Below are 70,297 nucleotides of genomic sequence, written 5' to 3' on the forward strand. Positions count from 1 at the left end.
TTTCCCTTTTGGGGGGCTTGTATCGCACAGCCCCAAAGTAGACTGTAAATTCTTGAGTGGCATGAGCTGAGTCCCCTCCTACAGAGAGGGGTGATAAAGTACAGTGGTTAGAAGCTTGGCTTTGGCGTCAGGTAGTCTCAGCTCAAATTCTAGCCCATCAGTGTGACCTTTGGACCAGTCTCTCCTTTTCTGAGTTTCCTGTAGGTCCACCCACTCAGTGTGGAGGGTGCCACTGTGAAGCACTCACAAACATACTCTCTGCCCTCAGAGGAGTTAAGGATGGAAGTTGGGGCAGTGGCCCCAACCGGAAGCAGCCAATCAGGAAGCTGAGGTGGTCCTCCCCAGCGTGCCAGCACTGGGCTCTTGGGGAAAGAATCCCCTCCACCCTCACACACTTCCTTCCAAGGCGCTAGGGGACCTTGCTGGGGGGAGGTCTGGTCATCCCCTCCCCCTTCCGCCCCTTCCTGTCATCCCTTCGAGCTGGTGCTGCTCTGAGTTAATCTCCTTGCCCGTCAGGGGGTGACAGGAGGTGTCTGTCATTCGAAGCTGAGGCCGTCAGCCTTGCCGGCTAATTGGGGCGTGGGCACCAGGAGCACGGGAAATGGCTGGAGGGAAGGAGAGGGAATGTGAGGGGAAGCTACCCTCACCTCCTACCCACCAGCTTGGGGCTGATCCACGTGGCTCCTTAGGGGAGGGGGAAAGGAGGAAGGGACTGTGGGATGGGAACTTTGTGACCTTGGGCATTGCTGTTCCTTTCTGGGCTTCATATTATCATTCACAATGATAACAACAGGCCTTTAATGAGCAATTACGGTGTAAATCAAGCACACCTGTTGAAAAACCTCTGCTTTTGTTTTTGTTTTTTTGTTTGTTTGTTTTTTTAATGGAGACGGAGTTGTGCTCTTGTTTCCCAGGCTGGAGTGCAATGGTGCGATCCCGGCTTCTGGCAACCTCTACCTCCCGGGTTCAAGTGATTCTCCTGCCTCAGCCTCCCGAGTAGCTGGGATTACAGGCATGTGCCACCATGCCCAGTTAATTTTGTATTTTTAGTAGAGACAGGGTTTCTCCAAGTTGGTCAGGCTCCTCTCGAACTCCTGACCTCAGGTGATCCACCTGCCTCAGCTTCCCAAAGTGCTGGGACTACAGGCGTAAGCCACTGCGCCCGACCCCTCTGATGGTTTTCTATAGCCTTTGGAATTCAAGCCAGACTTCTCCTAAGGTCCTTGGGGACCCCCAGTATCCATGCCTCTTTCCTCCCTGCTCCTGCTCCAGCCACTCCAGCCTCACCACAGAGCAAGCTCTTCCTGCCTCAGGGCTTTTGCACTTGCTCTTTCTGCTCTGTGGAACACCCTTTCCCTACCTCTTAGCATGGCTGGCTCTGCATTCTTCAGGTCTCAGCTCAAATGACACCTCAGAGACAAGGTCCCTGACCACCTTATCCAAAATCACTCTTGGCCGGGTGCGGTGGCTCACACATGTAATCCCAGCACTTTCAGAGGCCAAGGCAAGTGGATCGCTTGAGGTCAGGAGTTCGAGACCAGCCTAGCTAACATGCTAAAACCCTGTCTCTAGTAAAATACAAAAATTAGCCAGTCCTTTTGTGGCGGGTGCCTGTAATCCCAGATACACAGGAGGCAGAGGCAGGAGAATCGCTTGAACCTGGGAGGCAGAGGTTGTAGTGAGCTGGGATCCCGCCATTATACTACAGCCTGGACAACAGAGCAAGACTCTATCTCAGCCGGGCGCGGTGGCTCAAGCCTGTAATCCCAGCACTTTGGGAGGCCGAGGCGGGTGGATCACGAGGTCAGGAGATCGAGACCCTCCTGGCTAACACGGTGAAACCCCGTCTCTACTAAAAATACAAAAAACTAGCCGGGCGCGGTGGCGGGCGCCTGTAGTCCCAGCTACTCGGAGGCTGAGGCAGGAGAATGGCGGGAACCCGGGAGGCGGAGCTTGCAGTGAGCCGAGATCGCGCCACTGCACTCCAGCCTGGGCGACACAGCGAGACTCCGTCTCAAAAAAAAAAAAAAAAAAAAGACTCTATCTCAAAAAAACAAAACAAAACAAAACCACTCTTCCACCTCCAGTTACTCTGTTATGTCCCCCTGTTACTTTATCCTATTTATAATTTCACAGCATTTGCCATAATGTGAAACGACTTCATTTTTACATTCATTTTCCCCCTCTAGAATGGAAACCCTTAAGAACAGAGACCTTGTCTGTGCAATTTACTGCTGAAGCCCCAGTGCCTGAAAGAATGCCAGGCACAGGCCGGGCGCGGTGGCTCACGCTTGTAATCCCAGCACTTTGGGAGGCCGAGGCAGGTAGATCACGAGGTCAGGAGTTTGAGACCAGCCCAGCCAACATGATGAAACCCCGTCTCTACTAAAAATACAAAAACTAGCTGGGTATGGTGGCAGGCGCCTGTAATCCCAGCTACTTGGGAGGCTGAGGTGGGAGAATTGCTTGAAACTGGAAAGCGGAGGTTACAGTGAACCGAGATCGCGCCACTGCACACTTCAGCCTGGGCAACAAGAGCAAAACTCCATCTCAAAAAAAAAAAAAAAAAAAAAAAAAAGGCCAGGCGCGGAGACTCACACCTGTAATCCCAGCACTTTGGGAGGCCAACGCGGGCGGGGATCACGAGGTCAGGAGATCGAGACCATCCTGGCCAACATGGTGAAACTCCGTCTCTACTAAAAATACAAAAATTAGCTGGGCTTGGTGGCATGTGCCTGTAATCCCAGCTACTCGGGAGGCTGAGGTAGGAGAATCGCTTGAACCAGGGAATCAGAGGTTGCAGTGAGTCGAGATAACACCACTGCACTCCAGCCTGGCAATAGAGCGAGACTCCGTCTTAAAAAAAAGAAAGGAAAAAAGAAACATGGTATTATGTCCATTTTGAAGTGAGGAAACTGAGGTTTGAGGAGATTATGTGACTTTAAGTTATCATAACTGGAATGAAGCCTGAGACTGTGTGACCACAGAGGTATAAGGGCTGTGGGAATGATTGTGAGGGTCTGCCAGCATGGCCGCTAAGTTGAGCCCAGGCTGGTGAGGGGGACGTGCACGAGGAGAAGACCCAGGGCCCAGGAGAGTCCACTCCGGGGTAGAAGCTTCCTCTGGGAACTCAGCTGAGGGCAGCGGAGGAACTGCTCCAGGGCCTGGGGACAAGACCCAGTGTGCTGTGCGTAGGTGATAGATGGAGCGGATGGTGCACTGGGGACCTCCATGCAGGCCTGGTATTTTGCCTGCCAGAGCAGAGGTAAGGATGCAAGCGTAGGCGCAGGTAAGGGGAATCTCCACCTCCCTCTCCAGTCTGCATCTACCTTTCATGCCCCTCCTGCCTGTCAAACTCCTGCCTCCTGGCCCTGGCACAACCCAGCCTTGCTGCCTTTTCTCTTCTCCTCTACTGCCGTGGTCCCTGACACCATGGAGAAGTCCCTGCCCACTGTGCCTTCAGTCATGTCTTGTCACTTTGTGTGTATTTATTTATTTGTGAGACAGGGTTTCACTCTGTCACCCAGGCTGGAGTACAGTGGCATAATCAGGGTTTACTGCAACCTCGATCTCCCGCGCTTAATCCATCCTCTCACCTGGGCCTCCCAAGTAGCTGGGACTACAGGTGCATGCCACCACATCCACCTAATTTTTTTTTTTTGAGACGGAATCTTGCTGTTTTTCAGGCTGGAGTGCAGTGGTGCGATCTCAGCTCACTGCAAGCTCCGCCTCCCGGGTTCACGCCATTCTCCTGCCTCAGCCTCCCGAGTGGCTGGGACTATAGGTGCCCGCCACCATGCCCAGTAATTTTTTGTATTTTTAGTAGCGACGGGGTTTCACCGTCTTAGCCAGGATGGTCTCTTATCTCCTGACCTCATGTTCCTCCCACCTCGGCCTCCCAAAGTTCTGGGATTACAGGTGTGAACCACCGCGCCTGGCCAACTTTTGTATTTTTTGTAGAGATGGGGTTTTGCCTTGTTGCCCAGGATGGTCTTGAACTCCTGGGCTCCAGTGATCCTCCTGTCTCGACCTCCCAAAGTGCTGGGATTACAGATGTGAGCCGCTGCGCCTGACCTCTGTGTGTTTTTTAAAAATTATTTGCAGAAACAAGGTCTGAGGCCTTGGGTCTCACTGTGTTGCCCAGGCTGGTCTTGAACTCCTGGCCTCCAGTGATTGTCCCACCTGTCTCCCAAAGCGCTGGGATTGCAAGTGTGAGCCACCATGCTGGCCCTCTAACCCATCCATTGAAGCCCAGCACCTGTGCTGCCTCCTCCAGGAAGGGCTCTCTGGTTAGTGTTTGTGCAGTGGTTGTCTTCAGATCTGAGGATCCCTGCCAGGCTCTCAGCACCCTCAGCACCCATCACATGGCTGGCCCAAAGCCACTCAGTAAGTATCCTATTGCCTCCCCCTATCTATGGACCCCAGGTGAACCCAGCATTCTGAGTTCCTGGGTCTCTGGTTCTTACCCAGGTACCCACTGGGTGCCTCCAAGCCTGAAATCTCCACCTGACATAGCGACAGGGGATGTGTGGGCTGCAAGATGCTGCTGCTAACCCCAGTCCTCAACTGCAGACACCTCATGGCCAATTAAACCCCAAGACACTCATGGGAACAATGATGGCTGGATCCAATCAAGACAGGTTATTGGCCTCTGTTAACTCACATGGGTCACACCTCATCAGCCAATCACAGGAGCTCCCTCCTCCTGTATTTTCATATCAGGGTCTCTTAGGGGGTCCTGACCTGGTTAAAGGTCTAGGCTGAGGCTGGGCTGTTTCCAGCCTCTCCCCATTCTCTCCCCAGGATCACTGAGCCACAGTTTCTTTTCTAGTCCTTGCTACCCTCCCATTACTGGTATCTCCATTTCTTCCTGTCCCTCCCCTCTCCTTCCCTCCAGATGAAGCAGCCCAATCAGAAGGGTGAAGCAGCCCAATCAGAAGGGTGTGTAGGGGTGAGCTCCTGAGACGGCAGCCTAGCCCTGTGTGAAGAGAGGCTGGGGCATGAGGATCCTTCTAGGTGCAGTCAAGCCAGCCTTCAGCATTAGTAGCTGTAGCAGCAATGCCTCCTTTCCCTTCTCCTCAACCTCAGGCTCCCAGGCAGGCTCCCAGACCCGGGGTAGTTCCTGCTGCCCTGCTCTGTGTGTGTGTGCTGCCTAGGTTTTCTGCCCTAACCCACCACACTTCCCCCAGGAAGGGATGGAGGGGAGGGAGGGGCAGAGATGAGGGCAGGAGCCTTCCCATCTCCCTTACCAGCACACTGGAAGTAAGACAAGCTTAGGTGGAGCCTAAATGGGTCTCCCAAGAACCCTACCCCCTGCTCTGGGTCAGCAGGTGGGTGGGCTTAGGAGCCCAAGAGGGGGAATAGGGTGCCAGCGCCAAGGCCTCCGTACATTTTGATGTTGGTGAACAGCATGCAAAGCAGATGCAAATATTATGCAAAGTAGAACTTTCTTTTTCTAGTCCACAGCTCTGAGGTGCTCTGAAATGGGCTGAAAGGGAGGCCCACAACCCAAGGGGAGGTGTGGAGGTGAGGGCAGGTATCATCACTGCTTTGTCAAGAGGTTGCCACACTGAAGTATAGCTACTGTGTACCTAGCACCTGGCTGGACTTGATTCAGCCTCTGTCCTTGAAAATTCAGGCACACAGGGAAATCAAGGGTAGAAGGGGCAGATCCATCTCTACAGGATATTGGTTGAAGGCCTTTAAGAAGCATTTGTCCATTAAATGACATAGGAGACCAGATAGCAGAATGGCTCAATTCTCCTGTTCTGGCTTCAGCCAGACCTGGGTTTGATTCCCAGCCCTACCACTTAATGGTAGATCTTGGGCAAGGCACATCACCTCTGGAAGTTTCTGTTTATTTACTCATACATTAAGAACAATGATTGTGCTGGGTGCAGTGGCTCATGCCTGTAATCCCAGCACTTTGGGAGGCTGAGGCGGGTGGATCACCTGAGGTCAGGAGTTCAAGACCAGCCTGGCCAACATGACGAAACCCCATATCCACTAAAAATACAAAAAAATTAGCCGGGTATGGTGGCAGGAGCCTGTAATCCCAGCTACTCGGGAGTCTGAGGCAGGAGAATCGCTTGAACCTGGGAGGCGGAGGTTGCAGTGAGCTGAGATCGCACCATTGTACTCTAGCCTGGGCAACAAGAGCAAAACTCCGTCTCAAAAAACAAACAAACCAACCAACAAACCAGCTGGGCACGGTGGCTCACGCCTGTAATCCCAGCACTTTGGGAGGCCAAGGCGGGTGGATCACGAGGTCAGGAGTTCAAGACCAGCCTGGCCAACATAGTGAAACCCCAACTCTACTAAAAATACAAAAATTGCCCGGGCATGGTGGTGCATGCCTGTGGTCCCAGCTACTTGGGAGGCTGAGGCAGGAGAATCACTTGAACCTGGGAGGTGGAGGTTGCAGTGAGTCGAGATCGCGCCACTGCACTCCAGCCTGGGTGACAGAGCAAGACTCCAACTCAGAAAAACAAAAACAGGCCGGGCGCGGTGGCTCAAAGCCTGTAATCCCAGCACTTTGGGAGGCCGAGACGGACGGATCACGAGGTCAGGAGATCGAGACCATCCTGGCTAACACGGCGAAACGCTGTCTCTACTAAAAAAAAATATATACAAAAAACTAGCCGGGCGAGGAGGCGGGCGCCTGTAGTCCCAGCTACTCGGGAGGCTGAGGCAGGAGAACAGCGGGAACCCGGGAGGCGGAGCTTGCAGTGAGCTGAGATCCGGCCACTGCGCTCCAGCCTGGGCAACAGAGTGAGACTCCGTCTCAAAAAACAAAAACAAAAACAAAAACAAAAAATTGTACCAGTCTCATGGGGTGGATGGGGTGGTTGCAAGGACTCGATGACATGTATGTGTGACATTCATGGACCAGAGCAAAGTGCCTGGCCCTGGGTAAAGTTTCCATAAATGGGAGTTGTAATTTAGGCCTCCACCCCCACCCCTCTACCTGCTCTGCTCAGTTCTTTCAGCTCCTAGAGCCTAAAATGCCATAACTAACTGCAATTCAGGAAAGAGTACAGGCCTCTGCCTGAGGGCGGGGCCTGTGTTTGCTTTTGTCTGTCCCCACCACCACCCTGGGCCCTGGAGGGCCACTCAACTGATTGAATGAGTGATAACTGAATGATCTCAACTCTTCAGGCAGGCAGCTGGGGAGAGCTCACCTTGAGACCTTCGAGCAACTCTTATGGTAACCAGAGGATGGAGAGTTAGGGTCCTGAGATGAGGAGGATCCCAGTAGACAGTTTAGTGAACAAGGACTGGGTGGGTCTCTTCCCAGTGACCTCCACCCCCTCAAACAGCCTTCCAAACAAAGGTGTGTTGGGGGAGCAGTGGTTGATGGGAGGAGGAGCTTCTACCCTCAGCAAATGAAAACAAAGCCAGAGGTCGGGTGGAAAGGCCAGGCTGTGTGTTGAGGACTGTTCTGGTACTAAGAGGCAGGTGTGTGGGGGTGGGTGGAGCAGCAACAACCCCCACAATAACAGCCAACATTTATAGAGCACCTACTCCTCCCAGGCTCTATGCTAAACACTTCCATGTTACATCATACTTAAACCTCACAATGACAATCTGGATTATGATCCCATCCTTTTCTTTTCAAATGCTTGAGGAAATTGATCTACCCAAGGAAATTGATGTTTACCCAAGGTCACTCAGCTAGTGAATATCAGTACCAGCATTTCAACCCTGGCTTCTTGCTCCATAGCTTTACCCTTAACCTCTTAAGCTGGGCCTCCATGCTCCCAAAGACCGACCTAGGTTCAAATCCTGCCTGTTTCAGCAAACTTCTATTACCCTACCTCACCCACACATCCAATTCATCTGCCAAAATATCTCTAAGCCAGCAACCTCTCCACCACCATCTTTTCCTTGCTATCCCAACCCCCAGCCCCTCCTCCCAGGTCTCCTTGCTCGATCCTTTGCCTTCCAATGGTCTACAGGGTGGCCAGGGGGATCTTTAAAAAGTTTAAGTCAGACCTCCCAGCTTAAAACCCACCGAAGGCTGCCATGGCACTTTGCATAAACCCTGACCCCTCAGGGGGCCTGCAAAGCCCAGCCCTATAGGCATACCCTTTGGGCTTACAAAGGCCTTCCCCTCACCTTCAAGAGGCACATTCTTTGCAGACTTGGAGCTTTTGCAGCTTTGGAGCCTCTGTGCCGGCTGTGCCCTCTGCCTGGCATGCTCTGCCCCCTCTCCTTTGCTTGGCTGGCTCTTCCTGGTCTTTCAGGCCCCAGCTCAGATATCTGCTCCTCAGAGGCCTCCCCTGATGACAATAGCTCATATGGACCCCTCCCTGAAGTCAGTCTCACATGACCTATTTTAATGTCCTCATGGCTCCTCACGCTCTCTGAAGTGATCTTGGTCAACTATTTGTTTACTTGAACGTAACTAGAACGCCAGTTCTGAGAGGCTGGGGTCAAGACTGTGCTCTCGTGTTCCCATGGTCTAAATAGTGCCTAGCACGTAGTAGGCACTCAGTAAACATCTGAACAATATGTATTTGATGTGACCTGGATCAAGAAGTCCCAGCCTCAGCTTCCTTTTTCTGTTAGGCTCTGCCTTCTCTCAGCCTCCCAGGGAGGCTCTGGATGAGATCAGAGATGGCAAAACGCTCTCTCCGGGAGAGGGAGGGCACGGCGCCCGCCTGGGGATGAGGTCAGTGCAGCAGGCACCTCTCCTCAGTGCAGGAGGCAAGCAGAACCGCAAAGATCATCTTGGCCAGACCCATGCCCCTGGAATCCCAGACGGGCAGGGCAGGGCGTGTGACCCCTTCCCCTGGTGGGAAGCTCCTCCCGGCGGGGCCTCCTCTTCCCTTCCCCGGGGAGGCAGGTGGAGCTGCGTCCTCATCTTTGTTCCCATCTGGAGCGCGTTTGGCGCGGCGTGGCGGGGGCGGGGCTGAGCCCCCGCGGTGCCCGGAGAGACGGGCCCGCCCGCTTATCTGATCTGCGGCTAATTGAAACTCCCTGCTCGCGAAGGTCAGCTCGGTCCCCTGACAGCTGCCGAGCCGAGCCGGGCCGGATGGAAAACCCGGGCTGTGCAGGCCCCGGCGGGGCGCTGGGGGGAGGGGTTGTGGGGGGCTGCCTCTGCGGCAAAGTAGACAAAGGCGGCCCCTCCCTCCCTGTGCGCGCTGCTGGGGGTCGCCAGAGGTAGCGGCCTTCGCCCTCACCCTGCAGGGTGTTCCAGCCGGGGTCACATGGCCTAAGGCTACAGAGGAGGGGGGCGCCCTTAATCCCTACGTGCCCGCCCACCCCGCTCCCACGCTGGGGCCCTGTCTGGGGTCTCTGGGAGAGTCACCCCCAACTTCCTGCCCCCACCCCGCCTCCACGCCCCGGCTCTGAGACTTCCTGCCTCCCCGGCTCCGGGCAGCTCAGGCTGTGGGAAGCTGGCGGGGCGGGGGCGGCCCGATCCCCTCCCTCTGTGCACTCGACGGGGCGCTGGGGGTCCGGGAGGAAGTGTGCACGCTGGGGGGCACGGCTCGGCCCAGAAGCCGCCATCCGGTGGGTCAGGTGCGGCCTCTCAGCCTGGGAGGGCGGGCGGGCAGGCCTGTTGCTAATGGTGCTGGGACGGGCGGTTGGCGGGGGGATGGTAGCCGGGGAGCCTGTGGGAGCCCCGTTTCCAGGGTTCCGGGTGCGGACGTGGCGAGCTCTGGAGACTGCAACCCCGGCCGCCGCGCCCCAGGCGGTCCCAGTCCCTAAGCAGCCCGCACGGGCCTCCCGCTAGCTGCCTGTGCGCCTAGGCTGAGGTGCTGGGGAGCTCCCGAAGCGGAATTCCTAGCCTCCGGGCTAAGCGCGCGCCCCTAATCGAAGTTTTTGGGGCCTTGGCTTTCACAGCCAAGAAGAAATAATTCCAACCACAGATTTTCAGAACCACGTGCCAAACACCATGATAAGCGTTGAACGTATTTTGTATCAATTAGGCCTCACAACAATTCCATTTTGCTGATGAGCAAGCTGTGGCGCAGAGAGGTGGTGACTTGGCCGAAGTCACACAGCTAGTAAGTTATCCAGGCGGGGCTCGGCTGTATCTCCAAAGCCAGCGTTGTTAGCCTCGGGTGGTCACGTCTTAGCAAGAGCTCTGCAGTTGTGCGCCAATATAGGTCGATTACCCAGGGCATCCACGAATGCAGACAGCCCCTTGGCGGCGTCTTGCCGCACGTGTTCTCGTCTTGGGGTTGGGCACGTGTTTCGTGGCGCAGTCCCGCGTGTCAGAGCCCGGGGACAGAGGTATAGCCTAGTGCACTGGTGCCCAGGTGCGCCATTCGCCGTTGGGACCTGGCAGTCATATGGCTGGGGCCTGAGCTGCGAGCAGGGCGGAGCGGGGGCGGAGAACTCGGAGCTGAGTCCACGCGAGCCGCGGCGCCTGGGAGGCCGCAATCCCGGCGCCTGCAGCCGGCGAGGCGCGGGGTGACGCGCGGGGGCCCAGCTACCGTGACCTCCTCCGCGGTTGCCATGGAGACCGTGCACTATAAATAAAAAAAAAAAAAAAAGGAGGAGGAATTTCAAACCCGTTTTCTACGGCGCTTGGCGGGAGGGGGGAGGAAAGCTCTCTTTGAATCGAGTTTCCCATTTCACCTTCCCAGGCGGCGGGAGCGCTTCCCCCGCAGCCCAGCCGGGAAATTGCCGCCCCTCACGCCGCGTGGCGCCCCCTGAGGAAGCTAATTAGCGCAGCCCAGGGAGCTGGAGACAGGGGGACCGAGCCCCGGGGGGCCAGGACCCGCCTCTTTTGTGGGGGGAAGCGCCTACAAATTGCCCCCCATCTCTCCAGGCGCGCGCGCAGCCCAGCGCGGGCCGGGGCACGGGGCGCAGGCGGGAGGTCGCATCTGCAGCTTTGGCGCAATGAATCAGGCGCGGCCGCCGCCGCCGCCGCCGCCGAGCGCGTCTGGCATCCGGAGTCTCCCGGGATCGAAAATAATTTGGGCAAAGCGGTGGGAGGTGTGTGTGCGCGCGCTCCGAGGGGAGGGCGGGGGAGCAGGCCGGGCGGGGTGCGCGGGGCGGGGGGAGGTGCCATCCGACAGCCCCGCTGTGGTGAGAACAGAGTTGACACTTCTTTCCTTTCCACTTACTGCGGCAAGTACTGCGAGGAAGTTTAACCCTCTCGCTGCTTGGAGGGTTAGAGGCTCTGGGAACGCCCTCATGAGGGCGCGCCGGAGCGGGGGGTTCCAGGTGTGCAGACTCCTTTGGAGTGGGCTGTTGTGGCAGGCTGGAGTCAGCCTTCTAGCTCCTCAGACCAGCGCTCCTACCCGACATTCCTCAAGGCATCCTTCTGGGGCTTTCTTAATCCTTCCGTTTGCCTTCTGTGCATCTGGCTAGTGTCAGCGCTATGGCCTCAGTTTCCCCACCTATACAAGAGGGTGGGGATTCTATAGCACCTTCCCTGTCGGTTTAGTGACCCTGGTTTCGTGACCCTCTCTCTGGCTTGATCCCTGGGCCTGGGCAGGGGTGAGCCCATTAGGGCAGGCGGGTGCAGGAGTCAGAACCTGACCCTCCTTGTCTCCCACCAGCGCTCTGGGCGCCGTTCGTCAAAATGGCCGGGTTCCTGTTTTTGCCTCTGAAGGCAGAAATGTCACTGCCGCTGCATTAAGCACGCTCGGCGGGAACTCGGTTTGGAGCGAGGAGCTGGCGCTCAGCCCTGCCAAGCTGCCTGCCGCAGGGGGGGTGGGGATGGGCTGGCTGGCCAGCCGGCCTGGCTGGGGTCAGTCTTTGTCTATGAGGGGCTCCCACCTTCCTGTCTCTAGCCCGTCATGGCCCACTCCCCTAAACCGTGCTGGTTGCTCCCACCCCACTCAAGTTTGGCGGGGGCAGGGCGGGGGAGATGGTGGGGGGGGATTAAAGGGGAGGATCTGTGCCCCTCTGGCTCGGGGATAGCAGGGAGGTGATTGGGCAGAACTCATTTCCTTCTCCCCACCCCCATAATTGGCAACACCTCTGGAATTCATGGATCATCTCCCCCCTAATGTTGCCCATTTGACGAGGAAGGAATGGTAGCCAGGCCTCAGGGCATCCTCAGTCTTCTGACCTGAAGTTTCTCCAGGAGGGCTTGGGGGAGAGGGTGCATTTCACCTTTTCCTAGCTTCCTTCTGGTCAAGGGATCCCACCACCCCAGGAATTCTCAAATCCTGGTGCACAGCAGACCACTTGTCTTTGTGAGCACACAGATGTGAGGAGGAGGAGGCAGGCCAGTGTGGAGAGTCTGATTTAGTGGGTCTGAAGTGGTCCTGTGATCTGCACACCTCACGAGACCCGAGGGAAGGCCCCCACCCTCACTGAGAGGCATGCTGGGAGTTGCACAGAAATCAGAGGTGATGGAGTTTAGCAAGTCACTGAACAATGGGAGATTGAGAGAGGGATCACTTAGTAAGGTAGGAACTTGGTGGTTGAGAGTGTGGGCTCTGGACTCAGGAGGACCAAGCTTAAATCCTGGCTCTGCCACTAATTGACTGCATGCTGGAGGGCAGATGACCCAAACTGAGCTTGGTTGTCTCAGTTTTAAAATGGGGGTAACACTGATGGTCCCTAACCCCACCAAAACAATGTGTGGCTTCTATGGGACAGTGCATGGAAAGTGCTGAATGTAGGTCCAGGTACTTAGTAACTGCATGATACATGTGAGCCTCTGTCATTGTCATCACTATTAAAACTATTGGAACTCAGATTTGTAGTTCAGACTTTAGTTTTGGGGTGGAGGAGAGTCTGGCCCAAATGTCTCTGGTTCTCCTAGTCTCATCCTTTAGGGGTCCACCAGGTCGTGGGCAGGGGAGAGTGAGCGTGGGGTAGGGTTCAGTCCCCTGGGTGTGGTCTCATCTGTGGGTCTCCACTCCCTACCCCAAGCCCTAGTGCCTTAGGTCTCTTTCACCCTTGGGTGTCCCCTCACAGCTCCCACTTGGAGCTACAGATGCCCACTGGGCACTGGCTTGGCTGGTACTTGAGGGCTTGCCCCTCCTAGACCCATGTCCAGCCTCACTTCTCTGTGAAGCATCAGATTCTGTGATGGTGGTACAAGTGCCCGGGTAAGTTAGGCCCCTGCACCCTGGGTGGTAGGGGAACTGGGAGTGTTAATGTTGAGCATGTGGGGTGCAGGAATAGGACACCCAAATTGGAGCAGCCTTTGGAATGTGGAATCCCACTTCCCTCTTTGGAAAGATAGATTGAGGGGAGCTGAGTGAGGACATAGTACTAATGTGTGCCTGGAATCTAGGGCTGATACCTGTTTCATTCGGGATATTTGGGACTGCCGGTTTCAGAATACAGGAAGGACTAACTGAAAACGAAGGCTACACACTGGGGAGGATCCTGGGGCAGATGCCTTGGCATGGGAGCATTCTTTTTTCTTTTTCTTTTCTTTGTTTTTTGAGATGGAGTCTCACTCTGTCGCCCAGGCTGGAGTGCAATGGTGCGATCTCAGCTCACTGCAACCTCCGCCTCCCGGGTTCAAGAGATTGTCCTGTCTCAGCCTCCTGCGTAGCTGGGATTACATGCACACACCATCATGCCTGGCTAATTTTTTTGTATTTTAGTAGAGATGGGATTTCACCGAGTTTCCCAGGCTGGTCTTGAACTCCTGAGCTCAGGCAATCCACCCACCTCGGCCTCCCAAAGTGCTAGGATTACAGGCGTGAGCCACAGCACCTGGCCTGGCATGGGAGCATTCTAACTTGACTTGGGGAAGGGGTGTCTGTCCACTTGAGGCTGCCAGGTGGCTGAGGCTGAGATGACCTCATAGAGCTCCTTCTTGGGCTGTAGGCAGCAAAGGGCACCAGCTTTGGACTCTACTCTTCTCACGTGTGCTTGCACATCTGCCCATGCTCAGCCACACTGACCCAGATTCATACTGGCCCATATGTTCTCATGCCCCCACGTGTACATTCATGTACATGCTAATGTACATGTGCACACGTGGTATACCACCACATGTACAACACACGTGTATGCTTATGCATGCACAAGTACACACAGGTACACACTTGGATAACCAGATGCACACATACTAACTTGCACACGGGCACTCTGATGCACCCATGCATACATTAACACCATGTACACACACAGTAACAAATGCACACGCATGGGCAAACCCACAGCCATTTGCTCTTCCATCAGCCAATTCGTGTGTATGTAAACTGTATCTCCCATGAGAATAGCGCTATCTTTGTTCATTGTCAAGTCTCCTAAGATAAGAGAGGTTTGTTCAACCTCAAGGCTCACGTGCTTGGTACTTGGGAGGTAAACAATACAGTATTGTCTGGAATATATGAGTAATTGTATAAGTGTATATAGAAATGAGTAATCTATGGTGAATAATAACCATAATAGTAAATGCCACCCCCATTTATTGAGTAGGTGCTATGTGCCTAACCCTGTGTTACCAGTACCATCTCAGCCTCATAGCAACCTATGAGGGAAGTACTTTTTTTGGGTTTTTTTTTTCTTTCTTTCTTTTTTTTTTTTTTTGAGACGGAGTCTTGCTCTGTCACCTAGGCTGGAGTGCAGTGGCGCGATCTCGGTTCACTGCAAGCTCCTCCTCCCGGGTTCACACCATTCTCCTGCATCAGCCTCCTGAGTAGCTGGGACTACAAGCGCCGCCACCACGCCTGGCTACTTTTTTGTATTTTTAGTAGAGATGGGGTTTCACCGTGTTAGTTGGGATGATCTCGATCTCCTGACCTCGTGATCCGCCCGTCTCGGCCTCCCAAAGTGCTGGGATTATAGGCGTGAGCCACCGTGCCCGGCCGTTTTCTTTTCTTTTTTTTTTTTTGAGATGGAGTCTTACTCTGTCACCAGGCTGGAGTGCAGTGGCGTGATCTCAGCTCACTGCAACCTCCGCCTCCCAGGTTCAAGAGATTCTCCTGCCTCAGCCTCCCAAATAGCTGGGATTACAGGCACGCGCCACTGCGCCCAGCTAATTTTTTGTATTTTAGTAGAGACGGGGTTTCACCATGTTGGCCAAGATGGTCTCAATCTCCTGACCTCGTGATCCACCCGCCTCCACTTCTCAAAGTGCTGGAATTACAGGCATGAGCCACCATGCCCAACCGAGGCAAGTACTCTCATAATTTCTGCTTAGGCGTTTGGGAACTGAGGCTACAAGAAACAGTCATTGCCTGTACCGGCTTGCTAAGGCTCGCATAACAAAATACCCCAGACTGGGTGGCTTACAGTTCTGGAAACCAGATGTCCAAATTCAAGGTCTTGGGAGGACCCTTCTGAGGGCTGTGAAGGAAGGATCTGTTCAGGTCTCTTTCCTTGGCTTGTAGATGGCCAACTTCTCCCTGCGTATCTTCGTCTCGTCACCTTGTCTAACCTCTCTGCGTATCTGTTTCCAAACTACCCCTGCTTATGAGGACACCAGTCATATTGATTAGGGCCCACCCCAAAGACCTCCTTTTTTTTTCTGAGACAGAGTCTCTCTATGTTGCCGAGGCTAGAGTGCAATGGTACGATCTCGGCACACTGCAACCTCCGTCTCCTGGGTTCAAGCAATTCTCCTGCCTCAGCCTCCTGAGTAGCTGGGATTACAGGCTCCTACCACCACGCCAGGGTAATTTTTGTATTTTTAGTAGAGATGGGCTTTCACCATGTCGGCCAGGCTGGTCTTGAACTCCTGACCTCAGGTGATCCACCTGCCTTGGCCTCCCAAAGTGCTGGGATTACAGGCGTGAGCCACTGCTCACAGCCTTTTTTTTTTTTTTTTTTTTTTTTTTTTTTTTGAAACGCAGTTTCACTCTTGTTGCCCAGGACTTTTAGTAGATACGGGGTTTCACCATGTTGGTCAGGCTGATCTCAAACTCCTGACCTCAGGTGATCCACCTGCCTCAGCCTCCCAAAGTGCTGGGATTACAAGCGTGAGCCACTATGCCTGGCCAAAGACCTCATTTTAATTTGAATTTATCTGTAAAGACCCTATTCCCAAGTAAGGTCACATTCTGAGATACTGAAGGCTTATTAAAGACTTTAACTTATGAATTTTTGGAGGTACCCAATTCAACCCATAATACTACCCAAGTTTGCACAGCTGGGAAGTAGTGTAAACAGGATATGATCCTGAGTCTGGAATGCCAGGGCCCATGGTATCACTCTACTAAGTAGTGCAGAGTTTGGGGTGTGTGTGTGTGTATGTGTGTGTGTGTGTCCTGGTGGTTGCTATCTGATGCTATTATTTCCTGCTAGCAGGTGGGCATCTAGAGCCTGCTTGCATGAAGGAGTTGGCCCCTATTCACCCTGGCTTGCTGGTGCGCTGGAAGCTTTTACACTTCTTCTGTCATGGCATGGGCACCCAGAGCCATCCCCCAGGGCTGTGGTGGCCAATGCTGACCAGCCAACACTGATAGGAGTGCCTAGAGGGGGACATGGGGGGCCAGGGAGCTGCTGACTTCCCCCTACCCCCACCACTAGCCATCATCTCCAATGCTGCAGCCTCATTTCAAAGGCTTAGCCTATTCAGGTGGGAAGCTGGAGACATTTTGGAGGTGGGTAGGGGCAGTCATGAGACCTCCCTGCATCAACTGGGGCAGCTAAGACCAGGCAGGCCTGTGCTGACCTTTGTCCATAGCCTGAACCTCTCCTTGTGCCACACAGGAGGCAGGGAGGCTGGACCTCACCCCTCTTGCTCCTCTGAGCTTAGCTGGAGGCCCAAAAAAGAGCCCTGGCAAAGGAGGGAGACAAAACACCTAGTCTGATGGGGAGACACAGCCTCAGTTCTAAGAGGAGCACAGGTTTGGGAGGGAAGGCCTCTGTCTTCCGGAATTTTTCAGTCTGAAAAGCCCCAGACTCTCTAAGCCTCACTTTGCTCATCCAGGAAGTGGGGATGACAGTGTAGTCAGCAGTGAGGGTTCCATATGGAAGTTATGATATGGAAGGACCAGGGACCAGGATCAACATGGATATCTTTTTTTTTTTTTTTTTTTGAGACGGAGTCTCGCTCTGTCGCCCAGGCTGGAGTGCAGTGGCCGGATCTCAGCTCACTGCAAGCTCCGCCTCCCGGGTTTACACTATTCTCCTGCCTCAGCCTCCCGAGTAGCTGGGACTACAGGCGCCCGCCACCACGCCCGGCTAGTTTTTTGTATTTTTTAGTAGAGACGGGGTTTCACTGTGTTAGCCAGGATGGTCTCGATCTCCAGACCTCGTGATCCGCCCGTCTCGGCCTCCCAAAGTGCTGGGATTACAGGCTTGAGCCACCGCGCCCGGCCGTAACATGGATATCTTAAACCGTGCATAGCCACAGCATTCAGGGGGATGATGATGACGATGATGATTATTATCATTGGTAATATTTACTGGGCATTTACTAGACCTCAAGTCAAATGCTAAGTGCATGCTTTACCCAATTATCTCAGTTAATCATTTTTTTTTTTTCTTTTTCCTGAGATTGAGTCTTACTCTGTTGCCCAGGCTGGCGTTCGGTGGTGTGATCTCAACTCCCTGTGACCTCCCCGCTCAAGTGATTCTCAAGTGGTTCAAGTGATTCTTCCCCCTCAGCCTCCAGAGTAGCTGGAACTACAGACATGCGCCACCACACCTGGCTAATTTTTATTTATTTATTTATTTCGTCTCAGTTTGTTGCCCAGGCTGGAGTGCAGTGGTGCAATCTTGGCTCACTGCAAACCATTTGGCTCACCCCTGTAATCTCAACACTTTGGGAGGCTGAGGTGGGTGGATAACTTGAGCTCAGGAGTTCAAGACCAGTCTGAACAACATGGTTGATATGATTTGGCTGTGTCCCCACCCAAATCTCAACTTGAATTGTATCTCCCGTAATTCCCATGTGTTGTGGGAGGGACCCAGAGGGAGGTAATTGAATCATGGGGGCTGGTCTTTCCTGTGCTATTTTTGTGATAGTAAGTATCATGAGATCTGATGGATTTATCAGGGGTTTCTGTTTTTGCTTCTTCCTCATCTTTCTCTTGCTGCTATCATGTAAGAAGTGCCTTTCACCTCCCACCATGATTCTGAGGCCTCCTCAGCCATGTGGAACTGTAATTTCTTTTCTTTTTTTTTTTTTTTTTGAGGCAGAGTCTCGCTCTGTCGCCCGGACTGGAGTGCAGTGGCCAGATCTCAGCTCACTGCAAGCTCTGCCTCCCGGGTTTACGCCATTCTCCTGCCTCAGCCTCCCGAGTAGCTGGGACTACAGGCGCCCGCCACCTCGCCCGGCTAGTTTTTGTATTTTTAGTAGAGATGGGGTTTCACTGTGTTAGCCAGGATGGTCTCGATCTCCTGACCTCGTGATCCGCCTGTCTCGGCCTCCCAAAGTGCTGGGATTACAGGCTTGAGCCACCGCACCTGGCCTATTGTAATTTCAATTAAACCTTTTTTTATTCCCAGTTTCAAGTATGTCTTTATCAACCGTATGAAAACGGACGAATACAGTAAATTGGTACCAGGAGTGGGGTGTTGCTGAAAAGATACCAAAAGAAGTGGAAGCAACTTTGGAACTGGGTAACGGGCAGAGGTTGGAACAGTTTGGAGGACTCAGAAGAAGACAGGAAAATGAGGGAATGTTTGGAACTTCCTAGAGACTTGTCAAATGGCTTTGCCCAAAATGCTGATAACGATATGGACAATAAGGTCCAGGCTGAGGTGGTCTCAGATGGACATGAGGAACTTGTTGGGAACTGGAGTAAAGGTGACTCTCATTATTTATTTATTTATTTAAATTTTTTTTTTTTTGAGACAGAGTCTTGCTCTGTCACTCAGGCTGGAGTGCAATGGCACGATCTGGGCTTACTGCAACCTCCGCCTTCCAGGTTCAAGCAATTCTCCTGCCTCAGCCTCCCAAGTAGCTGGGATTACAGGTACCCACCACCATGCCTGGCTAATTTTTGTGTTTTTAGTAGAGATGGAGTTTTGCCATGTTGGCCAGGCTGGTCTTGAACTCCTGATCTCAGGTGATCTGCCCACCTTGGCCTTCCAAAGTGCTGGGATTACAGGTGTGAGCCACCACACCTGGGGTTTGTTTTTTTTTTTTTTTTTTTGAGACGGAGTCTCACTCTGTGGCCCAGGCTGGAGTAGTGGTGCAATCTCTGCTCACTGCAAGCTCCGCCTCCTGGGTTCCTGCCATTCTCCTGCCTCAGCCTCCTGAGTAGCTGGGACTACAGGCGCCCACCACCACACTCGGTTAATTTTTCGTATTTTTAGTAGAGACAAGATCTCATCGTGTTAGCCAGGATGGTCTCAATCTCCTGACCTTGTGATCTTCCTGCCTCGGCCTCCCAAAGTGCTGGGATTACAGGCGTGAGCCACCGTATGTGGCCTTTTCTTTCTTTCTTTTTTTTTTTTAGACAGAGTCTCACTGTGTCACCAGGCTAGAGTGCAGTGGCGCAATCTCGGCTCACTGCAACCTCTCTCTGCTTCCTGGGTTCAAGCGATTCCCCTGCCTCAGCCTTCTGAGTAGCTAGGACTATAGGCGCACGCCACTACGCCTCGCTAATTTTTGTATTTTTAGTAGAGACGAGGTTTTGCCATGTTGGCCAGGATGGTCTCAATCTCCTGACCTTGTGATCTGCCCACCTTGGCCTCCCAAAGTACTGGGATTACAGGCTTGAGCCACTGTGCCTGGCCTCTTGTTATATGTTAGCAAAGAGACTGGTGGCATTTTGCCTCTGCTCTAGAGATTTGTGGAACTTTGAACTTGAGAAAGATGATTTAGGGTATCTGGTAGAAGACTGTTCTAAGCAGTAAAGCATTCAGGAGGTGACTTGGGTGCTATTAAAGGCATTCAGTCTTATAAGGGAAGCAGAGCAAAGTTTGGAAAATTTGCAGCCTGACTATGCAATAGAAAAGAAAAACCCTTTTTCTGGGGAGAAATTCAAGCTGGCTGCAGAAATTTGCATAAGTAGTAAGGAGCCTAATGTTAATGCCCAAGACCATGGGGAAAACGTCTCTAGGCCATGTCAGAGACCTTCATGGCAGCCTCTCCCATCACAGGCTGGGAGGCCCAGGAGAAAAAAGTTGTTTCATGGGCTGGACCCAGGGTCCCCATGCTGTGTGCAGCCTAGGGATTTGGTGCCCTGTGTTCCAGCTGCTCCAGCTGTGGTTGAAAGGGGCCAATATACATAATGGACTTTGGCTTCAGAGGGTGGAAACCCCAAGCCTTGGCAGCTTCCACGTTATGTTGAACTTGAAGATGCACAGAAGTCAAGAATTGAGGTTTTGGTACCTCCACCTAGATTTCAGAAGATGTATAGAAAGTCCTGGATGCCCAGGCAAAAATTTGCTGCAGGGACAGGGCTGTCATGGAGGACCTCTGCTAGGGCAGTGTGGAAGGGAAATGTGGGGTCAGAGCCCCCACACAGAGTCTCAGCTGGGGCACTGCCTAGTGGAGTTGTGAGAAGATGGCCACCACCCTCCAGATCCCAGGATGGTAGATCCACCAACAGCTTGCACCATGCGCCTGGAAAAGCTGCAGACACTCAACACCAGCCTGTGAAAGCAGCCAGGAGGGAGGTTGTACCCTGCAAAGCTACAGGGGCGGAGCTGCCTAAGACCATGGGAACCTACCTCTTGCATCAGTGTGACCTGGATGTGAGACCTGGAGTCAAAGGAGACCATTTTGAAGCTTTAAAATTTGACTGCCCCGCTGGATTTTGAACTTGCATGGGGCCTATAACCCCTTTGTTTTGGCCAATTTCTCCCATTTGGAATGGCTGTATTTACCCAATACCTGTACCCCCACTGTATGTAGGAAGTAACTAGCTTGCTTTAGTATTTGTTTTTTTTTTTTTTTGAGATGGAGTCTCACTCTGTCTCCCAGACTGGAGTGCAGTGGCATGATCTTGGCTCACTGCAACCTCTGCCTCCCAGGTTCAAGCAATTCTCCTGCCTCAACCTCCCGGGTAGCTGGGACTGCAGGCATGTGCCACCACACCCGGCTGATTTTTTATTTTTAGTAGAGATGGGATTTCACCATATTGGCCAGGCTGGTCTCAAACTCCTGACCTCAGGTGATCAACCTGCCTTGGCCTCCCAAATGCTGGGATTACAAGTGTGAGCCACCGCACCTGGCTTTTTTTTTTTTTTTTTTTTTTTTGAGACGAAGTCTCGCTCTGTCGCCCAGGCTGGAGTGCAGTGGCCGGATCTCAGCTCACTGCAAGCTCCGCCTCCCGGGTCCACGCCATTCTCCTGCCTCAGCTTCCCGAGTAGCTGGGACTACAGGCGCCCGCCATCTTGCCCGGCTAATTTTTTTTTTTGTATTTTTTAAGTGGAGACGGGGTTTCACTGTGTTAGCCAGGATGGTCTCGACCTCCTGACCTTGTGATCCGCCCGCCTCGGCCTCCCAAAGTGCTGGGATTACAGGCTTGAGCCACCGCGCCCGGCCTTTTTTTTTTAAGACAGAGTCTCACTCTGTTGCCCACGCTGGAGTGTAGTGGCACAATTTCAGCTCACTGCAGCCTCCACCTCCCAGGTTCAAGTAATTCTCCTGCCTCAGCCTCTTGAGTAGCTGGAACTACAGGCACATGCCACCACGCCCAGCTAATTTTGTAGTTTTAGTAGAGGCGGAGTTTCACCATGTTGGCCATGCTGGTATCAAATTCCTGACTTCAAATGATCCACCCACCCTGGCCTCCCAAAGTGCTGTGATTACAGGTGTGAGCCACTGCACCTGGCTGCTTGCTTTTGATTTTACAGGCTCATAGGTGGAAGGGACTTGCCTTGTCTCAGATGAGACTTTGGACTGTGGACTTTTGGGTTAATGGTGAAATGAGTTAAGACTTTGGGGGACCAGGTGTGGTGGCTCACGCCTGTGGTCCCAGCACTTTGGGAGGCGGAGATGGGTGGATCACGAGGTCAGAAGATCGAGACCATCCTGGCTAACACGGTGAAACCCCGTCTCTACTAAAAATGCAGAGAATTGGCCAGGCGTGGTGGCAGGCGCCTGTAGTCCCAGCTACATGGGAGGCTGAGGCAGGAGAATGGCGTGAGCCTAGGGGGCAGAGCTTGCAGTGAGTGGAGATCACGCCACTGCACTCCAGCCTAGGCGACACAACGAGGCTCCGTCTCAAAAAAAAAAAAAAAAAAAAAGACTTTAGGGGACTGTTGGGAAGGCATGATTGGTTTTGAAATGTGAGGACATGAGATTTGGGGGAGCCAGGGTCAGAATCATATGGTTTAGCTGTGTCCCCACCCAAATCTCAACTTGAATTGTGTCTCCCATAATTCCCACATGTTGTGGGAGGGACCCGGGGGAAGTAATTGAATCGTAGGGTCTGGTCTTTCTGTGCTATTCTTGTGATAGTGAATAAGTCTCATAAGATCTGATGGGTTTATCAGGGGTCTCCACTTTTGCTTATTCCTCATTTTTCTCTTCCCAGCATCATGTAAGAAGGGCTTTTCGCCTCCCGCCATGATTCTGAGGCCTCCCCAGCCATGTGGAACTGTAAGTCCAATTAAACCTGTTTTTGTTCCCAGTTTCAGGTATATCTTTTTTTTTTTTTTTTTTTTTTTTTTGAGACAGAGTCTCGCTCTGTCGCCCAGGCTGTCATGCAGTCGCACAATCTCGGCTCACTGCAAGCTCCACCTCCCGGGTTCACGCCATTCTCCTGCCTCAGCTTCCTGAGTAGCTGGTACTACAGTTGCCCACCACCATACCGAGCTAATTTTTTTGTATTTTTAGTAGAGACGGGGTTTCACCATGTTAGCCAGGATGGTCTTGATCTCCTGACCTCGTGATCCACCTGCCCCGGCCTCCCAAAGTGCTGAGATTACAGGTGTGAGCTACCGTGCCCTGCCAGTTTCGGGTATATCTTTATCAGCCATGTGAAAACGGACTAATACAATGGTGAAACTTTGTCTCTACAAAAAATACCAAAATTAGCCAGGTGTAGTGGTATATGCCTGTAGTCCCAGCTACTAGGGAGGCCGAGGTGAGAGGATCGCTGGAGATCAGGAGGTCGAGGCTTCAGTGAGCTGTGAGTGTGCCACCACTCCAGACTGGGTGACGGCATGAGGCCTTGTCTGAAAAATAAATAAGTAAATGAAGAAACAGATCCAGTGAGGTGGACTTGCCCAGTGTCACACAGCTGGAGAGCGACAGAGTGCAGGTTTGACCCTGCTCTGAAGATTTTACTGGCTGGGCACAGTCAGTGACTCATGCCGGTAATCTCAGCACTTTGGGAGGCCAAGGCAGAAGGGTAGTTTGAGCCTAGGAGTTCAAGACCAACCTGGGAGACCCTGTCTTTACAAAAATTACAAAAATTAGCTGCGCATGGTAGCAATCACCTTTAGTCCCAGTTACTTGGGAGGCTGAGGTGGGAGGAGCTCTTGAGTCTGGGAGGTCCAGGCTGCAGTGAGCTATGATTGTGCCACTGCCCTCTAGTCAGGGTGACAGTGAGACCTTGTCTCTAAAGAAAAAAAAAGGTTTTACAGTAGGCCCTGCAATTGTGTGAAGACAGGGATCTCAGGGTGGGGGCCTAGGAGTAAGGACTCTACCATGGCTGGTAATGGCCCCAGTTCTGGGGTCCCCACCCTCTGAGCCTACACCCAGTTCTCAGAGGTATAGGCTGAGGAGTGTTCTTTCTCAAGGTGAACCAGGCCCCTGTCTCTGGATTTTTTTTTTTTTTTTTTTGAGATGGAGTCTTGCTCTGTTGCCCAGGCTGGAGTGCAGTGAGATCTCGGCTCACTGCAATCTCCCCCTCCCGGGTTCAAGCAATTATCTGCCTCAGCCTCCTGAGTAGCTGGGATTATAGGCGCTCATCACCACTTCTGGCTAATTTTTTGTATTTTCAGTAGAGACAAGGTTTCACCATCTTGGCCAGGCTGGTCTTGAACTCCTGACCTCGTGATTCACCTGCCTCAGCCTCCCAGAAGTGCTGGGATTACAGGCGTGAGCCACTGCGCCTGTATAATTGTTTTTTTTTTTTTTTTTTTTTTTGAGACGGAGTTTCACTCTTGTCACCTGGGCTGGACTGGACTGCGATGGCACGGTCTCGGCTCACTGCAACATCTACCTCCCAGGTTCAAGTGATTCTCCTGCCTCAGCCTCCTGAGTAGCTGGGATTACAGGTGCCCGCCATCATGCCTGGCTAATTTTTGTATTTTTAGTGGAAATGGGGTTTCACCATGTTGGCCAAGCTGGTCTCGAACTCATGGCCTCAGGTGATCCACTTACCTCCTTCCAAAGTGCTGGGATTACAGGCGTGAGCCACTGCGCTCGACCTGCCTCTGGATTTTTGAAGTTGGTCCTTACAGCTCCCTGTAAGGTGAGAACTATTCCTGTTTTATAGGTGAAGATACTGAGACCCAGAGTCAGAGTCAGTCCCCTAAGCAAGTCAGCAGGGCAGTGCCAGTCTCAAACTCAGGACTCCTGACTCCATGTTGATATTCTTTCTGTTGGAGGCAGGTGTCTTCAGGTAATTTGAGAACAGACGTCCTTTTTGGTTCCCTTCCCCAAACCTGGGTTGCCACAAACATGAGACTAAGGGCAAGTTAGGGGAGGGTGTAGATCCTGAAAACCAACTCCCAATAGCAACACCAGTGTTAATTTAGCAGCGGGTGTGTATTGATGGCTCACTTTGTGCCGGGCATGGTGCTTCTGTGTGCATGTGTGTGCAGCCTCAGAATCCTCCTCAACACAGTGCTTCAGACAGCGACTGTCAGCCAACGGGAAAAGACATAGGCCTGCAGTTCAGATCAGCCCATGTTAGTGAGCAGCAGGCATGAGGAGAGAACTGGCCAGTACTGGGGAGAACAAGGCCAGCATCTAGGAGGCAGATGTGAGACAATGTCGATAATGTAGGGGAACAGCTAGACTGTGGGGACACAGACATGGGGCCCCTGATGTCAAACTGAGGGGTTTGACAAGAAAGGTTTCTTGGAGGAAGTGATATTTCAGCTGAACTCCTCTGCACCCTTAGGTGTTCCCCAAACCAGAGTATGCCCCATCCTACCTCATACCATCCATCCTCCAAGATGATGAGAGTTAGGGGTTCAATAGGATTGAGCCAGGCAAAGAAGATAGGGTGGCAAGGAAGAGTTCCCAGTTCTAGGCTGGGAGAATAGCACCCCAGAGGCCTGAAATAGGAAGGAGGGCAGCCTATCTGTGGAACTTAAAGATGCTAAATGAGGGCCGGGCGCGGTGGCTCACGTCTGTAATCTCAGCACTTTGGGAGGCCGAGGCAGGCGGATCACGAGGTCAGGAGATTGAGACCATCCTGGCTAACACGGTGAAACCCCATCTCTACTAAAAATACAAAAAATTAGCCGGGCGTGGCGGTGGGCGCCTGTAGTCCCAGCTACTCAGGAGGCTGAGGCAGGAGAATGGCGTGAACCTGGGAGGCGGAGCTTGCCGTGAGCCGAAATCGTGCCACTGCACTCCAGCCTGGGTGACTAAGTGAGACTCTGTCTTAAAAAAAAAAAAAAAAAAGATGCTAAATGAGGCAGAAGGTGGAGTATAAAGGGGCAGAGGGGAGGCAGGGGAGGGCATTCATTTAGGGCACTGCAGACCAGGAGAAGAGGTCTGGGCTTAATGTTGTGGCATAGGGGTCCACTGATCTAGCTTCCCATCCGCCCCTCACATGGTACTTTCTTATCTCCAAGACCTTCTCACATCAGCCAGATTCACCCAATACTTCTTGGGAGTAGGTGGAGCAGGGGTCACCATGGCCATTTTACAGATAAAGAAACTGAGTCTCAGAGGTTACAATGCTGGTCCACTTTGCCTGGCTGGTAAGAGTGGGAGTGGGCCTGGGTTCTGAGCCAAAGTCCTGGACTGTTTGCAGGACCATCAGTGTGGATTCTGGAGGACGGATGGTATGGAGTAGGGTAGGGCACAGTCTGGTTTGGGGAACCCCTAAGGGTGCAGAGGGAGGGTGAGGATTCCTGCCAAAGCTCCAGGCTGGAGGGAACTGCGACCTCCCTCCTGCAGTCCATCCCCAGTGGCCGACTGGGGTGAGTCAGCCTGGATGAAGTCACCTACTTCCATGCAGACTGCGCCCCCTGACGTGGGAGGCGCCTGTCAGGGGCACCAGCCGAGACTGAGGACAGGCTGGGCAGCGTTCCAGGTCACTGTGTGGCAGCTGATTTAGGGGGACTGGAAATGTCCAGAGCCATCAGAAGCAGCTGGGTGTCTGGGGCCTTGACGCCCATAAGTCATACTGCTGCCCGCTGTTCCCTGCATTGCTACCCCAGGGGTCTGTGAAGACTCGCCAGGGACTGGGCTCATCAAAATCAGTTTATACCAAAGGAAATTAATTTTTGCCTCTCTGAGATGGGGTGTGGGGAAGGGAGGTTGGCTCCAGAGGTAGGCCTGTGACAGCACTGCAGGGAGGGGTTGGATCCCACAGTGTGACCACAATGGCACTGATCGAAGAGCCTCAGGGCTAGAGGGCCTGCGCACTCTATAGAGTGGGTGACTGAGGTTTCAGAGGAGCCTCCTAGTCTTTGGGACCAGAACCCAGATTTTGTTCTTTTTTTTTTTTTTTTTTTTTTTTTTGAGATGGAGTCTTGCTCTGTCGCCCGGGCTGGAGTGCAGTGGCCGGATCTCAGCTCACTGCAAGCTCCGCCTCCCGGGTTTATGCCATTCTCCTGCCTTAGCCTCCCGAGTAGCTGGGACTACAGGCGCCAGCCACCTCGCCCGGCTAGCTTTTTGTATTTTTCAGTAGAGACGGGGTTTCACCGTGTTAGCCAGGATGGTCTCAAACTCCTGACCTCGTGATCCGCCCGTCTCGGCCTCCCAAAGTACTGGGATTACAGGCTTGAGCCACCGCGCCCGGCCAGATTTTGTTCTTTATTAGTCTGTGTTTATTCATTTATGTCCTCCCTCACTCCTGTTCCTTCTTTCCTTCTCTATCTCCATAAGTATTTACACTGGCACCTGCTATGTGCCAGGCACTGTCCTGTGTGGTAAGGACACAGAGATGCACAAGACAGACCAAGTCCTGCTCTCATGGAGCATGCAGTCTGGTTGAATAAGACAGACTGGTCATAGCTAAATAAGAAAGTATCAGATGGGGAGGAGTGCTAGGTGAGCATTAAAGTAGAGTGATGTGAGGCGAAGCACAGTGGCTCACACCTGTAATCCCAGCACTTTGGGAGGCCGAGGCGGGTGGATCACCTGAGGTCAGAAGTTCGAGACCAGCCTGGTGAAACCTTGTCTCTACTAAAAATACAAAAATCAGATGGGCGTGGTGGTGGATGTCTGTAGTCCCAGCTACTCAGGAGGCTGAGGCAGGAAAATCGCATGAACCTGGGAGCTGGAAGTTGCAGTGAGCTGAGATCACACCACTGCACTCCAGCCTGGGTTACAGAACAAAACTCTGTCTCAAAAAATAAATAATAAAAATAAAAGCAAAAATTAGCTGGGTGTGGTGACGCACTTGTAGGCCTACCTATTCAGGAGGCTGAGATAGGAGGATCGCTTGAGCCCAGGAAGTTGAGGCTGCAGTGAGCCGTGATTGTGCCAGTGCACTCCAGCCTGGGTGACAGAGCAAGACCCTGTCTTGAAAAAAAAAAAGATAAAATAGGAGTTGTCAAAGAAACCTTCAGTGAGGCAGCTGGCCCAGACCCAGGATCTGCTTCCACTCTTCTTGAGCTCCAGGCTTCTTTGTGGTGAGGGTGAGCAGCTGTGTCAGCCCTTTCCCTGCCCAGTTTTACTTGTGTCCCTGTCTGTCAGCCCTCAGCGCCTCCCCATTGCTCAGTAACAACAGTTCTTAGTTCTTGAGTGATTACCTTAGTCTGGGCATAGAGCCTTTTTGTGAATCCGTACAACAACCCTGCTAGGCAGATACCATTATTATTTCCATTTTACAAATGAGGAAACTGAGGCTTGGAGAGGAGAAGAGATTTTTTCCAAGGTACCTCAACTGGTTGGTGACAAAGCCAGGATTCAGATTCACTGAGCCATTAGTTGCCACTGCTGATGGAATGAAGTCCACTGCCTTCCCTGGAGTCACAGCTTTGCTCTTACCTGCTCAGGACCCACTTTCCCACCATCCTGTGCTCCACAGACTGAACAAATAGCCACTTCCATCTCCCTAAACGCTACACAGGTTCCCACCTGAGAACCCTTCTTTGCCTGTGCTGTTCCCTCCACCTAGAGTCCCCTCGCCTCCCCACATAAGCAAGGGGGTGCCCTTTATCTCTTATGCCCCCACAATTCTATTTGTGATGCTTTCTGGGCCCTTATCACACATATTTTGTGTGCCCAGGGATTGGAGGTGTGACAGACTGGTATTTAGGTCTAAGTCTTTTTTTTTTTTTTTTTTTTGAGATGGAATTTTGCTCTTGTCACCCAGGCTGGAGTGCAGTGGCATAATCTCGGCTCACTGCAACCTCCGCCTCATGGGTTCAAGCGATTCTCCTGCCTCAGCCTCCCGAGTAGCTGGGATTACAGGTGCACACTACTATGCCCAGGTAATTTTTGGTAGAGATGGGGTTTCATCATGTTGGTCAGGCTGGTCTCAAACTCCTGACCTCGTGATCCATCTGCCTGGGCCTCCCAAAGTGCTGGGATTAAAGGCATGAGCCACCGCGCCCAGCCTTTTCTTTTTTTCCTAGATGGAGTTTCCCTCTTGTTGCTCAGAATGGAGTGCAGTGGTGTCATCTCAGCTCACTGCAACCTCTGCCTCCCGGGTTCAAGCAATTCTCCTGTCTCAGCCTCCTGAGTAGCTGGAATTACAGGTGTGTGCCACCACACCAGGATAATTTTTTTGTATTTTTAGTATAGACAGGGTTTCACCATGTTGGCCAGGCTGATCTCGAACTCCTGACTTCAGGTGATCTACCCACCTTAGCCTCCTAATGTGCTGGGATTATAGTGTGAGCCACTGCCCTTTTTTTTTTTTTTTTTTTTTTTTTTTAAGAGACAAGGTCTCACTCTCTTGCCCAGGGTGGAGTGCAGTGGCAGGATCTCGTCTCACTGCAACCTCAATCTCCCACGCTCAAGTGATCCTCCCACCTCAGCCTTCCAAGTAGTGGGGACTACCAGTGTGTGCCACCATGCTCAGCTAATTTTTTTTTTTTTTGAGACGGAGTCTCGCTTTGTTGCCCAGGCTGGAGTGCAGTGGCGCAATCTCGGCTCACTGCAAGCTCCGCCTCCCGGGTTCACGCCATTCTCCTGCCTCAGCCTCTCGAGTAGCTGGGACTATAGGCGCCCACCCCCACGCCCGACTAATTTTTTGTATTTTTAGTAGAGACGGGGTTTCACCGTGTTAGCCAGGATGGTCTGGAACTCCTGACCTCGTGATCCGCCTGCCTTGGCCTCCCAAAGTGCTGGGATTACAGATGTGAGTCACTGCGCCCGGCCTAATTTTTTTTTTTTTTTTTTTTGAGACAGAGTCTTGCTCTGTCGCCCAGGCTGGAGTACACAGGTGATCACAGCTCACTGCAAGCTCCGCATCCCGGGTTCACGCCATTCTCCTGCCTCAGCCTCCGAGTAGCTGGGACTACAAGTGCCCCCCAGCACGCCGGCTAATTTTTTGTATTTTTATTAGAGAGGGGTTTCACTGTGTTGGCCAGGATAGTTTCGATCTCGTGACCTCATGATCCACCTGCCTTGGCCTCCCAAAGTGTTGAGATTACAGGTGTGGTCCACCGCACCCGGCTAATTTTTATATTTTTGTAGAGACAGAACCTCCGTATATTGCCCAGGCTGGTCTCAAACTCCCAGGATCAAGTGATCCTTCCGCCTTCGCCTCCCAAAATCCTGGGATTACAGGCATGATCCACCGTGCCTGGCCTGGGGCCTGGGTTTAAATCTTATTTGTATTACATATTGGCTCTGTGATCTTGAGAGGGCAACAAACTTTATAAGCCTCAGAGTTTTTGTTTGTTTGTTTTTATTAATAAAATGGGACTGTAGTGGGGAGCAAATAGATGATAAATGCTCAGCATAACTCAGGAGGCTGAGATGGCAGGATGGCTTGAGCCTAGGACTTCAAAGCTGCAGTGCACTGCCCTCCAGCCTGGGTGACAAAGCCAGTCTTTTAGACTGGGTGTGGTGGTTCATGCCTGTAATCCCAACAATTTGGGAGCCCAGGAGTTCCAGACCAGCCTGGGCAACAGAGCAAGACCCTGACTCTAAAAAAATTAAAAAATTAGCGAGGCATAGTGGCATGTGTCTGTATTCCCAGTTACTCTGGAGGCTGAGGTGGGAGGATAACTTGAGCCACGGAGGTCAAGGCTGCAGTGAGCCATGATTGTGCCACTGCACTACACTACAGGTGACAAAACAAGGCCCCATCTTTTTATTTTTCTTTTGAGACAGAGTCTCTTTCTGTTGCCCAGGCTGGAGTGCAATGGTGTGATCTCAGCTCTCTACAACCTCCGCCCCCCATGTTCAAGCGATTCTCCTACCTCAGCCTCCTGAGTAGCTGGGATTACAGGCATGCACGTAATCCCACCACGTCCAGCTAGTTTTTGTATTTTTAGTAGAGATGGGGTTTCACCATGTTGGTCAGGCTGGTCTTGAACTCCTGACCTCAGGTGATCCACTCACCTCGGCCCCCCAAAGTGCTGGGATTACAGGTGTGAGCCACCACACCCGGCCACAGTCCATGCCACTGCACCCAGCTCAATAATTAATTGTTTTATATGGGCAACTGACATTTTCTTCATTTTATATGAAGCACTTTTAGAAAACGTTGCTATTTTTATTGATCTACTATAAATTATTATTTAAGTACAAACAGCGGTTATACATATAGCTTCAAGCAAGGCCCCCAGCTCCCTTTCAAACAGACTGCTACCTGAAGTCCTTGCTGAATAGGAGGTTGGGAGCTGCCTCTGTCCAGCCACACACACATGCTCATGCACATGCACGTGCACACACACACACACACACCCTCTCCATGAGGGTTGGAAAGACCCCAGCTCCTTTCATGGCGGTGTTATCTTCAGTCACCTTCACGGATGACACCAGGTTTGAGTAGCATTAACAGATGAGCTAACCCTTTGGTAGGCCAGGAAATATACACCTTGAGGTGGGAAAGGGGACAGGGACTCCTCCCTAAAGATCTGCAACCTGGTGGGACACCGTGGCTCATGTCTGTAATCCTAACACTTTGGGAGGCTGAGGTAGGTGGATCCCTTGAGCCCAGGAATTCAAGAACAACATGGTGAAACCCTGTCTCTACAAAATTAAAAAAAAAAAAAAAAATTAGTCGCCTGTAATCCCAGCACTTTGGGAGGCCAAGAGGGGCAGATCACGAAGTCAGACTGAGACCCATTCTGGCTAATATGGTGAAACCTCGTCTCTACTAAAAATACAAAAAAGCTGGGCACGGCAGTGTGCGCCTGTAATCCCAGCTACTCGAGAGACTATGCAGGAGAATCGCTTGAACCTGGGAGGCGGAAGTTTTTTTTTTTTTTTTGGAGACAGAGTCTCGCTCTGTCGCCCAGGATGGAGCACAGTGGCCGAATCTCAGCTCACTGCAAGCTCTGCCTCCCGGGCTTACGCCATTCTCCTGCTTCAGCCTCCCGAGTAGCTGGGACTACAGGCACCCACCACCTCGCCCGGCTAGTTTTTTGTATTTTTTTTTTTCAGTAGAGACGGGGTTTCACTGTGTTAGCCAGGATGGTCTCGATCTCCTGACCTCGTGATCCGCCCGTCTCGGCCTCCCAAAGTGCTGGGATTACAGGCTTGAGCCACCGCGCCTGGCCGGGAGGCGGAAGTTTTAATGAGCCGAGATCACGCCACTGCACTCCAGCCTGGGCAACAGAGAGAGACTCCATCATCTCCAAAAAAATAAAAAATAATAAAATAAAAAAAATTAGCTGGGCATGGTGATGCAGGCCTATGGTCCCAGCTACTCCGGAGACTGAGACAGATCACTTGAGCCTGGGAAGTTGAGGCTGCAGTGAACCATGCACTCCAGCCTAGGTGACAAAGTGACAAAATCAATAAAAAATATTTGCAACCTTTCTCTGCCCATTTTGTAGGGTACTCACTGAGCCCAATTTCAGGGCTGGGAAGACTGGACTGAAGTGCCAGTGGGGCCTATCCTGGGGCTATTTTTCCGGGTGTGGATATTGATTGCTTTAGAAGTGCAGAGACAGTCAATGAGAGGCTGGAACTTGGTTGTGTTTCCTGTTGGGGCCACAGGCAATGGAAACAGACCTTCTAGAGAAAGGGGCTCTGTCCAGAGGACAACACTGAAGTGTGAGGGCCCAGCAGTCTGGCTGGTCTACCGGGTGCAGCTGCCCCTCTCCATCCTTATCTCTCCACTGGCTGGGGTCTGAGCAGCAGTTTGGAAACCTTAGATGGAAGCTAGAAAAACTAACCAATTGGCTGGAAATTTGGGTATAAGAAGAGAACAATGGGGCTGCAGACCCGAAAACGACCCTCTCTTTTTGGTTCATGGTGCCTGAGAATTTCAAGAGACCCTTTGCCTGGAGGGACATGGAGACCTGGGAGCAGCTAGGCCTTCAGGTGTCCCTGTGGGCCTGGTGGTCCCTCCTTTTCTCCCTCCCCAGTTTCCCACAGCCCCAGGTACCCAGGGACAGCAGAGGCCTTGCAGCGAGTGGCAGAGCAGATAATGTGTGGTATGGGGAGGGGAGAGAGCTCCTTAGGCCTTTCTGGGCACCCCTTACCCCCTCCCGCCTTGAGCAGTAGGAGTCCAGCCATCCTTCTTATGCTTTTGATTATTTGGTCAATAACCCATGAGCCAGGTGTTGTGCTAGAGGCTGTACTCCTGGGACCCAGGAAAAATGTATCCCTATGGGAACCCTCAAGCATGTCACCATCAGGAGAAGGGAGCCAAACCAGTGACACCTGATGGATTTAGGACTGGGGATGCTTACAACAAAGCCTCCTGATCTGGTTTGAGAGGCTGGGGAAGGCTGCCTGAAAGAAATGACTTTCTGGGTTCCAATGATAGCCCTGTGACCTTGGAAGAGTTATTTAACCTCACTGTGCTTGACTTTCCTCATCTTTAAAATGGGCATAATAAGGCCAGATACAGTGGCTCACACCTCTAATCTCAGCATTTTGGCAAGGTGAGACAGGAGGATTGCTTGAGGCCGGGAGTTTGAGACTAGTCTGGGCAACACAGGGAGACCTCCCTCTCTAAAATAAAATAATTTTTTTATGATTTATTTATTTATTTATTTATTTATTTATTTATTTATTTATTTATTACAGGCGTGAGCCACCACACCCGGCTAAAAAAATTTTTTTTTAATGAGCATCATAATAGTACTATTTCAAAGGTTGTTGTGAGGATTCAGTGAGTTAATATGTACATGTAAATCCACTAGAACAGTGCCTAGCACACAGTGCATGCTCTGTACGTGTTAAATAAAATATAAAAACAGCTACCAGCCAGACACAGTGGCTCACACTTGTAATCCCAGCACTTTGGGAGGCCAAGGCAGGTGGATCACTTGAGGTCAGGAATTCGAGACCAGCCTGGCCAACATGGTGAAACCCCATCTCTACTAAAAATACAAAAATTAGCTGGCCATGGGGGCGCATGCCTGTAATCTCAGCTAGGAATTCGAGACCAGCCTGGCCAACATGGTGAAACCCCATCTCTACTAAAAATACAAAAATTAGCTGGCCATGGGGGCGCATGCCTGTAATCTCAGCTACTCAGGAGATTGAGGCAGGAGAATCACTTGAACCTGGGAGATGGAGGTTGCAGTGAGCTGAGATCGCGCCACTGCACTCCAGCCTGGGTGACAGAGCAAGACTCTGTCTAAATAAATAAATAAATAAATAAATAAATAAATAAATAAATACAGCTACGACTTGGGTGAGTCGGACTTGGCAATGGGTGAGAAAGCAGGTCCTAGGCAAGGAGGACGAAGACCTGCATGCTTGACAGCAGGCTTCTTCAGGGGACTCCCCTCTGTCCTTCCGTGTCCCTGGATGGGGTGGCTGGTGACTCTCCTGGTCTAAGACCTGGCTTCATAACTCTGCCCCCTTCCCTCTGCTGCCTCAGTGTGGTCTTGAGGTTGCTCAGTCTTCGACCTGAGATGTGACTGAGTCCATGGCCCAGCTTTGCCCACTTACCCCTTCCTCTGATGGTGCTGCAGCTCCCTGTGAGCCCACCCCAGGCTGGGCAGGGCAGTGTGGTGCTGGGTACACCCTGTGAGCATCTGGAGCTCCCTGTTTGGTGGGGCAGCACAGATGAGTAACTGGCTCAGCCCAGGGATCAGGAGGGCTTCTTGGGGGAGGTGCTCTCTGGACAAGGTCCTAAAGGAAAATGAAAAGTTCTCCAGAGAAGAGGAGGGGAGGGAATTCCCAGGCAGAGGGAACAAGCTGCACAAATGTTGGGAGGGAGAAAGATCCTGACTCAGGAGAAATAAGACCCCAGTATAGTTCAAGCTCTGGACTTGGGGGCCTTCTTCTGGCATGTTTTATCCTGAGGCCTGAGTTTCTTCTTGCTTGCCCTCTGGCCCAAGCACTGGTAGTGGCCTAAGAAGTTAAAGTCCAGTCTTGCTCTGGGGCCAGCCCAGGAGCTGGGGGTAGGGGTGCCAGTTGCCCAGGTCCCTCCCTCCCACTTCAGAGCTGGGAGTGTTTGGCAAAGCAACAACGCCGCCTTTGTGTCCCTCTGTGGGTCCAGGCACGTCTAGCCCAGCCTAGGCGGCTGCTGGTTTCAGTGCCCTGTGATCCCAGCCAGGCGGTGCAGGGCAGTGCAGGCAGGGTGCGCTTCCTCAGGGCCCTGTGGCTGCCTCATGTCCCTTGCACCCCCACAGGGTTCCCCAGGTGGGAAAGCCTGTGCCACGGAGTACATGGGCACGTGTGGGGCTGGTAGTGTGGGCCCAGAGTAGGTAGTGGTGAGTGGGGGTTTGCACAGAAGCTGGAGAAGGACATCCAAAGGTTCCTGTGTGCCGCAGCATGCACCTGAGGGGCATCCCGGGTTGAGTCCATGAGTGTGCATTTGGGTGAGGACATGATTCTGGGTGTGAGGGGTCTTGCTTGAGCACACGAGCAGCCCCCAGCCTGCTCAGAACAGAGCACTGCTGTCTCTGCTGCGCCAACAATGAGGCCTCTCTGTCTCAGCGCATAATGTCCCCTCTGTATTGTCTGCTGCACCGCTGTGGTGACGATAATTTTAAGGCCCAAATCCTTTTCGTGGGTGAGGGTGAGGGTTGGGTTGGGGATAGGGCAGGGTGGAAGCCTTCTGGGGAGGGTGGGAGCTCCGGGGCTGTGTTTCAGCTCTACGTGTGTGGTGGTCTGTTGTATGTTTGGGGCCTTCCCCTACATACTCACAACCCCTACAGGGGCAGCAGAGAGAAGTCAGGGACTCCCAGAAGCCTCTGCCAGAACCCCTTGCCCTGAAGTCATGTGGTCCCCGCCCTGCTCCAAACCCTCCTCCCCCACCCTGCCCGCCCAGACTTCAAAGGCACTCTCTCTCTCTGGGAGCCCCTTTTGGTCCCTGCCTGCCTCTGCTGATCCAGGCTTTCTGCAGGCCTATTCCTGTCTTTCCTATCCTGAAACCACTAGGCCAGCAGCTGTCAACCTTTTTGTTCCTGGGACTCCTTTACATGCTTAATAATTACTAAGGACCCCCAAAGAACTTTTGTTTACAAGAGTTATATCTATCAAGACTTGCTATATTAGAAATTCAGACTGGGAAAATTTAAAAACAGGTATTTATTCATTTTATTTATTTATTTATTTATTTATTTATTTTGAGATGGAGTTTTGCTCTGTCGCCCAGGCTGGAGTGCAGTGGCATAACCTCGGCTCACTGCAACCTCCTCCTCCCGGGTTCAAGTGATTCTCCTGCCTCAGCCTCCCGAGTAGCTAGGACTACAGGTTCACACCACCATGCCCTGCTAATTTTTTTTTTTTGAGACAGAGTCTCACTCTGTCATCCAGGCTGAGTACAGTGGTGTGATCTTGGCTCACTGCAACCTCTGTCTCCTGGGTTCAAGCGATTCTCATGCCTTGGTCTCCTGGGATTACAGGCATGCACCACCATGCCTGGCTAATTTTTGTATTAGTAGAGACGAGGTTTCACCATGTTGGCCAGGGTGGTCTCAAACTCATGACCTCAAGTGATCCTCCTGCCTTGGCCTCCCAAAGTGCTGGGATTACAGATGTGAGCCACTATGCCTGGTCAATAATAATTCATTTTAAAATAACAGTAATAATACCATTACCTGTTATCATAGATAATATATTTTTATGAAAAATAGCAACCTTGACTGGCTCAGTGTGGCTCATGGCTGTAATCCCAGCACTTTGGGAGGCTGAGGCGGGCAGATCACTTGAGGTCAGGAGTTCGAGACCAGCCTGGCCAACATGGTGAAACCCCATCTACACTAAAAATACAAAAATTAGCTGGGTGTGGTGGCACGCACCTGTAGTCCCAGCTACTCAGGAGACTGAGGCACAAGAATCTCTTGAACCTGGGAGGCAGAGGACATGAGCCGAGATCGCACCACTGCATTCCAGCCTGGGTGACAGAGCGAGACTCCTTCTCAACTAAGAAAAAAAGAAAGAAAGAAAAATAACCTTGTTTTCTAGAACAAAACAAAATGAGCAAGAAGAGTGGTACTGTTTTTACATTTTTGCAAATCTCATTAATATTTGGTTTAATAGAGCAAACAGGCCTCATGGGACTGGGCTGGATTCTCATATCTGCTTTTACTTTGAATTGGTGGTGATTATAGATAGGTACATAATTTTGTTTTTGTTGTGGTTAAAGTATATGAGGAAAACCTGGCCTCACACAGATTTGTAGTTGAAAGAGTGAGTAGTGCTTTATTAACCTTTTCAGATAATTTGATACTACACCAAAACTCGACAAGTGGTAGTTTCCTAAAGGTTAATATCATTTGGGGCCTGAAACCATATCAATGAGCTTTTCATATTCTGTTACTATTAAAGTCCACTTGTGGCCGGGCGAGGTGGCTCAAGCCTGTAATCCCAGCACTTTGGGAGGCCAAGATGGGCGGATCACAAGGTCAGGAGATCGAGACCATCCTGGCTAACACGGTGAAACCCCGTCTCTACTAAAAAATACAAAAAACTAGCCGGGCGAGGTGGCGGGCGCCTGTAGTCCCAGCTACTTCGGAGGCTGAGGCAGGAGAATGGCGTAAACCAGGGAGACAGAGCTTGCAGTGAGCTGAGATCCGGCCACTGCACTCCAGCCCGGGCGAGAGCGAGACTTCGTCTCAAAAAAAAAAAAAAAAAAAAAAAAAAGTCCACTTGTCTAACTCACATTTTGAGTGGATCTTTTATCCACACATGATTTTATAACAGCATGCATGTCATTTAGAAAATTTTTCTGGGCTGGGCCGAGGCAGGCGGATCATGAGGTCGGGAGTTCAAGACCAGCCTGGCCAACATGGTGAAACCCTACCTCTACTAAAAATACACACATACACACACTCCCAAACTAGCTGGGCTTGGTGGCAGGTGCCTGTAATCCCAGCTACTTGGGAGGCTGAGGCAGGAGAATCACTTGAATCTGGGAGGTGGCGGTTGCAGTGAGCCCAGATCTCACCACTGCACTCCAGCCCGGGTGACAGTGTGAAACTCCGTCTCAGGGGAAAAAAAAGAAAAATTTTCTGGGCACAATGGCACAGAAAATTTTTCTGGGCACAATGCCGGAGTCCCAGCTACTTGGAAGGCTGAGGCAGGAGGATTGCTTGAGTCTAGGAGTTCGAAGCTAGTCTGGGCAACATAGCAAGACTCTGTCTCTAAGAAATGAACAACAAACAAAATAATTTTTTAAATAAAAAATATTTGTTCACTGAGTTATGAAGATCTCTCAAGTATTAACACATTTCATTATGCCATATTAAAAAATCACATCCGTGGATGTGATTGACAATTTCTTCAGAAATGTACCAGGAAGCTGTGAAGCTTATGGTGTTATAGTGTTGTATACCTGTCTTTCAAAATTTAAATTTCGCTTAAAAACTACAATTTTATACATAAGCAGAATATGCAAAATAAAAATAGAATTTTAGCTGGACATAGCGGTGTGTTCCTATAGACCCAGCTATTCAGGAAGCTGAGGCGAGAAGATCCTTTGAGCCCAGGAGTTTGCATCCAGCCTGGGTAACATAATGAGACCTGTCCCCAAAAACAAAAACAAACAAACAAAAAAAAAGACTGTTATCATTGGCAACAAATACTGTGTGTTGTTTTCCTTGAAGTGACTGACTGACTTCATTATTTGTGAGAGAATAACTGCCAAATATCTAAGACTGCCTGTCAGTCTTTCTGTCAAGTAAAAGTGACGTGCCATAAAAAAATCAGCTAGTTCAGCTCGCAACTCAAACAATAGCGTAAGTGCTTTCCTTGAGGCAGCCAAAATACTTTGGTGTGTGTGTGTATATATATGTGTGTGTGTGTGTGTGTGTGTGTGTGTGTGTGTGTGTATATATATATTTTTTTTTTTTTTTTTTGAGACAGAGTCCTGCTCTGTTGCCCAGTCTGGGATGCAGTGGTGGGATCTCGGCTCACCACAACCTCTGCCTCCTGGGTTCAAGCGATTCTCCTGCCTCAGCCTCCCAAGTAGCTGGGACTACAGGTGCATGCCACCACACCCAGCTAATTTTTGTATTTTTATTAGAGACGGGGTTTCACCATGTTGGCCAGGCTGGTCTCGAACTCCTGACTCGTGATCTGCCCACTTCGGCCTCCCAAAGTGCTGGGATTACAGGCATGAGTCACCACGTTCGGCCAACTCTGGTATGTTATAGAAGCGTTTTATGTGAATTCTGTGTACATGTGCCGAATATGACTCCTAGTACAGTTTGATTTGTGCTAAGCCACCAACAGTTTTACCTACTGTGGCTTAGACATAATAAAGAAGTCAAATAATGTCTTAGTATTATTAGTAAAATAATTTTGACCTCACCTACCCCTGAAAAGGTCTGGGAGACTCCCAGGAGTCTGTGAACCCTACTTTGGGAATCATTGTACTTGTTGTTCTGTCTCTTCGGCTCTCAGGGGTGATGGGCCGTGTCTTTCATATTTTGCTGATTAGGCCACTGGGGTCCAGCAGAGCCCCACATGGGTCCTCATCTCTCATTCCAGCACTGAAGTGAGAATTTTTTTTTCCTGGCAGTGACTGGGGAGGTTTCTTGGGGGGATGGCATTGATTTTGATGGATGGAGAGGCCACCAAAAGTGGGGGCTGGGAATGCACCCTTGGTGGAGGAAACAGCATTGGTGAAGGCCTGGAGAAAAGAGCTCTAGATGGGGTCAGATAACTGGGACCCTCAAATGCCAGTGCCAGGGCAGTGGGCACCACAGAGCAGTGCCCAGAGATGGGAAGCAATGGATGACATGTGCCAGGGACAGGGAAAGCCAGAGAGGAGGGCCTTTGTCCTTCATGAGGAGGCCTTCCCAAGCTCGCTGGCCTCAGGGCTGTGTTCTCAGGGCTGGGTTGATGTGTGGCCACTGAGATGAACTTACCCTTCCTGACTGATCATGATTGGCAGAGGGTGGTCTGCTGCCCAGAACTCCCTGCTGAGAAGTGTCTCCACACCTGCACTGACACTCAACCTCTCTTTGCCTTTGTATTGGCTTTTATGGTGACAGTGAGTAGCCTCATCCAGTTTCTTATACCATGCATGAGTGTGAGGGTGACCTGGGCAGAGGTGGCTGCTGAGAGGAGACATTGGTAGTGACACATCAGTGTGATTAGGGGTGAGAGTCCTGACTTTTTTACCACAAAAAAACCTGCTTGTTGCAGGCACTGATGCCTCAGCCTGAGTCCTATAAAAGTGGGGGTTGCAGAGCTGACCCCGACACACCCCCACCCTGGGCCCGGCCTGCCCTCTTCCTCTTCCAATGGCCCTGTGTCCCTACCCCAACCTGTCCCTGAGCTGCTGGTCTGGTATGGGGAGACAGACCTCTGCTTCGGTGCAAGACTGGCCTCACACCTCCTGCTGCGCACATCTGTGCTCCTGAGCTATGTACCTGGGCCAGGTTGTGCCACACACGTGTTCGCAGCCATGCTGTGTGACGGTGTGGATACACCCTGTGCTGGGTGCACATGGCGTGCTCTGTGTCACAGACATTGAGAGCTTGTGTACCTTGCCGTGCACACTGAGTTGCTGTTTGTTTCTGTGCCTTTAGTTAGTTGGGTGGTGTATGTTTGTGTGTATATGCTTTGTATATCTTTACAGGGTGTGAGTGTCACTGTGGCGGGTGGTGTTTTTGTGTGCTGGTTTGTCAGTGTGTATCTTGGCCCAGCCCCAGAAGGCCAGCTGAGGTGTGGCAGGGGGTTGGGGGTTGGACTGTGCTGGGATAGGGAGCCCACAGCCAGGAGGCCTGACTGGGAATAGACATGTCCTCACCTGCCCAGAAAGCGTCCCAAGCCCTCAAAGAGCCCTTGTCCAGCTTCACCGCCCCTGGCAAGTCAGGGTGGGTGGCTGGAGAAGGGGGCATGAGGGAACCAAAACAACCTCAGCCCAACTCCCACACTTGGCTGGCACCCAGGCCTATTATGGGGCCCCCCCGCCCATGGCCCGCCCCCTTAAGCTCCAAGCACTTTGCATTGTGGGGCTTGGGGAGGGGCCTAGAGAGAAGGCTCTGTTTGGCTCTTGTGACCAACTTCAGCTCCTAGTGGGCCACTGAGGCAGAGCTGGCCCCAGGCCTTGTTGAGGGTAGGGCTGCAGGGAGGACCAGCTCCACAGAGCCAGGGCTGATGCTCATCTCATTACCTGTGTCATTCATTTAACAGATACGCATTGAGCACACACTGTGTTCCAGGCCCTGCTTTAGGTGCTGGGAATATAGCAGTCACTCATTGAATTAGGGGTAAGGAGAGGCAATACTGCTGCTGTGCATTTACAGATGAAGAAACAGGTCCTGGGAGGTGAAGTGATTTGCCCAAAGTCATAACAAAGCTGGAATTTGAAACCAGGCCTGTCTCATGCAAGAGGCCTCCTCCTGCATTTGTCCATCCTGCCTTCGGTAGTCACAATTACAGCCGAATGCCCACTGAGCTAGGACCAGCTAGCTGGCTAGCCCCGTGCCCTGGGCTACAAGTTGATGCAGGAGAGTGGGCACAATGAAATAATGAGCTCCTAGGAAGGCAAGTTGCCTGGAGTAGGCAAAGGGGTGGTAAGGTAGAGGATTGAGGGGTAGGGAAGGAGCAGAAGGAGCAGAAGGAGCCTGTGTCTGTCTCCAGGGTGCACTGGGGCCCAACGGACTGCCTCCTCTCCTGCTGTGTGATCTGGGATGGCCCCTGCTTCACTCTGAGCCTTAACTTCCTCATCTGTAAAGTGGGCACAGTAACTGCCCTCTCCCAGTGGTACCATGCTCATGGCATTATGCCTGGCACACAGTAGGGCAGCTGGGAGGATGGGGCAGAGCTGCAAGTGGGCAGGGCCTCCCCAGGGCTCTCTGCTCAGCCTCAGGAAATGGGTAGGGGGTAGGGAGGAGGAGGCGCAGATGTGCGCTTGTCTCACACGAGCAGCCGCATTTAGCCACCGAGTCGGGACTGAAATATTCCTGAGGGAGAAGAACCCTGAGGCTTCAGGGCGGCAACGGCTCGTCAGTGGGGAGCGGGGAAGGGATGTTGTCACCATCTGCCTCGTGTCTGTCTGCGACTAAAATAATACTGGGGTGAGACTCGCCGCAGGCACGGGCCCAGCCGCAAGGTTCCCCAGAAGAGGGAGGGGCTGGGGGTGCTAGAAACCTTGTGGGGAGCAGTGGCAGAGAGAGATCTGCTGGGGGCAACTCTTGGCCAAGGCTGGGCCCTGGTCCTGCTCCCCTACTGAGGGGCCAGAAGAACCCATGGGGGCGATGTGCATGGGCATGAATACTTCCTGGGGGGATCAGCCCTGGGGGAGTGCAGGACCAGGGGACCCCCCCAGACCCAGCTGGGGTCTGCTTCAGAGGGGAGACCAAGCATGTGCTGAGATCCCTGCAAAGCAGGGGCAACAGCAGAAACAAAGCAAGAGACAGACAAATTGCCTGATTCAGCTTCCATGAGCTTATCCAGAATATTGAAACCAGAAAACGTAGCAAGAAGCTATTTTAATTTCAGCCGACGTGTAAGTTTTGGGTCTATGGTTTACTGTGGTTTTTATTTTGAATCAAATATGGAGGATGTTCCATAATTTTCTCGGGGCTCTGGGCTCTGGGGACTGAGTGTCTCTGCCTTTCTCTACTGGGCACAGTAGTCACATGCCAGCTGCCTCTAGGAGTTGGTACCTCTGGGTCTGGGCAGGTGCCCCTTCAGGTCAGGGACATGACTTGGAGCCTGATGCTTTGCTTCTGGGTGAAGCCACCACATTCTGATCTTTTGCTATGGTTCTCATCAGACATGACTAGTGGGGTATTTTTGTTTTTGCAGAGAACAGACCTGTGTCCTCAGTGGTTTAACTGTGGATGCACCCAAAATGCTGGTTGCTTTGTGCTGACATGGGCTGTCAGTTTAGCAGGCAACATGCGAGCACCTACTATGTGCAGACCCTGAGCTGGGACAGGCTGGGCTCGCCCTCAGCATACAAGGTAGAGAAGCCAGCAAGACCCATAGGAGATCAGCCACCTGGGTGCCAAGGAAGGCGGTGGGGAGCAGCAAGGGGGTGTTGGATATGGCAGGAGTTCATGGCTGTCGTCCTGGAGAAAGTAGCAGAAGCACTCATCCTTGAAAAGGAGACAACAGCAAAGGACAGTAAAGAGTATGCCCCAGGCCGGGCGCGGTGGCTCAAGCCTGTAATCCCGGCACTTTGGGAGGCCGAGACAGACGGATCACGAGGTCAGGAGTTTGAGACCATCCTGGCTAACATGGTGAAACCCCGTCTCTACTAAAAAATACAAAAAAAACTAGCCGGGCGCGGTGGCGGGTGCCTGTAGTCCCAGCTACTCGGGAGGCTGAGGCAGGAGAATGGCGTAAACCCGGGAGGCGGAGCTTGCAGTGAGCTGAGATCCGGCTGCTGCACTCCAGACTGGGCAACAGAGCAAGACTCCATCTCAAAAAAAAAGAAAAAAAAAAAAAGAGTATGCCCCAGGCAGAGAGTACGGGTATGTGCAGACCACCACTTTGTGGCTGTCTCTCTTTGTGGCAAGGATATCCGCATCACAATTTAGGTGCAATGTGGAGCCCTTCTTACAGACCAGACCCAGGTTAACTGGCTTAGGTGTGTTTTCCCGGTTAGTCCTCACCAACATCCCATGAGGCCAATACACTTAGTGCCCATCTTATAGATGAGGAAACTGAGGCTCAGAGAGGTTTAGCAACTTGGGTAAGAGGCAGAGGTATGGCCCCGGGCTACTCCGTGCTGCCTCTGCACAATGCCCTCATTTGGCAGGCAGCAACTGAGTGCCTACTATGTGCAGGCCCTGAGCCAGGTGCTTCGTGGATTCAGGCCACAGCATCACATTCCAGAGTGTCTTCAGATGGCTGGCATCTCTCATTGTAATCTGGGCACGATGACCAGAGGAAGCTCTCTCCAGGATGTATGTGGGTATGGGGGAGAGGAGTGTGAGTGGGAGTCTGGAGGCCCCTACTTTATAGCTGTGAGTTCTCCCTCATGAAAGCCTCAGTTTCTTCATCTGGAAAATGGGGCCATGATGCCTGCTGTGCAGGCCCATGTGAGGATGTTCATTGAAAGCGTGTGGGAAAAGTGCTCTGTGTGTTTGGTGAGCCCTCAAACTGGGCTGACTCTCCTCAAACCACTGGGAGCGAGCTTCCCGGAACAATCTAGCCACCAGCCTTTCCTTGCAGCTGACAGGCTGCGGTCACCACTGCCACCACCACTCTGAATTATTCAAGACCCTCCAGGCCTCAGTGGCAGCCCTTCCCCTCTCCCTGTACAACCGGGCTGTCAACACCAGCCTCTGAGCCTCTGCCAGTGATCTATGGACCTCAGGGCCCCCGAGCTTTGGCCTGCTCAGGTAGAGCCACGAGTGTGATAGGGTGAGGTGTGGCTGAGCATGAGAGTGACAGTGAGCGTGTGAGAGCAGGAGGGTGGGACAGTGTGTGTGTGTGAGTGTGACTGTGAGGGTGCGTGAGGATGTATGCAGGTGAGCATCTGTGTGAGGACAGGTGTGAGTGTGCCACATTGTGTGTGAATGAATGTGTGAGTGTATCTGGCGCCTGGGCTTTCCTTAGCTGCGGGAGAGCCGGGCTCAGGGAGGAGCTCCCTCTGGCTCAAGAGAATACAGTGATCTGAGAGCAAAATTCCAGCCTGGAGTGAGAGGGTGTCAGTTCACCTTTGCTTCCAGGGTCCCTTAAGGGCTGGTTGGAATGGGGAAAAGGCAGAGAAGCAGCAGTTTAGGAAGAAGGGTATGTAGTGGTTGGATCATGAACAGGAGTTGAAGTCTGTGGTCCTGTGGGGCCTCAGAATACTGTCAGATTATTTGGGTATGTGCCATTTCCCAGCAAGCTGAGACCCTCAGAAGAGAGGCAGTTGCCTCCCCCAGTCCCTGTCCTCCTCCTGGGCCTAGGAGAGCTGTGAGCCCCTGTGGGCAAGAGGTGAGGACTGTTCTCTTGGATCTGTGGCCAGGTAGAAGTTCTCCAAAGTCTTGGGGGATGGGGAGGGTACGGGGGCTCACCAGCACCTTACTGGAGGGCCCTCACCCATAGGCAGGAAGGGCAGAGCAGACCTCTCTCTGGTCCTCCCTCCTACCAATGTACTGGCCCTGGAGGGTTACTGCTTCATGTGGGGTAAGATGGAGTACCTGGGAGGTTGGGAGCTGGTGAGATTTAGGAACTGGGAGCCTACAGTGTGTGGCGGTTGTGGGGGTGGAATGTATGTTTGGTGTGAGTGTTGGGGTCTGTGTGTTGGTGTGAGGAGGTGAGAGGCTGTCTGAGTTTGCCTTTGTATCTGTAAGATTGTATGTTTTCAAGCCCTGTAGGTGTGACTGTCTTTTTGTGAGTGAGGACCTGTGTGATCACATGAGTGTGTACGATCTGTATTTGAGAGTGTATGTGTGTGGAAGCATGCTAATTGTGTGGGAGAGGTGAAAGATGATTGACAGGGAGGGGGTGGCGGGTGGGAGCCCACACTAAGTGCATGGTTTCATCCTTCCTCAGGCTCTGCTTGTCATGGCTGAAATCCCCTGGACTGCATTGGGACCATACCGCTGAGAGTCTGGTCGCTGGGCTTCAGGCTGACAGAACATCAGAGCCCCAGGACCGAAGAGCCACAGGTTGGGAAGGTGAGGCAGGGTGAGGGACTTGATGATGGGGAGCAGGCAGATAGAACTGGCTACAGAGCTAGGGCTGCTGGAGCCTGATGTCTGGTCCAAGTCCCAGCTCCTCCACTCATGGGGTGAGCTGGGGCAAGTCATTTCGCTCTCTGAGCCTCAGTTTTCTCATCAGAACAATGGGCCTGTACACTAAGCATTACCTGTCCAAAATCCTAGAAGCCTGCCTTCTCCTCCTGGCTCTGGGAAGTTGACCACTGGGGAGGCCTGGGACACTGGCCTGTCTGGAGGCTGGGGAAGGATGAGATGACCCCTTCTTCCCTTCCCTGGGTCCAGAGGGCCTGACTTGTCCTACTGTACCCCTCCCATCACAGTGATCTGTGTGGGCTCATGAGAACATAAGCTAGACAGTGATCCTGTTCACCTTCCTGCATTCTGGGAGGCTTGGCCTCCAACCCCCACATCAGGGAGTGGTCTTCACTCCTCCACTCCTTCAAAGGTTCAGAAGCAGGAATGGGGGAAGTCCTGCCTGTCCCCTCTCTGACTTTACTTTCCCTTTCTAGAGCAGGGGTATTCTGGTATGGGAGGACTGAGTGTCCCTGCTGCCTGGTCCTCGGAGTTGGCTAGCTCCCCCCATACCCCTCATTCCCCTGCCTGCTTGCCTGTAGAGCTGTGGCCCGGGCAGCTGTCCGGCTGAGTGGGTTAGCAACACAAGACAGATGGCGAGGGATTATCTCAGCTTCTCAGAGCACGATGGCGGCAGCGGCGGGGGTGGGGGGAAGGCTCTCACACCCTCCCCATGTGTGTGTACACACACACACACACAAATGCACACATGCAGCTCCCCATTCCTGCCCCAGACCCAGCCCAGTCTCCTATTTATGAGGCAGGCAGGAAGACAAGAGGAGAGATGAGATTATGAGAATTGGTGAGAACCGTGGGACTTGGCAATCTTGTCCCTGCCCCACTTGGCTCCCAGACCACAGGCTGAACCAGCTTCTCAGGCCCTTCTTGGACCCTGCCCCTGCTATTATGATTTCTCTGCAGCTGCCACCACTGGGAATGGTACATTCAGGAGGGCATGGTTTTACAGAGAAGTTTGAGGCCCAGAGATGTGTGAGCTGCACTCCAAGTCACACAGCAAGTTTGGTTCATTAGCAGGGTAAGTTCTGGGGATTGGCAGGTGGTGGAGTCTCTTAGATATCCTGCACTGGCTGTGGGGTCCTTGGGTCTTCTGCAAACAATGTGTGTTTGCCCTAGCACTTGATACTGCAACCCAAGGTCCCACAGGGGCATGTCACAAGGCCAGCTGCTGGCACGCAAGGACTCACAGGCGTAGCCTCTCCTTCATATACACTGTCAGGCTCTGGGTGAAGGCTATGTAGAGTTGAGTGACAGAGCTGGGTCTCCAGACTGTGTCACTGTGAAAGAATTGGGGCAGGGTTAGAACCCCACTAGAGTGAATTCTCCTACCTGCCCCTCAATTTGCTACAGGCAGATGGTGGAGGGACTTTCCAGCCTCAGCCACACACTCAGGCCCCCCTACCACCACATTTGCCCCTTAACAGCCCCACTCCAAGTCCTGAGTCATCTATGCTGAGCCCCCTGGGGAGAAGTGTGGGCCAGGAGGCCAGGCAGGATTTTCGAATGGCAACCCCAGGGGGTTGCCTTTTCCCAGCATGGGTGGGCGGGGCCGACTCAGTGGGGAAGGCAGGGTGGAGGCCTTCTGAGAGAACTTCTCTGCTCCTAGCTGCCAATGTCTTGACTTCGCCCCCATCCCCAAGAGTGACTCAGTGTCTGCTGGACCCGGGAGTGCGGATGCGGGGCAGTGCGAAGCTGCTTCGGGTTGCCCAGTGCCACTCCCTGCAGAGCAAACCCACTCCTCGAGGCCCCGAGGCTCCGTCCTGTCACTGGGCTCTCCTGTATTCACGTGTGACGGCGCAGGCTGTCAAGTGAAACATGACCTCAGGGTCAGCCTGGCCTGCCTCTGGGGCTGCATTATTTGCTGGGTTTCCAACATGGCGATACCACCCACACTGTCCGGTCACAAACAAGACCATTATGGCGATACCACCCACACTGTCCGGTCACAAACAAGACTGGCACCGCCAGGTTTCCCTGCTCCTGCTCCCTCAAACCATTGAATCAGCCCCTCTCTCGCTATTGGATGAGAGGGGCTGCCAGGACCACGCCCCTCCTCCCCACGGCCAAGGTGACCACACATCTAGGTGTCAGGGGTGGTGGGCCCACTGCAGAGCGCTAGGCCGAACTCATCTCCTGGATCCAGGCCAAGCTCCACCTCTCTGTCCCTCCAGACTCAAGTTGGTGATTTGTATCGTGAGAGCTGGACAAAACTGTATCTAAGCTCCCCATCTTCCCTCAAAGCTTGGCCTGGGGAGCCCTACATGAAACCTTGGAGGTTCTGAGCCTTCCGCCACCCCCAGCGGGGGACTTTTCATTCTGTGAAAGTCTCCAAGTAACATTCTAAAGAGGCAACGTGAGAGCCAATCAGAGAGCCTATGTAAATAACGGCCATCTGATTGGCTGTCTCCTTCACGCCCTGAACGAAACTTCAACTTCATCAACTCAGCGAAGATTTTTTCCTCTGGCCTTGCGCGCCCTGCAGGAGGCGGGGCTGGGGGTCACCCGAGCCTTCTCCCAGCCGCAGGGTACCTGGGCCTGCCGAATGGGACCGCGCTGGGACAGGCGGGGGCGAGTTCGCCGCCCTGACCCTGGTCCCGGGGGCGTTATTCTGGTGCAGAATCCCCCGCGGGGAGGCCCGATAAGTGAGCCACCCTTTCTTTGTAGGACCGCCACGGAACGGGCTGCAGGCCGCGAGTGTAGAGCTTGGCTGGGCCAGATCGATATCTGCCCGCTGGACTGATGCGCGAGGGAGGCTGCGAGACAGGCTAGCTTTGCTGCAGTGTGATGGCCGTGCAGCACCCACCGACCCCCACAGCTCCCCCACCCCGCCATTTCCTTCATCTAGCGCTCCAGGGGAAACCGAGGCGGGCAAGTGGCGTAGCGATGGAGGGCGCACCCAGGGGCAACGACGCTCCCTCGCTCTGGCTCCCAGCTCTGGTGGCGGGGGTGAGGGTAGCCCAGGGTCGCACCCTGCTCCCAACCTCGGCTCGTCCCCACCCTCCACGGTCGTCCGCAGCTCTGCGTTTCTGCCAGTATCGTGACCCCTCGCCCCGTCCTTCGCCCTCCTCCCACTTTCATTGTGTGTCTCCTCTCTGGCTCTGAGGTTCCTCCTCCCTCCCTTCTCTCTCTGGGTGTCTCCGTGTCTATCTCCACATCTCCATCTCCATTTCTTTCTCTGCCTGTCTCTGCCTCTAGCTGTCTCTGTCCCTCAGTCTCTGCTCAGGTCTCCGCTCGCCTCTTGCTCATTTTCGTTCCTCCCTTTGTCTGTCTGACTCTCTCTTCTCTCCCCCGCTTCAGTCACCCCCCAACCCCCCGCACACACACACACCTCACAGCCCTGTTTACGACATCCCCTGGGCTGGCAGGTAGGCGGGGCTGCAGCAGGCGGGGGTGAGAGAGGGAGACGCAGCCTCCCCCCCAGCTGTTAACCTTCACGCTTCAGGCCTCTGCGGATGGCAGAGGAGGGGGAAAGCCCAGCTGCCAGCTTGGCGGAGGTGACCGGGCGGGGGTTGGGGGCTGTCCCTCCCTCTGGGCTCGTCTCTGGGGAGATCTGGGGCCGGAAGGAATGTGGTGGAGGCTGCCTTCGGCTGAGGAAGGCTGTTGCCGGATGGGTGGCCTCCTGAAGGCTTGTGCTGGCGAGGCGGGTGCCCAAAGGGGGCTCTGAGCGGTGTCGGCCCTGCCCGCAGCCCGGCCGGACGTGGGGGCCGGCGTGAGAATCCCGCCCATCTGTGAGCCGGCCTCACGCCGTCAGACCCAATTTATCTCGCCGCCAAAGTTTCACAGCCATCTGCTCGAGTGGAACGGCTTCCAGCGCTGGCCCCACCGGGCCCCCCAGCCAGCGCGGGGATGTTTTCCAATACGACAGCATTGCCCCCCCAAAGCAAGGAGGGGGTGTAGGGGGAGGCGGCAGAGCGCGGTGCGCGGGGCTGGCAGGCAGCCCTCTCCCGCGAGCGAGCCGACCCTGAATTTTAAGCGATTGATCAGGAAGCGCAGGCCGTTCCCATCACTTTGAGCAGCCAAATGCGACGGCGCAGGGATTTCAAGGGGCCTTTGCGGAGGCGGTAATGAGGTCACCGTCACTGCGCCAGCCCGCGGGCGGGAGGGGGCGAAGGTCTGCGGACACGTGTGAACACAGCCTGTGAACGGAGCCACATCTGTATTCACGTGACCCCCGGGGCCCCAGCACTGACCCAGGAGAACTCGGCATTTGGATCTGAGCTGATTCACACTCCGCCGCCCCCAGCCCACCTCCCCAACCAGACAGGGTCGGAGAGACTGAGCTAGAACCCACCCTTGCCACATCCATGATTCCATGATCACCTCAGACAGCTTCAGCGCAGGAGCTTCCACTCTCTTCTCCTCCCCGCTATGTGCCTAAAATACACATATTTGGGCACCTGCCCATTGCACTTGTGAACAAGCCTGCAGAGACAGATGTACCCTAGGCCCCCGGTAATCACACAGGTGCACACATTACAATTACACACCTGACCGCAATGCTCATGCATTGGTACACTCCCAACCATCACCACTACCAGCCCCAAACATGCACACAGGTACTCCATCATTCTCAAGTCAGCCACCCAGCAACACACGAGACCCCAAACTCCCCTCCCCCCGGGCACACGCATGTGCACACTCATTCCCAAGACCCCGAGCTTGCTGCCATGTCCGGGCGGGTGGGCGCCTCCACTGCCCGCCAGGCAGCGGGGGTGCAGACCTCGAAGAGAACAAAGGCGGGGCAGGTGGGAGGGAGGGGGGCTGAGCCCCCGGCCCGTCCTCCTAGGCAATGCTCGTCTGTCTCAGCTCCGCGGCCACCGCATCGAGCGGCTCTGATTACCAAGTAAATCACCGCGATGATGTGAATAATTATCGTCTCCTGAAAAGGGAAAAAACAGGGAATAAATAAAGGGAGAAGGGAGCAGCCACCTGATTTCTAGAAGCCCTGGTGTATGTCAGGGGGGTGAATACATAGGGGTGGGTGTCAGTGGCCCCCTGCAGATCCTCGGGACTTCTGCTGGGATGCAGTGCAGGTGGGGTAGGATGGGCCTCAGGGCAGACAGTCCTTCCTTAGAGGTGGCAGTTAGCATCCAGTCTCCCCTCTTCCTCTCCCCAGGGTAAGTCAGGCCCCCGGAGCACCCAACCAAACCCAGCTGGCCTCTCTGCTCCTCACACACTCAGGCCCACCCGACCTGTAGGGCACCCTCCTGTTCCAGGGCTTTGCTCAGCAGGTTCCCCTCTAGCATGCCCTCTTCCCACTTCTCTGGCTGGCTTCACTCTCCCATCTCTGAAGTCCAGCCCCACGTTACTTCCTCTGAGAACTTCTTCCTGACTGCCCAGCCCTCCAGGATCCTCCTTTCCCAGAGTTCCAGTGTCTGATTGCATTTTCCCTGACTGATTTGGGTGTGTTCTCTTGATCTTCTCAGCCGGATGGCAGCTTTGGTGGAAGCAGCTATGTTTTAAGCAAAGCAGTAATAGTGGCAACAGCAGCAGCCACTACCCTGTTCTGAGCATTTAGGATGTGTTGGCCCTGTGCCAAAACACCCTTTCACGATGGATCCTCCCCAGAATCCTGTGTGGAAAGTAATGTCTCCATTTTAGTAATGGGGAAACTGAGGCTTACCAAGAATGAAGCTTGGATTCCTTTCCTCCGGGATGAAGATGCTGGTCATCTACGGCACCTTTTCTGCGCTTGTCACCTGATCCCACATATTGGAGGAGCTGCTCCTCTTCCAGTGCTGAGCACTAAGAACACAATTACCTCAACTGGCTGGGCACAGTGGCTCACGCCTGTAATCCCAACACTTTGGGAGGCCAAGGTGGGCAGATTGCTTGAGCCTAGGAGTTTGAGACCAGCTTGGGCAACATGACAGAACACGATCTCTACAAAACAAACAAATGAAAAACACCAAAAATTAGCTGGGTATGGTGGTGTGAGCCTATAATTCCAGCAGTTTGGAGAGACTGAAGAGGAAGGATGATTTGAGCCCAGGAGGTTGAGGTTGCAGTGAACTGTGATTGTGCCACTATACTCCGGCCCGGGCAACAGAGCGAGACTGTCTTAAAAAAAAAAAAAAAAAAAAAAAAAAAAAAAAAAAAAAAAAGCAAGCCCGGGCGCGGTGGCTCAAGCCTGTAATCCCAGCACTTTGGGAGGCCGAGACGGGCGGATCACGAGGTCAGGAGATCGAGACCATCCTGGCTAACACAGTGAAACCCCGTCTCTACTAAAAAATACAAAAAACTAGCCGGGCAAAGTGGCGGGCGCCTGTAGTCCCAGCTACTCCGGAGGCTGAGGCAGGAGAATGGCGTAAACCCGGGAGGCGGAGCTTGCAGTGAGCTGAGATCTGGCCACTGCACTCCAGCCTGGGCGACAGAGCGAGACTCCGTCTAAAAAAAAAAAAAAAAAAAAAAAAACCCAGGCCGGACGTGGTGGCTCATACCTGGATCCCAGCACTTTGGGAGGCCGAGGAGGGTGGATCATGAGGTCAGGAGATCGAGACCATCCTGGCTAACACAGTGAAACCCCGTCTCTACTAAAAATACAAAAAACTAGCCGGGCGAGGTGGCGGGCGCCTGTAGTCGCAGCTACTCGGGAGGCTGAGGCAGGAGAATGGCATGAACCCGGGAGGTGGAGCTTGCAGTGAGCTGAGATCGCACCACTGCACTCCAGCCTGGGTGACAGAGCAAGACTCCGTCTCAAAAAAAAAAAAAAAAAACCAAAAACAAAAACAAAAACCCAAAATATGAATACCTCAACTCCAACCTGCCCAGCCTCCACCCGCGCTGCCCATTCCTGTTGCTCCCTCTCCCCGCCTTTCCTAGCCTCAGGAGGGGTGCCATCCATGCATTGTGACCCCCAACCTCCCAAAGGGCATGACCCTTCCCCATAGCCACATCTTCAAAGGAGGGGCAGCTCAGCCCTGTGCTTCTTCCTGAAATGGTTCCAGATGTGGGACCTGCAGAAAAGGCAGAGTGAAGATTCAGCACAAAGCTAGGTTTCCTCCTGGAGGTTGCCCTAGGGAAGGCCCATGCCCCTCCCACCCCTGGCACCTGGTCAGTAAATGAGAGCAGAACAAGGCCACTGACAGGATGGTGGTTCAGGGAAAGAGTCTCCCAAGAGCCTGGGGAAGAGGAACCCTTGTGGGGCCTGAGTGTCTGGGGCAAGACGGAGACTGAAGCCCATTCTGGGTTTGCGTTCCTCACCCTATCCAGCCTTGCTGGATCTGAGACCTGGGGCGATTTCTGGGGTGGGTTTCTCCAGGGAGCAAGGAGGCCGAGGGCTGAGTGATTTAGAGCCCTCCTAGTCGTCCTCAAAGAAATGCCATTACAGATGGGGGAAACTAAGTCCAGGGTTCCAAATTGGCTCCTGGCTAATGGTGCCTATGCAGGCCTCTCCCATGGGGATCCTGATTCAGGGCCCCAAGTGTTCCTGGGGGCATGACAGGGTCTGGATGTCATTGTGGCTTGGGTAGAGGAGGTATAGGTGAGACATGATGCTGGTCTAGAGATACATCCAGGTGGTTCAGCTCTGGGTAGGAATGAAGATGAGGCAGAGCCCAGCCTAGCTCTGGGAAAATCTCAGCTCCTATTCCACAGTTTTCTGGGACTCAGGACAGCACCTCCTACCTGGGAGGGGGGCGGAGGTGGCCAGTATCCTTGGGATGGTTCACAGACTCCTCTCCCCACCCCAAGCTCCCTTCTGGCAGCTACTCTTGGTTCTCTACTTAGATATTTCTTTGGCATCTACTGTTTGCTGGCCCTAGGGGCACAGCAGCCTGGGGTTCAGAGAGTGCCCAGGCAGATGGAGAGGCATACCCACCCACCTACACATACTCACATGGACTCTCCTCCCACCCCCTTCAAGTGTGACCCACTGGGAAACTTGGGGAAACAGTAAAGAATGTGGCAAGAACTTTGCAATTAGACAAACCCAGGTTCAGACCCTGGCTCTACTTTACTTGTTGAGAGCAAGTCAATGAGCCTCAGTTTTGGTATCTACGAAGTGGACATTATAATAGTGCATGGTTCACAGTGTGCCTGTGAGTGTTCTGTGAGATAATCGACATGTCAATGCTTATCACTGCTCATCATCAGGGAAGGAGAGATGACCTCTAAGGTTGCTCCTTGGCCACTCTAGGACAGTGTTTCCATGGCATGGCTAGGGTCCAGCCTTTTCTTTTTTTTTTTTTTTTTTTTTTTTGAGACGGAGTCTCGCTCTGTCGCCCGGGCTGGAGTGCAGTGGCCGGATCTCAGCTCACTGCAAACTCCGCCTCCCGGGTTTTTTACGCCATTCTCCTGCCTCTGCCTCCCGAGTAGCTGGGACTACAGGCGCCTGCCACTTCGCCTGGCTAGTTTTTTGTATTTTTTAGTAAAGACGGGGTTTCACCGGATTAGCCAGGATGGTCTCGATCTCCTGACCTCGTGATCCGCCCGTCTCGGCCTCCCAAAGTGCTGGGATTACAGGCTTGAGCCACTGCGCCCGGCCAGCCTTTTTTTCTTTTTGAGACGGGGTCTCGTTCTGTCACCCAGGTTGGAGTGCTGTGGCGTGATCTCTGCTCACTGCAGTCTTAGCCTCCTAGGCTCAGCAATCCTCCCACATCAGCCTCCCAAGTAGCTGGGACTACAGGCACATGTCACCATGCCTGGCTAATGTTTACATTTTTTTGTAGAGACTGGGTCTCCCTATGTTGCCCAGGCAGGTCTGGAACTCCTGACCTCAGGTAATCTTCTCACCTTAGCCTCGCCTGCAAAAGTGCTGGGATTACAGGTATGAGCCACCGCACCCTGCCAGTCCAGCCTCTTGACTCAGTGGTGGAGGTGGTTGGCCTTGGCAGGTCCTCCACACTGCCAAGCCCCTCACTCTCCTCAAAGCTTAGTTCCCTTACCGGTCACGTCTCTCTCTACTAAGTTCCTCTGGCTCTTACTCTCTCTCTGCCTGCCCATAATTCCATCAATCCGTGTCTCTTTTTCTGTTTCTGCCTCTCCCTAAATACACGTAACTCTCCCCCTACCATAAGAACACCCTTCCATTCCCACCCACACATCCAGCCCAGCTCAACTCATCACCAGCATGCACTCTCACCTGGGTGCACACAGGCAAGGAGGCATACAGAGGCAAAGTGATGGAGAGACACAATCACACACACACTCACACTCGAGTGCACATGGGCACGAGGACAGCCACTCATCCAACACACACACAAGTGCACACACAGCACAAGTAGGCATGAACAGGTGCATACAGACGCACCTGGTGACAAACACAAGGACGTTGGAGCATATTGTATATGCAAGAGTCCACGGGTGTGTATACTCTCCCCCCACCACAGGCACACATGGGTCAGGCACAGACAGGTACGCACAGGCACAGAAACACAAGGGCACAGTAAGACACAGGCACACACATACACACACGTAGGCACACACAAGCTCTCGCCCCCACCCCCCCCCCCAGAGAGCTGGCTGCCCGCCAAGAGCGGAGCTTTCTGCTGGGTGTGCACAACCTTTCACAGGCTCTAATTGAGTCGAGGGTGATTTATAACATGGCAGCTCCCCTGCCCGAGTGGGCTGCCCCCTCCTGCTGCAGCCCTGGCCAGTCTTTGACGACCCTCTCCGCCCCCCTACCCCCCATAAAGCATCACATGCACAGGCCCCTTTGAGGGAGAAGGGGGCATTTTCTTCCTTGCCACCAGCTCCTGTCTTCATTCTTGCCTTTCTCCTGGGCTAGACACCGGACTCCAAGAAGTTATGCCTCAACCCACCCACCCCACCATCGCCATCAAACTCAGTGTTATTCAGCCCAGCCATTGGGAGACCAATCTAACTAACCTGCCTGATTAGAGACAGCCAGGACCCTGACTGCAGATCCCACGTGCTTCCTGAGCTGCAGCAGGAGAAACTGGATTTGGACACGAGAAGTAACTTGCCCAGTGACCTGGGGCTGCAGGATGGGCGCTGATTAGCAGGGCATAGGAAAGCCTCCATTCAGGGCCATGGGGGAGGAGAAGGCCACCAATAACCTTGTTTCCTGCCCCTCCACCCTTTTGGGTAACTGAGCTGTGACTCTGCATCCCTGCTGTCCCCATGGCTAGTGTGGCTGGGCCTGTGATTAACTGCATTAATTAGGTTCTCAGGTTTGGCTCATAAAGTCCCCTTATCCACCTAAGAAGGAGTGACAGTGAGGACTTTTGTCTTAGTGGGAGGGGTGTGTGCATCCTGACCCCTCACTTCTGACCCTAACATGGACCATCAACTCTAGCCATGGCCCATGGACTCAGCCTAAGAGCTATTTCATCCTCCCAGAAGCATCGTGTGTTGGATGCTGATGCTGTTAACCCATTTGATGGTGAAGACAACCAAAGCCCAGAGAGGCCAAGCCCTAGAGACTGATCCCACAGGAGTCCCATCTACCCTCAGGACTCCTGCTGCACATGGGGCTGCTTTTTGGAGCAGGAAAGGCTAGACATCCCTGTTCCCAAAGTTGGTTTTTTTGTTTGTTTGTTTTGTTTGGTTTGGTTTGGTTTGGTTTGGTTTGGTTTGTTTTTTGAGATGGAGTTTCACTCTTGTTGCCCAGGCTGGAGTGCAATGGTACAATCTCGGCTCACTGCAACCTCTGCCTCCCAGGTTGAAGCGATTCTGCTGCCTCAGCCTCCCAAATAGCTGGGATGACAGGCATGCGCTACCACACCGTGCTAATTTTGTATTTTTAGTAGAGATGGGGTTTCACCATGTTGGCCATGGTGATCCACCTGTCTTGGCCTCCCAAAGTGCTGGGGTTACAGGCGTGAGCCACTGCACCCAACCCAGAGTTGGGTTTAGATTACAGAATGAGGAACTCAGATTAGATTTAAGAGGGGTTGGGCATGATAGGCTCATGCCTATAATCCCAGTACTTTGGGAAGCCAGCCTGGGCAACATGGGGAAATCCCATCTCTACAAAAAAATTTAAAAAATTAGCTGGGTGGGGTGTTGCATATCTGTAGTCCTGGCTACTTGGGAGGCTTAGGTTGTAGGATCACTTGAGCTCAGGAGTTCAAGACCAGCCTGGGCAACATGGTGAAACCCCATCTCTAAAATTAAAAAATTAGCAGAGTGTGGTGGCTCACACCTGTAATCTCGGCACTTTGGGAGGCTGGACAGATCGCTTGAGCTCAGAAGTTTGAGACCAGCCTGCGCAACATGGTGAGACCTTGTCTCTATTAAAAATACAAAAAAATAACTGGAGCGTGGTGGTGCGTGTCTGTGGTCCTAGCTACTTGGGAGGCTGAGGTGGGAGGATTGCTTGATCCCAGGAGGCAGAGGCTGCAGTGAGCTGAGATCACACCACTGCACTCCAGCGTGGGTGACAGAGTGAGACCCTGCCTCAAATTTAAAAAATAATAATAAAATAAGTTTAAAAAATTAGCCAGTATGGTGGCACCCAACTGTAATCCCAACTACTTGGGAGGCTGAGGTTGGGGGATCACTCGAACCTGGGAAGTTGAAGCTGCAGTGAGCTGTGATTGCATCGCTGCATTCCAGCTTGGGTGACCCTGTCTCAAAAAAAAAAGAAAAGAGGGACCTCCTTAGCAGCAGAGTTTGATTGGGAGCCAAGGGGTGTGTGTGTGTGTGTGCGTGTGTGTGCGCGTGCAGTGGAGAGGGTCTGGGCTGCCCCCAAGGGAATCCACATGATAATGGCAGCTAACATTTAGTGCTTGCTTATTGAGTCGCAGACAGTCCCATAGGGGAGGAGCTGAACTCCATTCTATAGACGAATAAAACTGAAATTCTGACAATTTAAACCATCTGCCCCAGCCTCATGGATTTGAGGCAGCGCCACCCACGCCCCTTCCCACTGTCATGTCCTGGGTAGGTAGATGGATCCTCTGGGGTCTGTGTTCCAGCCACACCACCCCATCTCTGCTGTGGGTCAACCCAGTCGTGGGCTCTAGCTCGAATACACTTGAACATGTGTGAGTGTAGGTGTGAAATGGGTGGCCGAGAGGGTATATAGGGTGTGTCCCAGAGACGCTAGTGAGGAGGGGATTTGTGCTTGGATGTGTGTGTGTCCCAGCATGCCTGGGTGTTTGTGTGCGTGGGTATCTTTGGGACGTTATGGGTTTGTGCTGGTCTCCATATTGTTGCATGTTTGTTTGTAGCTCTGCCTGCATCATTTTGTGTCCCTCTCTCCACAGCTTGTGTGATGTGTGTATGTTCCTGGGAGCCTCCTCTCTTATTTGTCTCTGTGTGTGTGTGTCTTTGACATGTCTGTGTCCTGCTTCTGAGTGTGTTTCTGTGTGAGCATCTCTGCGGCCCTGCTGGGTGTGTGTGTGTGCATGAGGCTCTGTGCCTGTTTCCGAAAGAGACTCTAGGTGCCACAATGTGTGATGCTGTGACTGTGTCTCTGTGTCCATGTGTGACTGTATGTGAGACTGTAACTGTTCTGTGTGTATGCGACACACCGTGTGCATGACTAAATGGTGCTGTCTGTGTGACTGTTTCAGGACCTGGACTAGTGTTGGCACAGAACTTAAGGGGACTCCAACAAATCTCAGTAATTAGGAAATAAAATATTTTCGTATACTTAAAAAATACACAATGCAAAAAAATGATGCAAATAGACTATTAAAGACAGGCTCAGTGTATGCGCCTGTCAGTGTGGCTGTGTCTGTGCCTCCGCGAGTGTCCCCGTGGCTGCGGCCCGCCCTCCCGCGCTCCGCCAGGGTGAGCGCAGCCCCCAACCCCCGGTCACGCTGGTCTGGGCTGAGCCTCGGTAATTTCCGAGTCGGCGGCGGCTTTGTGTGCACCGGTCGCGGTCTGGGGGCGGGGAGAGAAGGGAGGGTTATTTCTCCCCCCTCTTCCTTTTTATTGGATCATTAACAACGGCCCGGACTGCTGCTGCGCCCCCACTTTCATGTCTGCCGCGCCTCCCGCCATTATCTGCCTCCGCCGCGCGGCGTAATTCGATGCCAATCAGGTTCGGGGCGCAGAGGCAGCCGGATCAAAGCCCGGGCCGCGGCGCTGGAGGGAGTGGGGTTGGGGAGCGGGCTGCGCTCCCCCGGGGTTGGGGCACCCACCAGGGGTCCCGCTCAAGCATCTAGGGTCAGACTGGGAAGTCCTTGCCCAACCCGTGCGGGGTTCAGAGGGTTGCCTGGGGTGATCAGGTGGTCAGTGGCTGGGCTGCGCGGTTCAGCCGGGCACAGGGTCCCTTGCGGTTAGTTTCGTGGAGGGAGCGGCGTTTAGGTGGAGATTCTAGGCGGAGGGACCAGCTTGGGCACAGGCCGGGAGGCAGGACTCAACAGAGCGCCCTAGGAATAGGGAATAACCCAGCTGGTGGGATTCTTCTGGCTGGGCAACTGTGTTGTCTTCCAAGGGTTAGGAGCAATGGAGGGACTTGAGAGGGGGCGGGCAGAATCATGGCTGGCCTTCACGATCCTTTATCTGGCAATGTCCTCTGTCTGCTAGAGGCTATGCCCCGACTCAGTTTCCTCCGCTGGGAAATGGGGAAGCTATTAGCTTCCCCCACTCTTCCACAAGGGATAATGAGGTGATGAAGGTGATAAAACCACCCAAAACAAGCACAACTCAAATTTCTTGATCACTTCCTAATTGCAGGTCAGGCCCCAGTCTCCATTCATGTTTTTACAGACAAGGAAACAGAGGCACAGAGAGGGAAAGTGACCTGCTCAAGGTCCAAGGTAGTGAGGGGCATGGCTGGGATTGGAATCAGGCCCATAGATTGCATGAAGCGGGTTATCTCCTGGGAGGGCCCCTAGCCAAGCCATCTGCCATTCTCCCACCCCTCCTGGGCTCTAGGATGGGGGTAAAGGGTTTGGAGCTGCCTATGTGAGAAGCTAGTGGAGCCACAGAGTGGGCTGCATGGGCAGTGGGACTAGAATAATCCTCCTCACATTCACAGCCATCTCCACTGCTTACAGCAATTGGGCAAATCACCTGCCACCACCACCCCAACCCTGGTCTTTGCCTGCATCTGTAAAAGCTTCTTCAGCTTGTCCCTTAAGAGTCAGTGAGGGGCCGGGCGCGGTGGCTCAAGCCTGTAATCCCAGCACTTTGGGAGGCCGAGACAGGCGGATCACGAGGTCAGGAGATCGAGACCATCCTGGCTAACACCGTGAAACCCCCGTCTCTACTAAAAAATACAAAAAACTAGCCGGGCAAGGTGGCGGGCGCCTGTAGTCCCAGCTACTCAGGAGGCTGAGGCAGGAGAATGGCGTAAACCCGGGAGGCGGAGCTTGCAGTGAGCTGAGATCCGGCCACTGCACTCCAGCCTGGGTGACAGAGCAAGACTCAGTCTCAAAAAAAAAAAAAAAAAAAAAAGAGTCAGTGAGAATGCAGCAAAGGGTGTTTTGAGCATCAGATGTAGTGTGGATGGGTGTTTTTATCACCATCAACCAAAGACTCAAGGGGGGTAGTGTCTGCCAGGCAGTCCCTGAAGGGAATAGAAAGCCCCCTTCTTCCCCCAAATAAAATGCTGGTGTTAGTCCCAATGATTTTGGAAAGAGTTGTTCCCCCATCCCCACCCTTGAGAGGGAGAGAAAGAGATTTTCTCTTCCAAACAGTGCTGGGTCTTCACAACTCTAAATATCTCCAACCCTAGAATGTTCTGAGCAAACCAATGTATACATAATATATGCTTCTGTTCTTAACTAAAAGGAGGCCTCCAGACCTTGAGGACACCAGCCAGCAAGGACTGTCACCTCTGTCCTCTCCCCAGCATACCCTAGTTCTGGGGCCTGACAAGTTGGGGTTGTGGGCTGAGGAGAGTGGAGGAGTGCAGGTCCCTCACTAGCCCCTGGTGTCTTACAAATGCTTTCTTGAGGCTGAGCATGGTGACTCATGCCCGTAGTCTCAGCACTTTAGGAGGCCAAGGTGGGAGGATAGATTAAGCCCAGGAGATAGAGGCTGCAGTGAGCTAGGATTGTGCCACTGCACTCCAGCCAGGGCAACTGAGTGAGACCCTGTTTCAAAAACAAAACAAAACGAAACAAAAAACCCAAATGGTTTCTTGAGTACCAACTTGGGTTGGGTTAGTCTGCCTTGCACTGGGGAGACAGGTGTAGGAGGCCACAGATAGATGTAGGAGTGCCTTGTCTGCTGGGAGAGGCCAGTGTAGTGTGCTTTCTGCACAGGGTGGTGATCTGTGCTCACAAGGGCGGGGCTTCTAGTGGGCCCGGGAGCACCCTTTCTTTCTGAAGAGACAAGTGAGCTGGATAGAGCAGGATAGATGGAAGTTTGCCGGTTGAGGGCTGGGGATGGGAAGTACATTTCAGGAATGTTTGAAGCCCAGAGGCCTGAAAGAATAGTGCACAGTGAGTGTTTCTGGAGGTGGTGAGAAGGGCAGGGGATTGGGCTGTAAAGTGCTGCGGACCATGCAGGCAGCAAGGGCAGGGCTCAAAAGATCTTGAAAGTAATCCTGAGGGTGCTGGAGAGCCAGGGCAGCTTCAGGGCAGGAAGTCACCTTCCTTCAGCCTCCTTACTTGTGTGGTGTGGGCACAAACCATCCTTCCTGCAGGGTTGGCTGGAAGATAAATTAGAGACTGGAAGGGGAGGCACTTATGCCTTTTACTACCCTGCTCCCTGCATCTAGGAACTAGAGGTTGGGGAGTGAGGCCAGAGTGAGGAGGCAGGGTTTGGGCACTTTGTATCCACTGCTCTCCACGCGCAGGGAGACAGGCCAGGGATTCCATGCTTCCTCCCAGACCTGGCCTGGGCTGCCAGACAGAGGTGGCCATGATTAGTAGCTCCAGTTGACCTGGGCATGTGGCTTGGGCAGTGTCTCCCACTGGGGAAATGGGATCTTGGTTCCGGCTCCAAGGTCAGGAAAGCTGCCTTTGCCCAGGGGCCCCTTCTTGCTGCTGGGGAGGGTTCTTCCGGGCCCAGCCTCAATCCTCACCACGTTCTTCTTGCTGGATTGGCAGGGGACTTCTTAAGTGGATTTTCCTCCAGCTCGCATTCCATGCTCCAGGTAGTACTGAAGGGGAGACCTAGGGGTGGTGCAGGTCACAGAGCTGGGGGCTGAAATCTCTGCCCTGGTCTGGTTCTACATTTCCTATCTTCCTGAAGGAGGCCCATGGCCTCCCCCGTTCTCCGTCTCTCCTGGGGAGTCCCTGCCTGTCTGGAGCTGGGTGCCTGTGTGTGTTGGAAAGGGAGGATTGCTGCACCGCACACCGCAGATCCCAGCTGCCTCTGGACGCTGAAAAATCCAATTTTCTTCCTAATTGCCACCGCCCGCGCGCGCTCTCTCTCCACTCACAGCCTACTTCTGCTTGGCGGCGCCTCGTTTCCCCCACATTCTCCCTGCTCCTGCCTCCTGCTGCCCACCACACGGGCGGATGCTGCCCCCGCTCGTGGTCACCCGTGTCGGGACGCACCATATATCATGTCTGCAGCCAGGAGGGGCCCAGGAGCTGGCTGGCCCCCGCCCTGGGCTCCCTGACGAAATCGTCCTTTTCTGCGGCGGATGACAGGTTGTGGGAACAACAGCTTGAATTACGGAAAGAAGTTTCCCCACTGAGTTAATCTGCAGTGGCTGGAGGTGACCTTCTGGAGACGGCGATTAATCACGGGCCGTGGCGGGCGCCGCGCCACGCCGGGCCCTTTGGGGGAATACTAATTCCACTACAAGATAAATCATAATTTGACAATAATCATCTGCCCTAATCACTCCAATTCTTCCGTTTAATTATTTGTATACACCGTGCTTCTTCAGCGAAGACCCTGTGTGCCCATGGGTGGGGAGAGGACGGCCGCCTGGGCACAGGCCCCTCTCTGGCCCCTCAAGCCTGTCAGCCCTGCTGGCATGCCTGGGGAGGCCTGACTCAGAACTGATAGGGAGAGTGTTGGAGCTCAGAGTTTTCATCGGGTAACTGGGGAAACTGAGGCTCAGAAAAAGGCCAGGGCTTGCCCAAGGTCACATGACAATCTTGGGGTGAGCCAGGCTGAGGACAAAGGCCTTCGATGTGCAGGCCCAGGTTGTAGCCCACTGCCCAGAATGCCTCACTTCTCCTGCCCTACTCCCTGACCTTCGGTCCTCAATCTCCTGTGATGCCTGGTCCCACCCTCCATCTGCCAGTATGGACAGGGTTGCTGACTGCTTCTATTCCCCCTACCCCAGCCCTGGGCCTGGCCATGCACTCAGGACATGAGGATCAGGGATTGTAGGCATCTGAGCAGGCATTGCCTGAACCTTCTTACCAGGTGCTGCGTGACCCTGGTAGCTGATGGAACCTCTCCGAGTCTGTAGCCTTTACCTGTAATTGGGTTGAGCCCTCTGTCTCCCAGGGTGGTGGAGACTTTGCCTGGTGCCAGATCCACAGGTGTGTTCCCGGGGTGACCCACAGGTGTGCTCACAGATGCCTGCTATTGCCCCTTCTTGTTCTCCCAGGGTCCAGCCACTGGAGCCCTGCATTTCCTACCTCCACTTCCTCTCCCAAATCTGGCTCTTGGTGCCACCATGCTCAGCCCCTGGGTTGTGCTGCCAGGAGAGTCCCAGGTTTCTAGCTCTGCCCCTGATCCTCCCTTGGATGGGCTGGCTGGCTCTGCTGCTGATTCTGGCTCCCTGAGCAGGAATCAGAATGACTCAGTGGCTTTCTTCTTCCAGGCAGGCTCCTGGCACCCTATGGAGGAGGATAGTGGCAAATGGGGTATCATGAGAGCTGCTAGATCCAGGGTGCACCCTGCATAGGTGCTCTCTCAAACAACCCACAAGCCTGTTGGGTGTGTGCTGATGGTGCTACAGCCAATAGAGAATGATATACTGATGACAATGAAAATAACGAAAACAGCAATGAATGCTCATTCCCAAGAGCAGCCTGCCCCGGGGATCTCCTGCTCCCAAGGTCAATGTTAGGCTGATGGAGGAAATGTAGCCCTTCCCTAGTGGTCTAGTGGTTAGGATAATAAAAATAAACACGCAAATAAATAAAAGGGAAATACAGCCCTTATCCCCAAGATGCCGTCATCTCAGGGAAGATCTGTGAGAGAAGAAAGACTCAGGGGCAAATACAAAACCACAGCATTGCCCGTCAGCATCTTGGAGTCCCTGCTGCGTGCCAGGCCTGGTGCTCAGTTTTTTGCCTGATCCACATCATTGAGTCCTCACGACCACTTGTGAGTAAGATGTGATGTCAGCCCATTTTACAGATGGGAAAATCAAGTCACAGAGAGGCGAAGTCACTTGCTCATTGTCACTATACTTGTGAGCACAAGGTTGGGATTTGAACTCAGCCTTCTCCTCTATTCTTTCCTGTCTCCCAGAAATCGCTTAATCAGTGTTGTAGAATTTCTGGCCAGAGGATCTGGACAAAGCTGAATCAGTCTGTTCACCTGTCAGGGTTTCCATGCTTCCGGCTGTAAAAGGGGCTTTGCACAGTTGTGAAGCGGGGATGTGAAAGAGCAGCCGGTCCCTGCCTCAGCCTTATATGCCTGTAAGTCCCTCACAGGGTCTTCTTTCTGTCCTTTCTGCTGTAGTTCCCCTTCACTCCTCCATGGACACCAGATTCCCTTATTCCCTGTGCTTGGCTAGATCAGCACCCCCCCAACCTCTGCTCTGGCTTGACCCTTGCTTGGAGGAAGAGATGTGTGTGCGACAGGCAGTGTTCTGTAGCCCAGAGGCCTCCATCTGGTGCTGTTTCCTGACAGTGCTCAGGGAGATCATCCATGGCTTAGGACCAGTGGGGACACTGTTGACTTTGTGAGATATGTTTTGGTCAGGAACCCCTGGCTGTCTGCAGCCCTCACCCTGCCTGCCTTTTAAGGTGAATTTCCAATACCAGGCAGAGCTCTGGAAGGCGGCTGTCCAGGACCACCTCATCCCAACCATGAGGACCTGAGGAGGGTCATTTAGCCTTTCTGAGCCTCCGTTTCCATATCTGCAAACGAAGGATAATAATAATGCTTGACACATAGTAAGCATTCAATAATTTTTCTTTCTTTTTTTTTTTTTTTTTTTTTTTTTTGAGATGGAGTCTTGCTCTGTCACCAGGCTGGAGTGCAGTGGTGCAATCTCGGCTCACCATAACCTCCACCTCCTGGGTTCAAGTGAGTCACCTGCCTCACCCTCCGGAGTAGCTAGGACTATAGGTGTGCACCACCATGCTCAGCTAATTTTTGGATTTTTAGTAGAGGCAGGGTTTCACCATGTTTGGTCAGGCTGGTCTTGAACTCCTGACCTCAGGTGATCCACCTGCCTTGGCCTCCCAAAGTGCTGGCATTACAGGCATGAGCCACCACGCCCAGTCCTTCATTTGTTTTTTCTTAAGACAAGGTCCTGCTCTGTTGCCCAGGCTGGAGTGCAGTGGCACAATCATAGCTCACTGTAGCCTCAAACTTGGGCTCAAACAATCCTCCCACCTCAGCCTCTTAACTAGCTAGGACTACAGGTGTGCACCACCATGCCTATCTAAGTAAAGAAATGTTATGAATGTTATGTATAGACTCTGGTATCCCCTGTGTTGCCCTTGCTGAGCACTCAATAATTGTTACCTATTATTAGTTGAAGTACCAGACTGCTTGTTGAGGTCACAGAGGGGTCAACCAATTGTCACCGTCCTCTAGCTTGGCCCTAGATTGCCTTTTTTAGGGTGTCCAAGAGGAGAGGGGCATCTCCCCTGCAGATAGCACTCCACTCAAAAAGGCTACTGGTCAGACCCCTCCCAGCAGAGCCAGCCCCATTCCCTGCCAGGGTGATGGCAGGACAGGAGGCCCGGCTGGGGAGGTGGGCAGCAGAGAGGAGAGGCAAAGGTTGGCCGAGTGGGGAGAGATGGCCTAGGGGGAGAGCAGCGGAGTCGCTGGGGAGAGAGGGAGGCTGTTGCGCTATAAATACCTTCCAGGTAACAGGACCCATAAATGAAGGGAGGGAATTAGTCACATTCTGCAGCGCCTCAGAGAGAGGACAGAGAGCAATGACCTGAATCCACGGAAGGGAAAAAATTAGGCTAACCTTGTTGGGTGGGGGGGGAGGTTAGGGGCCGGATGCTGTGCCTCCTGAGTGGGGTACCTGAACAGGCTCTGCTGGGTGGGGCCAGGGAGGAATAACCCTGGGGAGGGGTCTGGAAGAAACATCTTGTCTGTTCCCGTGTCCAGATGTGTGAGGTGTGTGGGGCTCTTTCTTTTCTTCTCAAGGATCTCCTGGCCTGCCTCAGAACCTCACACCCATTCCTCCTGGGAAGTCCTTCCAGGAGTCTAGCTCATTTGTTCCTCACGTCACTCTGAAGCATGTTTCCATTCACTGTGCTCACTGTCTTTAAGCCCTGGCTCCCCCTAGGGTGCCCACCTTGTCAGGCATCTAGCTCTGGGGTCATTCCCTGGATTCCCAATCAGGCAGAAGATCTTTGCCGGGGAAGACAAGAAGGCCGTGTCCTGCTTCCACTTTGGACTGAAGCCGAGTGGGCCCACTTGTCGCTTGCTGGGATGATGGCTATGGCCTGTGCTCTAGTGTCCCAGCTCCTGCTTCACCCGCCCTGGGCCAGCCCCTCACCCTCAGGGTTGCCAGAGCAACAGTCAGGCATGCCCTCCCTTGCTCACACCTTCCCTACTCCTCTCGAAATGGAGGCCAGTCCCCTTGGCCTGGCACAGCGAGCCTCCAGGATTGGCCTCCAAGCAGCTTCCTAACCACATTTTCTGCCCTTGCTGTCACACCCAGCCTGCCAGTCTACATTCTCCAGGTCTTTGCACCAGCTGTTCTTTCAGCCTAGTGTTCCTGCCTCTTGCTATGCCTGGCCAACTTGCGTTTTCTCCCAAGACCCAAGCTTGAGTCTAAAATTCTCTCTGCTGCCTCCCCAGTTGAGTCGGGTCCTCCCTCATCTGTGCTTGGGAAATTCTCCAGCAGGGGTAATGTGGGGAAGTCACCAAGATCCAAGTGGGAAGTCCAGCTCTGCCTCACCCTAACTACATGGCCTCTGGTGAATAGATGAGCTCTCCCGTGCCTCAGTTTCCCCATCTGTGGAAAGGAGTTCTCACAGTGCTTCCCAAGGGTTTTACAGTTTAGGCAAGACCCTGCATGAGGAGGGCTGAGCACACAGTCAGCGGGTGGCTGTTGTTGGGGGTCACAGTATTGATCACACTGTTTCTGTGTCTGCCTCCCCTGCGGGCTGTGAGATGGGGGGGAAAGGGGGGCAGTGCGGCGTCCCCGTGTGACTTGTCGCTGCCACAACCGCAGTGGCCAGCTCGCGCCTGGCACTGAGACCGTCGGCAAATGTTTGCTGAATTAATGAGTGGGGGCTGCAGGGAGGGCTTGGGCTGCAGTTCCGCCTGGGCTGCTGCAGCTGGGGCGCGTATGTACATCGTGTGCCCCTGGGAGTGTGAGTGAGGGGCGCCTGTGGGTGGGGGAGCCATATCCATCTCCCGGGGGTCTGGCGGCGCCGTGGGCAGCCTGGCGCGCCCGCTCCCTGGGGTCCCCGCCGAGCGCCTGCCTGGCTGCGGGACCCCGTTGCCAGGAGCAGTCAGGATGCGGCAGTGTCTCCATGGCAACGCGGCATCTCGAGCCTCGCGCCGCCCTCCCCCGGCGCCCCGCAGTGGGCAGGAGGCCGAGCCTGGCAGCCCCTCCCGGCCCAGCAGCCAGCAAGCTGGGCCAGGAGGCCGAAGCCTGATGGGAGGGGCTGAGCAGGGGGCTCCTTATTTTTCTAGGGATAAGGGGCTGACCTGCCTTTACTTCCCACCTCTTCTCGGGGAGGTAGATAATAGAGGTTGTTCTCTGTCTATGAGCAGCACCCTCCACACCGGCCAGGAAAGCAGGAATAGGTTCTGGTCAGGGCAGGAGACCCTCACTGGCGAAGGGACATTTCTGATCTAAGTCCTGGCTGTGAAAATGGCGCTGTTGTGAGGGGCACTGAGGCACAGCCAGGGAAGTGCCATACTGTTCCAGGGTTTCAGTGTGACCCCAGTGACTTCCATGACCCACCCGATGTCCACCCATGTCCCCACTTCTCATAGATAATGCCCAGTACCTGCCACGAACCCTTCCAATGCCCCCTCACCCTCTCAGTTGTGCCATATCCCCAGACCCACTCAGTACTTCCCACTGCGCGTTCTGTGACCCTCCCACCCCTGGTTCCCACTCAGTGCTCCTTGCACTCGCTATCTTCCCACTGCCTTCCAGTACTTCCCAGCGCACAATGTCTCCAGTTATGCAGTACTGCCAGTGCCTATGCAGTGGTACTTCCGATATGCACTCAGGGCCCCCATTACCACCAGGAAACCACCCAGCGCCTTCTTTCCAGTTTAGGCTTGGTACCACTTAAATAGCCCCCAGGGACCACCACTGTCCCCAGTAACTGCCCAGTGGCCCCTCTGTGCCCTCCTATTAATCGGCCCAGTACCCTGCACATCCACTGTAGTTCCCAGTACCTCTTCGTACTTCTGTTCACCTAGTGCTAACCACTACAACCTCGTTCTGCCCAGTATATTCCCACCACGCAGCCCCTTGCCACATTATTTCCAGGTAAATCTCCGTTCGCCCCCTTGCCCACCTTCCACCCTCCAAGCCCAAGCTCAGCCGGGCGCAGTGCTCGTAGCGGCCAGGAGGGGGAGAGCTCGAGTAGTCAGCAGGAGACCGAAGCGCGGGGCGCGGCTGGGGAGAGGGTCGAGGGGCGGCATCCAAGGCCCTCTTCTTACAGGGACTGAATCCGAGCCCAGGGTGTGGCTGCGTTCCGGGGGGGTTCCTCCCGGAGTGACCGCACCCCTGCCCCGCATCTCCTGCAAACCCCTCCGGGTCCGCCACCGCCGCCGTCGTGGCTTTGGCTCTGAGAAGGGGCGCGCGCCCTCTGGTGGCTGCTGAGCAGTGCAGCTTCCTAGGCTGATGGGGAGAGGACGCCGCTCTGGCCCCGGGTGGTGCGTTGGTTCCCTCTCTCTTCCCCTGTCCTCCTTTATTGGGCCTGTCCTCAAGCTGGCGGTGATGGGGTGACGGCAAGCCAGGCCCCTCTGTGGGGCCTGGATAGAGAGCCTGGGGTCTGGATGAAGGGAGAACATTGGGTAGGGAGGTGTGGGGAGAGGAACCGCGGAGCAGAATGGTGGTGGGGTGGATCACTGAGTCCACAGATGAAGGACTCACAGATGGATCTGAACTCAGGAAGTCTACAGTCTGAGCTGTGATTCGATGTGCTGTTTGTAGAAGGGGACGATACAGGGTTGGGGGCAGTAGGGTGAGGCCTCCCTTCCAGGTCTGGCAGTTCTATCTGGCCCTAAGCCCTTCATGGGATTCTTGTTGATGGACCTACCCTTGGATGACTGTTTCTGCCTCTGCCCGTCTACCAGTGCCTAGCCTCCTTTGCACCTGCCTGGGCCTGTTTTTCAGTCTTCAGCAGTCCTGGAAGGGTGGGAGGCACCCTCCCCCCCTCCCACAATATGGGGCTTCCTTTCTTCTGTGTGTGGGGGAAATGGATGGAGCTAGAGCAGAAGGGACTCAGGTTAGACTCTTGCAGTCTGTCCTGAGTTTAGATGACCTTGGCTTGTAGGACCCTCCAGGGTTAGATCTGTGACTTTGTGCCCATTCAGCAAGCCCCACCTCGATGGATTAGTGAGTAAGTTCCCTCAGACTTAAAGGTCCTTTTAGAAATGCCTCCTCCATCCTCCCCATTGCCTGGCTGGGGAAACTGAGATACCCAGCAGGTGAAGAATTGTTCTAGGGCAAATAGAAGGGAAGGTGTCAGGATAGTAAGGTGATAAAGAGCACTGGCTGGCCTGGGTTTGAGTTTGGGCAAGTCCCTTCCATCTTTCTTTCTTTCTCCTTTTTTTTTTTTTTTTTTTTTTTTAAGACAGAGTCCCACTCTATTGCCCAGGCTGGAGTGCAATGTCACGATCTCAGATCACTGCAACCTCTGCCTCCCGGATTCAAGGGATTCTTATGCCTCAGTCTCCCAAGTAGCCGGGATTACAGGCATGCACCACCATGCCCAGCTACTTTTTGTATTTTTAGTAGAGACGTGGTTTCCCCATGTTGGCCAGGCTGATCTCCAACTCCTGACCTCAAGTGATCTGCCCGCCTTGGCCTCCCAAAGTGCTGGGATTACAGACGTGAGACACTGCGCCTGGCCCCTCTGTCTTTGTAAGCCTTAGTTTTCTCATTTATAAAATGAAGATCAAAACTCTACCTACTTCCCAGGAGAGTTGTGAAGATGAAGTCACATGAGGATGATATTGGAGAGAATAATAACAATGATTGGAGCTGTTAATAATGTTAACTGAGCAGTCACTTTGTGCCAGGTGCTGTGCAAAGTGATTCAGCACATGCAATCCAATAGGTTATATACCAGTTTGATAGGAGTAAGGCTCCTGCTCAGAGGCTGTCAGTGATGACCATCTCAAAGGCAGAGTGACAAAGCCCCTACCAGGTCTAGTGCCTGACCCCAGGGCACCAGGATGAGTTCCAGAGTCCTCTGTCTGAGCTAGGGCTGGAGGCAGAGAGAGGGACAAGAAGACCTTGAGCTGTCCCCTGTGTGGTGCTCCCCTGTCACCTGGGCCTGGCTCAGATATCCGGCCCCCCAGGGAGGGCAAAGGGGGCTGGTTGATGGAGGAAGCATGTGTCCCGGCCTGGGCAGCTAAACCTGGGGGCCTTGCCCCGGAACCTGGAACCTTTCCTGCAAAGGGAATATTCTAGAGCAGGAAGGAAGGAAGTAGGAAGGGGGAGGAAGAGGAGGGAGAAAGGATAGGACAGGTCCCAGCTGGGAGAGAGTTCTCTCCCGGACCGGCCAATAACAGAGGACCTCTGGACTCCAGGCCGAGAGGCCAGTGGGCTGGTCACCCTGGCTGCGATTTAGATGTGTGTGGTGGGGGAGAGGAGGGCAAAAAAAGAGTGTGACCCACTCGCTGCCCTCTGTTTCCTCATCTGTGTAACAGGTATAAGAACACCTCCCTCGGCCAGGCGTGGTGGCTCATGCTTGTAATCCCAGCACTTTGGGAGGCTGAGATGGGTGGATCACCTGAGGTCGGGAGTTCGAGTCCAGCCTGACCAAAACGGAGAAAACCCCTCTCTACTAAAAACACAAAATTAGCCAGGTGTGGTGGCACATGCCTGTAATCCCAGCTACTTGGGAGGCTGAGGCAGGAGAATTGCTTGAACTGGGGAGTCGGAGGTTACAGTGAGCCGAGTTCGCGCCACCACAGTCTCAAAAAAAAAACAAAAAAGGAAACATGAACGGCG

General features: G+C 53.3%; 2 long non-coding RNA genes across 3 annotated transcripts; one reads left to right on the forward strand and one right to left on the reverse strand.

Annotated features, from left to right (window-relative positions):
- The first annotated feature begins 9,428 nt into the window (after window positions 1–9,428).
- On the forward strand, window positions 9,429–51,219 carry LOC115896512. 2 transcript variants are annotated; one of them, XR_004056407.1, is made up of 6 exons: window positions 9,429–9,516; window positions 22,320–22,384; window positions 43,595–43,764; window positions 44,906–45,030; window positions 46,066–46,180; window positions 47,827–51,219. It is a non-coding gene; the product is annotated as an uncharacterized LOC115896512 (long non-coding RNA). The 2 variants fall into 2 exon arrangements; XR_004056408.1 differs by lacking the exon at window positions 43,595–43,764 and having other exon boundaries at window positions 9,469–9,525.
- On the reverse strand, window positions 42,233–47,451 carry LOC104681749. Its single transcript, XR_750608.1, has 3 exons — window positions 47,424–47,451; window positions 46,350–46,439; window positions 42,233–42,513 (listed from the first exon to the last, which is right to left on the reverse strand). It is a non-coding gene; the product is annotated as an uncharacterized LOC104681749 (long non-coding RNA).
- Window positions 51,220–70,297: the final 19,078 nt, after the last annotated feature.

Source organism: Rhinopithecus roxellana, chromosome 3 (genome assembly GCF_007565055.1).
Source record: "Rhinopithecus roxellana isolate Shanxi Qingling chromosome 3, ASM756505v1, whole genome shotgun sequence".
Taxonomy (NCBI): Eukaryota; Metazoa; Chordata; class Mammalia; order Primates; family Cercopithecidae; genus Rhinopithecus; species Rhinopithecus roxellana.